The sequence below is a fragment of the Macaca thibetana genome, chromosome 3, assembly GCF_024542745.1.
Source record: "Macaca thibetana thibetana isolate TM-01 chromosome 3, ASM2454274v1, whole genome shotgun sequence".
Taxonomy (NCBI): domain Eukaryota; kingdom Metazoa; phylum Chordata; class Mammalia; order Primates; family Cercopithecidae; genus Macaca; species Macaca thibetana.
The window spans coordinates 95,652,440-95,724,382 of NC_065580.1; the positions used below are offsets into that span (position 1 = coordinate 95,652,440).

At 41.2% G+C, this 71,943-nt stretch overlaps 2 protein-coding genes, 1 non-coding gene and 1 pseudogene across 3 annotated transcripts; 1 reads left to right on the forward strand and 3 right to left on the reverse strand.

Annotated features, from left to right (window-relative positions):
- Positions 1 to 15,481: 15,481 nt before the first annotated feature.
- On the reverse strand, positions 15,482 to 16,118 carry LOC126951387 (60S ribosomal protein L7a-like). The gene has a single exon (XM_050785468.1). The coding sequence runs from the start codon at positions 16,116 to 16,118 to the stop codon at positions 15,546 to 15,548; it is 573 nt and encodes a 190-aa protein (XP_050641425.1). The 3' UTR covers positions 15,482 to 15,545.
- An 11,180-nt stretch (positions 16,119 to 27,298) lies between these two features.
- Positions 27,299 to 31,285, reverse strand: NPVF (neuropeptide VF precursor). Its single transcript, XM_050785467.1, has 3 exons — positions 31,101 to 31,285; positions 29,423 to 29,823; positions 27,299 to 27,905 (listed from the first exon to the last, which is right to left on the reverse strand). Exons 1-3 carry the CDS (start codon positions 31,236 to 31,238, stop codon positions 27,854 to 27,856), a joined length of 591 nt encoding a protein of 196 aa, XP_050641424.1. The 5' UTR covers positions 31,239 to 31,285; the 3' UTR covers positions 27,299 to 27,853.
- Positions 31,286 to 67,805: 36,520 nt separating this feature from the next.
- Positions 67,806 to 68,031, forward strand: LOC126951905 (small nucleolar RNA U3). The gene has a single exon (XR_007724733.1). It is a non-coding gene; the product is annotated as a small nucleolar RNA U3 (small nucleolar RNA).
- Positions 68,032 to 69,004: 973 nt separating this feature from the next.
- LOC126950863 (tRNA-splicing endonuclease subunit Sen15-like) lies at positions 69,005 to 69,438 on the reverse strand (annotated as a pseudogene).
- Positions 69,439 to 71,943: the final 2,505 nt, after the last annotated feature.

Below are 71,943 nucleotides of genomic sequence, written 5' to 3' on the forward strand. Positions count from 1 at the left end.
AAGCCCTCAGGGCCGGAATGAGAAGTGGAGGACTTCTCTGAGAATAAGCTTCATATGGTCTGGGACAGTGGGCCCTGGAGAGTCAGGAGGGCTGAGGTTGAAAGGACACCAGGGCCAGGCCGTGTAGAGCTTGAAAGCTTCCCTGCACCAAATGGAGATTTCATTCTGATCGTGTTCAGCATGGTTTTCAGCAATGAGGAGATGTAATCTGACTGATGTTTGCAAACATTGCTCTGGCTTCCAGTTGCCACCTAGGAGTAGAAAATCAGAATGGGCCTCACTCCTCTGGTAACAGTAAAACAACGGATAATCTACAAGATCATACCTTTCCCTGAACCTATCAGAAGCTGAAGACACAGGGCAAACACTCAGCCTGAGGCTGAAGGAAGGCAGGAGCCTCTGAGGAGAGGAGGTGTGAACACGGCTCCCTGTGGCCAAACATGAGAAGGAGACAGCCCTGCCACACAGGTGGGGAAGACTGGCTCAGTCGATGCCTTTAAAGAATCACTGAAGGCTGTGTGTGAGTCAGCATGCAAGTGTGGACCTCCTGGGATTTTTGGACAGTGGAGTTCACACTCGCTTGCAGGTGCTTCTCTATAGATGGTCACTGAGCCTTCCTCACACATGAATGTATTGGGCACAGAGTGGGAGACCAGAGAGAGCCTCCCACAACAGTGCCAGCCTGGGGCAGGGGAGCAGCTGCCACTGCAAGAAATGCACAAAGCTCTTCCAGACTATTCTTCCAGAACAAAAAAAAAAAGCCATACCTTCTGGGGAAAGGGCAGCAAACCCTGCTGGCCTCAGGCTGCAGGAAAAATCTCACTGAGGTTGGTGGTGTGAAAGGAAAATAAATCTTGGTGCCCCAGAATCACTAAGCTAAAAGGAAAAGTCAAGCTGGGAACTGCTTAGGGCAAACCTGCCTCCCATTCTGTTCAAAGTCACCCCTCTGCTCACTGACATGAATGCATATCTGATTGCCTTATTTGGAGAGGCTAATCATAAACTCAAAAGAATACAACCATTTGTCTCTTATATACCTATGACCTGGAAGCACCCTCCCTGCTTTGAGTTGTCCCATCTTCACCTTGAGTTGTCTCACCTTTCCAGACTGAACCAATGTACCTCTTACACATATTGATTGATGTCTTAAGTCTCCCTAAAAGGTGTAAAACCAGGCGCTGACCCTACCACCTTGTGCACATGTCATCAGAGCTTCCTGAGGCAGTGTCATGGGTGCTCATCCTCAACCTTGGCAAAACAAACTTTCTAAATTAACTGAGACCTGTCTCAGATTTTTGGGGTTCACACTGGGAAGGAAAAGAAAAACCTCCACTGCAATTGCAGGCAGGAAATTGTCCCAGTCCATTAGAGTGCCCCTCCTCCTGGGGAAGGAAGGATGGATAAAAAAGCCTCATTCTCTGGACTCTGGAACACTGGGCCTGCCTCATACTGAGACTGGAACAAAATGACAGACAGTGGCCCTGACCCCACACCAGGTCAGCAAGCACCAGGTAACAAGTAATAGCAGTCTACAGCAAGGGACAGCCAAAAAATGTGGATGGGCACACAGGGAAGGTACAAAGCTGAGGGTGGAGCATGAATATTGTGAGCCCAGCCCTTACCAGGAACCCAGTAGCACTAGGGGGATTTGAAGCCAGTGGTGCACTGAACTAAAATGGCAACAGCAAAACCCAGACCCAGTTCAACTCATCACTAGATTAACTCAACCCCTCACACCAGCAGGTAGTAGAAGGAAAGGCATGCCCATTTCCAGGTATAAATACTTCTTGCTTCAGTCTCTACTGTCTTACACATGTCAAACGTTCAATCAAAGATCACAGGACACACAAGAGCAACTAAAAACACTATCAGGAGAAAAATCAATCAACAGAACCAGACTCAGGTGGACCACACACATGAATAGATGGGGAATGTCAACTGAGAGATGGAAGCTGTAAAGAAGAGTCTAACGGGAATGCCAGAAGAAAAAAAAGCGATGGTAGCAGAGACGAAGTATGCATTTGACAGGCGTATCAGTAGACTCAACCCTGTAAGAATTAAAGAAAAAGGAAAGAAGCACGAAAGGTGGCTTGGCAGTTAAGGACAGGTTTATTTTAGAGAAAACGAACTTGAGAGGGGCTTTTGGATGAGTTAGGTTGGAGGCACTTTTTTTACAGACTAAGAGTGTTTAAGGATTTAGGGTAGGAGAGTTTATTGGAGGCTTGGACTCTTGTGTTTTTTTTGTGTGTGTTTATTTGTGGGGGGAGAGTTGTGAGTTTGTTTCCACACATTTTTTTTTTTTTTGCAGCTGCAGGCCTACCCCCTGAGTTTGCGATTAGCTTCCCTAGCTTAGTGCACCTGAAGGGAAAGGAATGTGCTTATTAAGGCCCACTGTTTTACTGGGCACATTGTATGAGAGTGAAGTTTGGCAGTTACCCAAGAGACTTTCCCCTACTTTCCTCTGTGAGCTGTGTTATCTCTGTTTTACTGTTTGCTCTTTCTGGTTGATAGTAGTTAGAAGGGAAGTGATTTCCTTGAAATGCCTGAGGCTAGAAAGGGAGCTAGGATTTAAAGTGATGGTGTTTGTCTGAAATGATGGTGTTCCTGCTCTGTCAAACACAACTGAAGAACAAAGCAGTGAATGTAAAGGTTGATTGAAATTACCTAAACTGTGACAGAGTGAGACTCTGTTTCAAAACAATAAATAAATAAATAAACAAACAAACAACCTAAACTGAGACACAAAGAAAAGAGTAAAAACAAGACAAAACAAAAAAATAGGGCACCAAAGCTGTGGGACAACATAAACAGTTTGGAGAGATGATGGTCAACAGTTTTTTTTGTTTTGTTTTTTGTGACAGAGTTTCACTCTTGTTGCCCAGGCTGGAGTGCAATGGCACGATCTCTGCTCACTGCAACTTCCCCCTCCTGGTTCAAGTGATTCTCCTGCCTCAGCCTCCCGAGTAGCTGGGATTACAGGTGACCACCACCACGGCCAGCTAATTTTTGTGTTTTTAGTAGAGACAGGATTTCACCATGTTGGTCAGGCTAGTTTCAAACTCTTGACCTCAAGTGATCCCCCTGCCTTGGCCTCCCAAAGTGCTGGGATTGTAAGCGTGAGCTGCCGTGCCTGGCCACCAATAGTCAGCTCAATTTCTTTACTTATTGTGTCATGGATCTGTATTTATTACTGGACAGAGACCACAATTTGAATAGCAGTGCTCTAAGGACAGTGTTTGTGAGCTATAGGGGAAATTCTTTTGACAGTACTCAGCTTGGATGATTTTTTTGCTCTCTTCAAGTTAAAGCTGTCTGTAAAATTCTTTTCCTAATAACAATAGTATATAGAAAAAACATACATATGTATATGTATATATAGAAGATGATTTTAAGCTGGTGTGGCTCACCAGTATTTGATCTTTGTGTGAACTGATGTGATGGCAAATGATGACAACCATGACTGAATCAAGGCTGTGAAGTGCCAAGAAGTTGGTGTTTACTCTTTCAAGACTGGTTTCCATATTGAGAGGGACAGAACTCTGTATTAACCTCAGGGACACTTCAGTGTATTCATCCAAGAGTTTGTCATCTGTGTCACAAACTCCATGTTTAACTATCATTCTGGCTGGAAAGAGAGAGAAGAAAGTCTCTGTCTGGAGTCAGGATAGACGAGTTCATGCTGCAGGAACATGTAGTCCCAAATCTAAGTGGCCTAAAATCCCAATGGGTTGTTTCTCCTTATGCTCCTTAAACCAAGACAGCAAGGGGCTGTGTATTGTCACATTGTGTCATTCAGGGCCCAGGTTGGTGGGGAGTCCACCGTCTCCTTACTCTGTCTTCTCAACATGAGGCTTCAGGGTTTGTATCAGCAGAAGAAGGGAGCATGGATAATTAAGCACCAGTTCTTAACTGCTTTGACTCATAAGTAATTCACATAATTACACAGTTTCTTCATAATTCAGCAGCCAAAGGAAATTATGGGGCCATGCATAACATTAATAGTCTGGGAAGTATAATGTTCCTGTGTCCTGGGAATAGAGGCAGTGGAGGGGTTCGTGAGTTCTAGAAATGTCAGTCAGTATTTTTTTACTGCTCTGCCTACGTCTACGTTTTATACTCATGCTGTTATTCTTACACTGCCACCAGGGAGATTTTTCTAAAATGCGAATCTGTCATGAATCTTGCTTGAAATCTACCATGGATCCCTGTTTACAGGATGAAAGCTGAATTCATAACTTAAAAAAATTCCTTCAGAATCAGATCTGTCTTCAACAGCCCTGTCTCACCCACAGTCCACCCTCCAGTTCTATTGAACCATCTACTTGCAATTTCCTGACAGTCTTTTTCTTGTCTCTACACTTTTCCACCTGCTATTCACTCATACCAAGTTTCATTCTCTTTGGTAAACCTTATGTATCAGTCTGTGTTCAGTAAAGAGACAGAAACCACATATTTGAACAAGACAAACTTAATAAGTAAAGGCTTGTTTACTAGAGAAAAGTGATTAACTACTCAGAGAGGCCAAAGAGGACTTTAAGGAGCTATAACTTGTAGGCTGGAGGTAGAGTAAACAAAAAAGAAACTTAGGACCAGAGGGTCTCCCTGCTTCAATCAAGGCTGAGATGCAAACTTCTTGGAAGACAGCATGGCTTCCAAGTCTTCAGATGGAGAAGAAACTTGCCAGGGTGCAGGTGGCACTGGTCTCTAGAAGTGGTCCGCTGTTGTTGGAGGGTGTGAGCCGAGCAGAACTGGTCTGTAGATGTGGCCTGCCATTGCTGGAGGGTGTGGGTGGATGTGGCTGCTGGTGGAGGGAGTGGCCTGAGGGCAGAACTGGAACTCTACCATGAGGCCACCGGGCTCCCATGCTGAATAATTAATAATAATAATAATAATAAGAGTAATAATAAAAACATTAGAAGATGAGAACCTGAAACTGAGGTGTCTTCCTGTTAACTTTGCCTTTTAAGGTCACTCCAGTGCTGTCTTTTGGTGAAGCTTAAAATTCTTCCAGCTGAGAAAAGAGAAACGTTTGCAGAGTCTCACAAAGCAGAGTGAAGAAGAGTTGATTTGGAGCTGAGAGCCAATAAACAGATAACTCACACACCGTAACAATAATGATAGTTGATTTAATGTATACCCATGCCAGGTGCTGTGATACAATTATATGTCTGTAAATGTGTAAGTATATGTAGCTTTAAATTGTATAACAGCCCTGTGAGATAGATATTATTACCATGTGACACGTGAGAAAAATGGTCCAGCTTTGTCTGGGCATCAAAGCTGTGCTCTTGTCCACTCTGCTATCCTGATTTTCCTTTCCTCTCCTTGGAAAGTTAAATATTCCCTCTTGTCTTCCCCCTTGTGACATGAGCAGGCCTGTTTATTTATTTAGTTATTTGAGATGGAGTTTGCTCTCTCTTCCGGACTACAGTGCAGTGGTATGTTCTCAGCTCACTGCAATCTCTGCCTCCTGGGTCCAAGTAGTTCTCCTGCCTCAGCCTCTTGAGTAGCTGGGATTACAGGTGCCCACCATCATGCCCCACTAATTTTTGTATTTTTAGTAGAGATGGGGTTTCACCATGTTGATCAGGCTGGTCTCAAACTCCTGACCTAATGTGATCCACCCACCTCAGCCTCCGAAAGTGCTGGGATTACCGATGTAAGCCACTGCACCTGGCCAGTACTTACGTATAATATTACCATTTTTGTTTCATTTTGCCATGGGAAATGAGAATTTTTAATGTTTGTTTTGTTCTCGAGCACTCTATCCCTGGACACAGACCCCCACGAGAAGCCAAATAATTGTCAGAGGTTGCTTTGTGAGTATGGAACCAGAGCATGGGGGTTGGCTGATGTGAAGAGTTAATGGTTTTAGGGAAGTTAATGGTCTCTAGCTACGACGGTGCAGGTCTTCTTATGGGATTGCAATATTTGAAGTCATTGCTAAGGCTCCTCCTTCACCGAGAAAGCTTGCATGGTCCCTATTGATGCTTCTGCAACCTTTTTTTCTATGCTCCAACGCCTGACCAACCTGTTTTTGATTTCTTCTGAAATGTTAAGACTGGCCGGGTGTGGTGGCTCACGCCTGTAATTCCAGCACTTTGGGAGGCTGAGGTGGATGGATCACTTGAGGTCAGGGGTTCGAGACCAGTCTGATTAACATGGTGAAACCCCATCTCTACTAAAAATACAAAAAAATTTAGCCAGGCATGGTGGCATACGCCTGTAATCCCAGCTACTCGGAAGGCTGAGGCCCAGGAGGTGGAGGTCACAGTGAGTCAAGATCACACCACCTTGGCCTCCCACAATACTGGAATTACAAGTGTGAGCCACTGCTCCTGGCTGCAGGCCAGTTTATATGGAGTTTGTCCAGGAGTACCTAGAAAGCAGGAACTGTGTTTTTCTATTCATTTTCGGTTTCAAATGCCTATGATTAGTGCTTGGTGCCTAACAGGCACTTAAATGTCCACCAAAAGAACAACTTGTTGGATGTTTTATCTTTGCAGTTAATGCCAATGAGGCAAGTAACTCTGGAAACACGTCTGTAGGTGCTTAATAAATCCGTTGCATTCAGTTGAGTATTTGCCATTGGATTGAGCAAGTCAGCTCTTGTTGAGTCTTGGGAATAGGGAAAGCTGGAAATTCCTTTTTTTATTTTTATTTTTTGTAGTTTGGTTTATTTATTAATATTATAAAATGTTAAAAAAATTCTATCAATTTCAAATATCTTTGATATGTTTTTGTGTTTAACAAAGCTTTGATTTCCTTCAAAATAATGGCCCACAGCATAATAGCACCATTTGGTTCACACTCATGGATAGATTCTATTCTTGACCATTCCGTTAAATTTCTTTTAGATTCACATTCTATCTTTTTTAGTTATTCAAGTAGAAAACTTTGGAGTCACCCTCAACACCTCTCTTTTTCTCATATCCCTCATCCAATTTATAGCATGTCCTATTAGTTCTACCTTCAAAATACACTCAGAATCTGGCCATTTTACACAACGTCTGACAATGCCAACCTGATCCAACTTCCCATTGTCTATTCCCTGTGTTATTTTTAAAGTGTCCTAACTAGTCTCCTTGCTTCCTTTTTTGCCATCTACAGCCTGTATTCCAATCAAAAGTCAAAGTGATACTTTTAGGTCTATTATCTTGCTCTTAGTTTTCTAGCTCGTCTCTTCTGTATTCCTTCATGCCTATTTTGCTGCCGTTTGTATTAATCTAGATTGTGTTATTCAATTTGTCTCCTCCATTAACCTGTTTATTGTATCTTTTAGTGTCATTTTGTTAGTGGCTGCAAAATAAATTACAAAACATATCTTTATTACAGTTTGTTTGCATTAGTAATTAGTGCTTTTCCTGCATCCTGAACAATGCAGAAAATTTGCAAAAGTTTAATTCCATTTGCCCTCAACCTCACCTTGTTTGCTATGGTTGTCATTGATTTGACTTCTGTTATACAGCTCACATGACATTGCTATTATTGTTTCTCTAAATGATCAATAATCTTAAATTTACCCACATACTTTCCTTTTCTGGCATGTACTCCCTCTTGCATTTCCATGCTTCCATCTAGGAACATGATCTTTTAGCCTGAAGAATTTAGTATTCCTCGTAGACTAAGCACACTGGTGAAGAGCTCTTTAAACCTTTGTCTGTCTGAGAATGTCTGACAACTTATTTACTTTGCCGCTTTCTTCTTCCTCTTCTTTCCTTCTCCTCTGAGTAGCTGGGACTACAGGCGGGTGCTGCCATGCCCGGCTAATTTTTGTGTGTTTTGTAGAAATGAGGTTTCACCATGTTGGCCAGGCTGCTTTCAAACTCTTGGGCTCAAGCCATCCACCAGCCTTCGCCTCCCAAAGTGCTAGGATTACAGGAGTGGAGACTACCTTCATTTTTGAAAGATGTTTTCACTGTATAGGTTGACTGTTTCTTTGTACACATAAGGTATCTCTTCATTGTCTTCTGACTTCCATTGTTTCTGTTGAGAAGTTAACTGTAATTTGCATTTTCCCACTGAAAATAACATGTAATTTTTAGCAGACTCTTGCTCTATGACCCAGGCTGGAGTGTAATGGCATGATCTCGGCTCACTGCAACCCCTGTCTCCCGGGTTCAAGCAATTTTCCTGTCTCAGCCTCCAGAGTAGCTGGGATTACAGGAGCACACCACCATGCCTAGCTAATTTTTGTCTTTTTAGTAGAGACGGGGTTTCGCCATGTTGGCCAGGCTGCTCTTGAACTTCTGACCTCAGGTGATCCACCTGCCTCAGCCTCCGAAAGTGCTGGGATTATAGGCGTGAGCCACCGCGCCCAACCTACTTTTAAGATTTCCTCTATAACTTTGTTTTTCTCCACTTTGATTATAATGTGCATAGGTGTAGGTCTGTTTTTATTTTTTTATTTTTTCTGCTTAGGGTTCTTCGAACTTCTTGACTTGCTGGATTGATGTAGTTAATCAGTTTTGGATTGTTCTCAGCCAGGATTTCTTTAAGTACTGGCTTTATCAAATTCTCTCCTACCCTTTGGAGATCTTCTGATTGTGTCTCACATTTCTCTTCTGCTCTGTTCTATTTTTGTTATTTGTCATCTCTGCTCTTGTTTCAATACTGTCTATTGATCTGCTTGAAGTTTACCCATGCTGTCTTCTGCTGAGTTTAGTCAGTCGTTAAGCTCCTTCCAAAGGATTTTAAATTTCAGATTTCATATTTAGCAATTTTTAATTTGATTTTTTAATAGATTTAAATTATGTTTTAAAATACTCCATGTTTTTATTCATCCTACCCATTAAAAATTTATTTGTCTTCCCCTGGCTCTTTTCAAGCGTTTGGTTTTTGGCAGTTTGAGTATGCGATGCCTAGGTGTAGACTTTTTAGGTACTGCTTGATGTTCTCTGAACTTCCTGGATCTGTGGTTTGGTGTCTGTCATTCATTTTGGAAAGCTCTTGACTATGATTATTTCAAATATTTCTTCTGCTCTATTCTCTCTTTTTTCTTCTGTTATTCAATTATGCATATATTTCACCTTTTGCAATTATCCCATGTTTTTGGATGTTCTATTCTTTTTTTTTTTTCTCCCATTCTTTTTTCTCTTTGCATTTCAGTTTGGGAAGTTTTTGTTGACCTATTTTCAAACTCACTGGTTCTTCCTTATTCATCTCCAGTGTACTAGTGAGCCCATCAAGGTCATTCTTCATTTCTGTTACAGTGTTTTTTTTTTTTTCTTGCTAGCATTTCTTTTTTGATTCTTTCTTAGAGTTTCTCTCCCTCTACTTACATTAAATTACATCTCTGCTTACATCTGCTTTTCTTGTTGTCTACTTTTTTCATCAGAGCCCTTGACATATTAATCATAGTTATTTAAAATTCCCTATATGATAATTCCAAAGTCTGTGCCATATCTGTGTCTGGTTCTGATGCTTGTTTTGTCTTTTCAGACTGTGTTTTTTTTCTTTCTTTCAACATGTCTTGTACATTTTTGTTTAAAGTGAGCTATGTTAGGTTGGATAATAGGAATAGTTCTTTATTGTGAAGTTTTATGTTAATCTGGCTAACAGTTGGGGTGTATTTAATGCTTCTATAGCTGTACGTGCCAGAGGCTTCAAATTACTCCAGTGTCCATGATTTCTCCTCTGTTGTCTTTGGCCTTCTCTAAGAACTCCCTCTTTTTTTTTTTTTTTTTGACAACATCTCACTCTGTTGCCAAGGCTGGAGTGCAGTGGTGCAATCTCAGATCACTGCAGCCTCAACCCCCTAGGTTCAAGGGATCTTACCACCTCAGCCTCCCCATTAGCTGGGACTACAGGCATGTGCCACCATGCTTGGCTAATTTTTGTACTTTTAATGGAGATGGGGTTTCGTTATGTTGCCCAGGCTGGTCTTGAACTCCTGGGCCAAAGTGATGTGACTGCCTCGGCCTCCCAAAGTGCTGGGATTACAGGTATGAGCCACCACACCCGGCCAGAATGCCTTCTTAAATAGAATCTGCACCCTGCAGCTCTTTCAGATATAATTCATTGTTATTATACTGGAGGCTGTTGATGTGGTGGTATGGTGTAGGGGGAGGGGAAGTTATCAGTAATATTATAATTGAATTTCATTTTTATAGTGGGCCTGTGTTCCTGGACAATGTCCTTCAGGAGTATTACTTAGCCATCACTCTCCTCCCCCGAGTAGGTGAGACAGAAATGCTAGACAAGGATTGGGCGTATGGTTATAAATGGTTATAATTCCCCTTCTCCTGCTAGAGCCACAAGGGGATCTTTCTTGACTGTGGACCATAAGAACTTGGTTGGGTTTGAGGAGGTAAAATCTACAAAAGGTTATATCTCAGACTGTAGCCCCCAGGAATTTTTCACTCTTATGCTAATCTACACTCAGCTCTCAACAGTTTGTCAAAATTACTACTTGTGTGTTACTACCTGTTTACAGCTCCAGTGGCTTCTGCTCCAGGTAAGCATAACCTTAGTTGTGTGTGTGTGTGTTTGTATTCAAATGTCTCTTTAGATTTCAGGATGGTGGTTTTCCCTGTTGCCTCAATTGCCTAATGGGTCCAAGAAAAGTCATTACTTTTCCATTTTTTCAGCTTTTTTTTCTGTTATTGTAAGAACAGGAATGACACCTTTTACTCTCTTCACATGTCAGAGCTGGAATTAGGAGTCTAATTTATTTAAAAGCTATTAATCACAGTTATTTTAATACCTGATATATGGATTGTTCCTGGGTCTGCTTCAGTGATTGCTTTATCTCTTATCAGACATGTTTTTCTTCTTTGCATGTCTAGAAGTTTTTAAAAATTGTACTGCAAATATTATTGATATAGACTGTAGAAGCTTTGGATTATGCTATGATCCTCTAAAAAGTGTTGAGTTTTGTTTTGGCAGCTGTTAAATCACCAGCACATTGCTTTGATTCTGTTGAGGCTTCATTTTAGGCTTTAGGGTGGGTTTTTTTCAGTTTTGCCCCACTGCTAGGACACGGTCTTTTACAAAAGGATCTCAACTAAAGGGTCAGGATGTTCATCAAAGTCCCTCTGACTGGGCCTGAACCCCTCTGTCACCTCAGCACTGTTAAGTGTCCAGAATCTCTGCTTAACACTTGCGCTTCCGGCAACTGTTCTCTTCTCAGGCTCCTGGAGTCTTGCTCTACGTTTGAGACTCTATACCCCAAGAGGTCTGAATCCAAGCTCCGTGCATCTTCTCTGAGCTTCTAGGATTTGCTAATTTCTAGTTTTTCCTCTGCTTCCCCAGCTGTATGGGTGTTATCTGCTTACTGTCATTATTATTTCTGGTTTCCTATGTCCTCTTTTTGCTTTTGTTTCAGGCCTCTAACATCTGTATAACCAATTTTCTGTATTAAATTCTCTCTGCTGAAATGCCTAGTTTGGTTTCTGTTTTCCTAACTCTGCATATTGCACCATGGATAGACAGAAAACAATGTTGACTGAAACAGTAAGAAACAGAATGCGATCTAAAGCACTGTATCACTGAGTTGAATTAAACACACACAGATTTAGGATGCATGCATATTCGAAGACTTATATTGAATCCATTTAGAGCCTTTCGGGGAAAGAGGGAGTGGAAGTGGTAGTCAGTGATAAAGGGAAGAATATAAAATGAGAGGGGCATGATAGCATGCCCTGAATTCAGGAGTACAAGTAACCCAACTGTCTGCAAGCACCTGATGTCCAAAATAAAAGAAAGCAAAACAGTAACAACCAAAAAGTGCTATTCTTCTGACAGACATTCGGGTGATTTGTCCTTTTGGAAAGGCAATTCTCTGCAAGAAAGATAAAGATCAGATGTCAGAAAAGGAAAAGAAAACCATTTATCTCAAAACATTTAAACTATTCTAAAAGATAAATGAATGACCACATCAGGGTTGAGAACTGGCCACTAATTATTAAGCTAATGGCCTTTGGTGAATAGGTGCTCCAATGAGGAAAATGGCAAATTTAAGAGTAGCTAGCCAAATTATCAACATTATTGTCAGCAAATCTGACTAATATGCAAAGCTATAACAAAAGCATCTTATCTGATGCAGGTCATGGGTAAAGTGAGAAGGGAATGATTTTCGATTGCCTGATATGGAAAATGCAAGCATCATTGTTCATTGCTTAATTCCACATCAGGACTATCCACATTGTCTCTTGTGCCATGGAGGAAAATAATAGCACCAAGACACAATCTTGACTTTCTGTGTCCAGAGCAACTCAGTTATTTCTATTGTAGGGGGTATATCTTTTAGGATACAACATTCAGGAGCTCAAAACCAAACTGTATCTTTTTTTATATATAAATTTAATTTTGTTTCTGAGCTGTCAGCCTGCAGGCCGTGGGAGGATTTTACATCAGTAACTTGGGTATATCCTCCCTCATCTGGGTTTCATGGAGATGGTGGAGGGTGTTGTGCAGTGACCAGAAGGACCATTCTGGTAGTCAAGTTGGCAATTTTCACTGTGATGTCAATTTTCTGTATTTGTATGTCTTCACTCTATGATGCACAGAAAACCCAACTGGCTGTGGCCTCACTCCAGTGCCCTGGTTCCCACTGCTTCAGGATCCACGAGTTTCTTTCTGCTCCTCTCAGCTTGAAGGAATGCTTTGCTCCATCCTCCTCTTTTCAGACATTCTGCTGCTTCTTCTTAAAAAACAAACAAACATACAAACAAAAAACCGCTATCCTTGCTCTGAGGCATATAGTTTAGGAAACAGGGCTAGAAAGTTGGTTCTTTACTTTGCACCTTACCACATACCTCCCCTGAGGCATGCAGCATAGGAAAGAGCAAAGGAGAAATACTGGGAGGGCTAAATATGTAAATTAATATCTCACAATATTAGCCATGTACATCTTTTTGCAGGATCAATCCTTTTATGTGACAAAGTGAATAGAGAAGGAAGAGAAAAAGAAAAGCAGATGGGATAATGGCCATATATTTTATAATTGATGAAAATTCGAGCATAATCACTTTACATAATCACTTTACATGCAATAATCATTGCATAATTAGGATTGTTTTTATAAGGCAAGGGGAGTGGGCATCCTTGCCTTGTAGCAGGTCTTAGTGGTAAAGATTTCATTATTCCCCATTGATTATAATGTTAGCTGTGAATTTTTGGTAAGTTGCCTTTATTATGTTGAAAGCTTTTTTCTATACCCAAACTGTTGAGAACTTTTATCAAGAAAGGATGTTGGCCTTTGTCCAATGCTTTTTCTGTACCATTTGAAATGATCATGTGATTGTCTTTCATTCTGTTAATGTTATGTATGACATTGATTGATTTGCATATGTTGAACCAGCCATGCATGCCAGAGATAAATCCTACTTGATCATGATGTATAATTGTTTTGATGTGTTGTTGGATTGGGTTTGCTAATATTTTATTGAGAATTTTTGTATGAATTTTCATCAGACAAATTGGTCTGTAGTTTTATTTTCTTGTGATATCTTTGTCTGGCATAAGTATCAAGGTGATGCAGGCCTCATAAAATGAGTTTGCAAATATTTCTTTGGGTTCTATTTTTCAGAAGAGTTTAAGAAGTACTGGTATTAATTCCTCTTAGAATGTTTGGTAGAATTCAGCTGTGAAGCCATCAGACCTTGGCTTTTCTTTGTTGGGAGGTTTCTGATTACTTCTTCAATCTCTCTCCTTATTATTGGTCTGTCCAGGTTTTCTCTTTCTTCCTGAGTCAGTCTTAGTAGGTTGTATGTTTCTAAGACTTTATTTTCTCTGGTTATTCAGTTTGTGGGCAAATAATTGTTCAAAATAGTCTCTTATAATCCTTTTTATTTCTGAGTCATCTATTGCAATTTCTTCACTTTCATTTTTGATTTATTTATTTGAGTCTTCTTTCTTTTCCCTTAGTTAAATTAGCTAAGGGTTTGTCAATTTTGTTTATTTTTTCAAAAAAACTTTTAGCTTTGTCAATTCTTTCTATGGCTTTTCTGTGCTTAATTTGATTTATTTCTATTCTGTTTTTCATTATTTTCTTCCCTCTGTTTAATTTCGTGTTTAGGCCAGGCACACTGGTTCACACCTGTATTCCTAGTGCTTTGGGAGGCTGAGGTGGGAAGATCTCTTGAGCCCAGGAGTTCAACATCAGCCTGGGGAACACAGCAAGATCCTGTCTTTACAAAAAATAAAAAGTTAGCTGGACATGGTGGCACATACCTGTGGTCTTAGCTATTTGGGAGACTGAAGTAGGAGGATCGCTTGAACCTGGAAGGTAGAGGCTGCAGTGAGCCAATTGCACTATTGCACACCAGCTTGAGTGACAGAGTGAAACCATGTCTCAAAGAAAACAAAAATTTGTGTTTTGTTCTTCTTCTAGTTCCTTGTGGTGTAATGTTAGGTGGTTTATTTAGGGTCTTCCCCTTAAAAACATTTTTTTTTTTTCACTGTCACAAATTTTACACAGTCTTTCTTCTTTTTTGTTGTAGGTGTGTGTTGTTATAAAGTTTCCTCTTAGGAAAGCTTTTGTTGTATCCCATAGGTTGCGTTATTGATGATGCATTTTATGTACTAATGTGAAACCTCCCATATATATATATACACTTTTTTTTTTTTTAATGGAATCTCACTCTGTCTCCCAGGCTGGAGTGCAGTGGCGTGATCTCGGCTCATTGCAACCTCCTCGTCCCAGGTTCAAGTGATTCTCCTACCTCAGCCTCCAGAGTAGCTGGGATTACAAGTGTGAGCCACCACATCTGGCTAATTTTTGTATTTTTAGTAGAGATGGGGTTTCGCCATGTTGGCCAGGCTGGTTCAAATTCCTGACCTCAGGTGATCTGCCCACCTTGGCCTCCCACAGTGCTGGGATTACAAGTGTGAGCCACCGCTCCTGGCCTTCAAGATATATCTTAACGGAAAAAAAAAATTAAGGTATAGAATAGTCATAGGGTATGCTACCATTTGGATAATAAAATAATTACATACTTTCTTTTTTTGAAGGAAAATTTGTATTATTTTAATTATTTTTATGTACAGAAAACTCAACAGTGTACATTTAACTCAGTTTAGTGGCAAGTTCTTTTTTTTTTTTTTTTTGAGAGAGGGTCTCACTCTGTCACCCAGGCTGGAGTGCAGTAGTGCGATCTTGGCTCACTGCAAGCTCCGCCTCCCGGGTTCATGCCATTCTCCTTCCTCAGCCTCCGGAGTAGCTGGGACTACAGGTGCCCGCCACCACACCCGGCTAATTTTTTGTATTTTTAGTAGAGATGCGGTTTCACGCGTTAGCCGGGATGGTCTGGATCTCCTGACCTGGTGATCTGCCCACCTCGGCCTCCCAAAGTGCTGGAATTACAGGCGTAAGCCACCGTGCCTGGCCGGCAAGTTCTTTAACCTTTGCCTTTTCAAGCTTGGCAATGTGAGCCATAGACTTGGGACCAGGACATTGCCTCCCCAGTGATGGCAGATCTCATCGTATCTGTTGTTGTAGTTGGTCCTGATAGCTTTCACCAGCTTAGCCAAAGCTCCTTTGTCTTCCGAGTTCACCTGTGTGAAGGCGACAGTTGTCCAGGTCTTCCTGTGGACTATATGACTCAGTCTTGCTTTCCGCTTGATAATGCAGGGGAAGAGACCCCCATTTTACGACAGAAGGCAGGCAGGAAGACAACCAACTCGACGGGGTCCACATCGTGTGCAGTCACCACCAACTGAGCCTTCTTGTTCTCCACCAAGGTGGCGACGGTGTAAACTCCTGCTTGAAGGACAAGTGGTCTCTTAGTGGAGATGTCCCCTTTGCTGGCAGCTTTCTTCTCAGCCTGGACCAACAGCCTCTGCCTCTTCTCTTGCTTTGTCTCTGGTCTGTAGTTGTGGGCCAGTTTAAGCAGCTGAGCAGCTGTTTGGTGGTGCAGGGCCTGGGTGAACTGGTTAATTGTAGGAGGCACTTTCAGCCGCTTATAGAGGATGACTCTCTGCCGCTGCAACCTGATATAGTGGGACCATTTCATGAAGCAGGTGAGGTCTCTTTTGGGCTGGATGTCCTGTCCAATGCCAAAATTCTTAGGCCTTTTGTCAAACAGGAGACTCACCACTTTCTTAACCTCCTGCTGCTTCATGACAGTGGGGGCGGGAGCCGCCTTCTTCCCCTTGGCCTTCTTTCCTTTCAGCATCTTGGGTGGCAGGAGGAGAGAGTCATATTTTCTTATAAATTACTTACACACACAATTTCTTATATGCCCATAGAAAATTTCTGGAAATATGCACAAGAACCTGGCCACATGGGTTGACTTTGGCCAGGGGAATTGGTAACTAGAATTGAATGGAGAGAGGGAGAGGTTTCACTACATATACATATATGTTATTCTTTAAGTTCTAGGGTACATGTACACAATGTGCAGGCTTGTTGCATATGTAGACATGTGCTGTGTTGGTGTTTTTTTTTGCACCTTTTGAATTTTGAACTGTGTTGCTCATTTGGTACAGGTTGGTTTTTCTGGAAGCAGATGCTGAGGTGCAGTTTGGAGTACAAGATGTTTATTGACGATCAACACCTGAGGAAGAAAGATAAGGAAGAGAAGAACTGGGCAGAAAAAGAAGTCCATCTGTGAGGAAACCTTGGCAAGACCTTGGCTAACCCTCTGTGATGCTCCGGAGCACATATGGCCTGCCAGAGCAATCCAGATGGGTGTAAATGGCATTTATACCCCTTTTTTGACAAGGTATTGGATGCCATTGACCTGGGAAGGCATTCTGGTGGGCCAGGTAGCTCTTCGCAGCTGAACATTCGCCGCTAAATCTGACAGCTTGGCTAGCAAATCCTACTGTGAAGGGAGGTGTAGGTATCATGTCTTAACAAGGACACAAGTTTTCCTATCCCCTCACTTTGCTGAGAATTTGGTTGGGTATAAAATTCTAACAAAATTTAGAGGTAGGACAATTTATTTTCAGATAAATAAATCTTCATGAAACTTACCTCTCGGGAACTCCTTTCTATTTAAGTCAATGATATTCCCCCTTGGTCTCTAAATTAGTATCCAAATGCATTTTTTTTTTTTTTGAGACGGAGTATCATTCTTGTTGTCCAGGCTGGAGTGCAATGGCACAGCCTCAGCTCACTGCAGCCTCTGCCTCCCAGATTCACGCGATTCTCCTGCCTCAGCCTCCTGAGTAACTGGGATTACAGGTGCCCGCCACCATACCCAGCTAATTTTTTGTATTTTTAGTAGAGACAGGGGTTCACCTGTTGGCCAGGCTGGTCTCGAACTCCTGACCTCAGGTGATCCATCCGCCTCGGCCTCCCAAAGTGCTGGGATTACATATGCAAGCCACCATGCCTGGCCATCCAAATGCAATTTTCAACTGATGCACCTGGTATAATAATGATTTTTAGACGATTGTAGCCAAATAGAGGAAGTCATAACAAATGGCAAGTAGTTGCTTCTGGGGAAGAGGAATTGGGATTGGATGAAGTTGGGACTTGGGATGGTCATTTTCCATCCAACTAAGACATTTTTGAGAGTGAAAGGGATCACTGTTAATAATTACACTGGGGTAATAGGCATAAATTGTGCTATTAATTAAGTCGTGCCTCCCCGCACCCCACTGCCCCAAGTTCGTATGTTGAAGCCCTGACCTCCAATGTGATTGTATCTGGAAAGACGGTCTTTAGGAAGTACTTAGGGTTCAATGAGGTCATAATGATGGGTCCCTAATCCTATAGGACTGTGTCCTCCTAAGAAGAAGAAGAGAGAGGTAGTGATCTCTTCATGCACATGCACCAAGGAAAAGATATGCGAACGTATAGTGAGAAGTGGCCATCTGCAAGCCAGGAAGACAGCCCTCGCCAGAACTCCACCATGCTGGCATCCCAATCTCAGACTTCCATTCTCCAGAATGGTGAAAAATACATAAATGTCTGTTGTTTAAGCCACCCAGTCTACAGTATTTGTTGTGGCAGCTCAAGCTGACTCATATACATCAGAACTGTCCCTGGGAAACTGGGGTGATTCGCCTTGTGGAATTCTTTGGAATTTTAAATCTTTATACATGTATTTCTTTGTGAAAGATAACATTAATTTTAAAAGAAGAATTATAAGGGTTTAGAAGTCAACTCATAAATCTTCACATCTCATGCAGAAATGACATGTGTGATATTCCTGTTGTATAACCATCCTGGAACACCTTCCTGTGGCTCATGTTAGATCTATTTCTGGGCAGCTATAATTGTTAGAAGATTCTTTCAAATTTGTCAGTTTGTAACTGCCACCAATAGATGATAATACAGAAGCTTTTCTCTTCTGTGACTAGCCCTGCTTTTAAAAGTGCATTGCTTTTCTTAGTCCGCAAGGAGTGACACCTCCACCCTGTCCCAACCCCACCTTAGCTGTAGCACTGTGCTGTGTTTATTAGTGTTAGAGTGAAGAGCAGGGAGACTTGAAAAGTGGGGAGAGCAGGTTTGTGTAGGTTAAGAAACCAGACCTCAGAAATGATTTAATGTCTTGGATAAAGTCACGCATAACCCTACAAGGTAAAAGCTGTATCAGGTTTGATTGGCAAGTGAGTGCCTCATGCATCAGAGAAGTCACCGTCTGCAGTGATGTATAACCCTTGGCTCCCTGCTGGCTCCGTTCCCCCATCAGCCTGCTGCCATTGCCCTCTCACTCTCCCATGATGTAGGACATAGCTGAGATTGACAGAGAGAGAAGGTTGAAGGGGCAGTAGTTAAAATGTCACCCACCCACACTGAAATCCAAATGGCTTAATTTACCATGATGTGTTTTAATTAATGAGAGTGAAAAAGTGAAGAGGTTGTACTTTCTAATCAAACAAAGTAATGCCTTAGTTACTGAAATGCAAATGGCTTCATTGGGAGGGAAGCAAAAGTTAATTAGGTCACATAGATAAATTAGGAGGAAGCTAAAACTATCTTTGCCACAATTAGATCTTTGCCACAATTAGTTGGTTTGTAGTAAAAGAGAATACATATAGACATTAAAGATTCAAATGTAAGTATTTTCGCATTAGATTGCTTTGTGACTTTGGTGACTTTCAATTTTATAATAAATACCACCTTTACATTCCACTGCAGATATTTTAATGTAAAAATAGTCTTGCTTATTCTCAATGGGTGCTGTTTTAAGTCCTCTGCCTTTTCTAGAGGATGTGCTGATTCCTTGCTGCTAAGAAATGATCCTTAATGTGTAACTAGACTTAAGATGCAACAAACATGTTTACTTTTGCCTTCTTTAAACTGTTGGAGTTATATTTTAGTTTAAAATTTAAAAAGTTTTAAGGTTATTAACTGAGCCTTAAGTGTACAGTATAAAACAAGAAGGTCTTTTTGTTGTGCTGGTGGTGTTTATTGTTGTTTTGGTCTAAGAATTTAAAATTAATTATGCACAAATGTGGGGTATTTTCTGCCCTCTAGTGGTTAAAAGTAATTTTGCAATATTGGTTACATCTTTGTGCTTTCAATTACAAAGGAGGAAGCTAGGTGATATTTTAAAAGCAGTTTGCAAATTATGTTGGTGCATTGCTGTAGCTAATTATTGTTGTTGCATATTTTAAGAAAGAGAAACAATAGTTTTATGTTTTATTAACCACAATATACCAATGCTTAGAAATCTGGCAAGAAGGGAAATAAATTTTAAGATAAGATAATTTTTCTTCAGGATTAAAATAATATTTCTCTACTTCTACAAAGAGAGGATTAATTTGACATTAATCTAGTTATAATTTAATTCCGCTCCTGATTCTAATCGTGATTTTCCTGTTTAGCTTCTTTCATACTTTAGTTCCTATATTTAGGAAGAGAATAATGGGTGATAATACTTTCTATTTCCTAAGCTACACATAGGATTATACGTATCACATTCGTGTTATATTATGAAAGGAAAACGCTGTGGCATGTTTTATGAGCAATTATTTTTATTAGTTATTCTTGGGCATCTATTTCACTAATTATTATTATTATATATTCTAAGATATTAAGTGCAAAGGTTCTAAATTTTATTGACTGCAATGTAAAAAGATCAGGGAAGCAGATGAGAAGCAAAGTACAAATAGGCTATTAGGAAGAATGTGAAGGAGCCCAGAAGGTCAAAGAAAAGTGCTATAAAATAGCAGATGAGTGGTTGTTGACCATTCTTCATTTCTTAGGAAAATTAAACTAATCAACTCTTCGTTTTCATTACTGTGCTGAAATTAATGTCTGTCCATCTCTGACTGCTAACAGAAACCTTTGCTGTCTCAGGCATTTCCAAAGAAGCAGTCGCTGTGGTCTCAGGTGAATCTAATACATTATAAACTGGTGAGATGATAAAAGAGTTCAGGAGAGAAAAAGATTAGCAACAACTACCCCCTTTTAAGACAGGCTTAACGGCGCTGTAGGAAAAATTTAAAGTTCTGGTGAAAAATGTGGCATTACTAAATAAGAGTCTGTCATTTATAAATCCTTATTTTTCTCATAGGATTTGTGTGTGTGTGTGTGTGGTGTGTGTGGGGTAGCTAAAATAGCACTTAAACTTTGGGTGTGATTTTGTAGGTATTAATAGTGTGAGCATAATTAGTGAATAGCATCAGACTATGTAAAAAGGCAAGTGAAATGTACTTAATGCCACTGAATTTTACACATCAATATGGTTACAATGGTCAACTTTATGTTATATATATTTTACTACAATTTAAAAAATTTGAAAAGGGCAAATGAAATCTTTCTGATTTTTAATATTTCTAGCAATGGTGAATAAAATGTACAACATCTAATAAACATTTCAGGAACTCTGGGGCACTTAATAAGAAATCCAAGTAAACACTGGATATAATAAAGAGGGACAAATGCTCACCACATACTATTTTCCGAATACAGGCCTGACTCCAAGAAGCAAGTGATTCTGTTTTCCACAGAGCATTCAGCTTCGCACGCCCATCTGAGTGAGAGGGAGGGGACGGCTGCTACGATTCATGCCAGTGCGCAGGAGCAAACTTACTTCTGATTGATTTTAATTCCTTTACTGCTTTGTCCTAATTCATAAGTGAGATCTGTAGCAGACCGCAAATAAGCCAGGGAGGCAAGACCCATCCAGGCAGAAGTTTACCTACTGACTGCCTTTGCCTTCACTCCATTTGCCATGACTGCATATTTCAGTGGCTCTCTGGATGGCTGCAATTTCCTTTTATTAAAACAAAATTAAAAAAAGAAAAAGAGATGGAATCTCACTATGTTGCCCAGGCTGGTCTCGAACTCCTGGTTTCAAGTGATCTACCCAACAGCCTCCCAAAGTGCTGGGACTACAGGCATGAGCCACCATGCCTGGCTTGGACCACTTCAGTTTTACTACTGAAGCAGAAACTGACAGTCACATTTTATCATCAACAATAGCACCTTGTTTGCTAAAGGATAAAAATCAAGAAACATGACTTGCTCCTTGAGAGTCCAAGATAAAAGTGGTCAGGTTTGTATTCTGTGATGCTTTTACCTTTTACAATCACTCATGACTGGTAAGGTAGGCATCTCCTGGCCTGCTGTAGAAGTAGATACCTTAAAGAACAACTAAACTAAAGCTCTTCAGGAATCTATGGTCCTTCTTTCTTCCCATTCTTCCTCCCTTCCCCTCTCTTCCTTCTTCTCCCTCTTCGTACCTTGCCTCCTCTCTTCCTTTCTCCGCCGCCGCTCCTGCCTGCCTCCCTTTCTTCTAAAATCTTTATATAGTGTTTTAAAATGCCAGGGATTTACTCCTGGGCTTCAGTGTATCTATTTTTTTCTTATTTAAACATAATTCAATGCATGTTTCCTGAATGCTTATTATGCTGCAGGGTTGGATGGCAGGTGGTTGTGTGGTAGTGAACAGGGCAGTGGATGATGGTTCAGAAGAGAAACACTTAAAAATCAGACCTTGGTTGAACCCACTTGTTAGCTCTCATTTCTTGGGAAAGTTCTTTCTGAGCTCAGTTCTCATGCATAAAAATGACTATTAACAGAAGTGGTTAAAATAGCCCTAAATGCTTAAATATGTAGTTATCATAACAATTAATAATCACTATTATTATTAAGCTGGGGGGAGGGGGGTCAAAGATGATTACAGGAGTCTAGTGCAGTGGTTTCTAATTAAGGATGACCCCCCACTCCACCCTCAGGAGCATTTGGCAATGTCCGGAGATATTTTTGGTTGTCACAATAGGTGAATGATCCTACTGGCCTCTGGTGGTTAGAGGCTTCTGATGCTGCTAAGCATCCTACGATACACCAGGAAGTCCCCACAACAAAGAATGACACAGTCCCAGATGTCCATAGAACCACTGTTAACCCTGGTTTAGTGAAGAAAAACCATTAATATATGTTTCATATTTTCTACAACAAAGCAGTGAGCACGTTTGGGGGGGGGACCCATTAAGTTGTCCACTTGATATTCATGGTCTTTTTTCATATAATGGTGGTTGAGACAATGCGCCTAATGGAGAAACGACATTTCCCAGTCTCACCTGCAGAGTGGGGTGATCAATTACTTGAAAGAGGAAGTAGTCAGATGGTGCACTTTATTTATTTTATTTTATTGTAAGTTCTGGGATACATGTGCAGAACGTGCAGGTTTGTTACATAGGTATATATATGCCATGGTGGTTTGCTGCACCCGTCAACCCGTCATCTAGGTTTTAAGCCCTGCGTGTGTTAGCTATTTGTCCTAATGCTCTCCTTCCCCTTGCTCTCCACCCCACTGGATGGTGCTCTTTAAACAGGCTTTTTTTTTTTTTTTTTTGAGACGGAGTCTCGCTGTGTCACCCAGGCTGGAGTGCAGTGGCACGATCTCGGCTCACTGCAAGCTCCGCCTCCCGGGTTTACGCCATTTCTCCTGCCTCAGCCTCCGAGTAGCTGGGACTACAGGCGTCCGCCACCACGCCCGGCTAGTTTTTTTTGTATTTTTAGTAGAGACGGGGTTTCACCATGTTAGCCAGGATGGTCTCGATCTCCTGACTTCGTGATCCACCCGCCTCGGCCTCCCAAAGTACTGGGATTACAGGCTTGAGCCACCGCGCCAGCACCCCTTTACCCGGCCCCTTTGTTTCTACTGCCTGGAAAGGGACGTGCCGGCCTGGTGGAGCCGTGTACTTGGGCCGGTGCAGCAGCAGGATGGGAGGGTCCGGATCCTGGATGAGGGTGTGGAATTCCCATGCCAGCCCAGAACTGCTTCCTTCCCGACCATTTGGTGTGAGGAGAAAAAAAAGTTTCTCTTGGTTAAAACAGTGTTATTTAGGTTTTTATTATATGCAGTTGCATCCAAATTTGACCTATGTCTCAAAGGATTTTGATTGGTAGAAAAAAGACCTTTGAGCTGAAGGAACTAGCAGGAACGAAGGCACGGAAATGTGAAAGTGCATGTTTTCAGGAAATAACTTGTGGATTGGTGTGTTAATTATGTAATAAGAAAACTTGGGTCACAGAGCCTCACATAATGTTCCCAAGAAGCTCTTCAAGGGGAAAAAAGGAATAAACACACGGAGGGCAACACACTCACCTTCCTTGTCCATTTCATTTTGTTGGTCACAGTCAGGTGAACACTGACCTTTCATTTTTCTCACTGAGAAATTTGTCCCAGAGTCAATACTTTTTTTTTTCCTTTTTGTATTTCTCAAGGTCATTGTCATAGTGTGATGTATGAAATGCGGACCTGAGAGCACGTGAAAGCCACCTTCCATGAAAACCCTTGCTGTGTGTTGGTGTGTCCCATCCCAGCGTCCCTCTGAAGCCCCGCACTCTGCTGCCTTCACAGGCCAGCTGAAGCTTGGGTTAGGACCAGTCCAGAGGGAATTTCCTTGGGAAAGGGAAGTGTTGGAAGAGAAGAGAAGGGTGGAATGGATATTTGGAAGGAAGTGCCTGGAAAAGCACATTAAGGAGAAAAACACAATGACCACCTCACTTCTATTTTATCCCACTGTCAATGCCAGTATTTGGAGGAAGTTCAAGCTAAATTACTGAAATGATTTTGATTGTTCTGGTATTGTGTTCTCAACACCTAAATGGCCAGTCAGATAACATTATTCGTCTGTAAGTTGGATTAGATATTAACTTAAAATAATTCTAGACATAATATTTTATTATAGTGATTCTTAAACTTTATGGGTTTACAAACTCCTTTGAGAATCTCCACAAGAATTATGAACTCTCTCTCCAGAAAAATATATATATACGCTTATGGATTCAGACAAAACATCATTTTAGCAGCCGTGAGCATTCCGCTTAAGGAGAGATTCATCTTTGTTGCAAAGGATGTGAAAAGTGAAGTTTTAACCAAAACCCCCAAAACTAATAGATATACAATTATCTATTAGTTGTCTAATAGTGAAGTCAGATCACTATTTGCAGACTTTCTAAAGGATGTGGTTGGAAACTGGTTCCACCAGTCCTCATTTCCTTCGCTGACTTGGAGACAATAAACGGATAGTGTTTGGGTTCAGGAGAGATTCCTTTGGAGAGAGCTGTTACATTGTCGCTGTGAGCTGGTACCTGTGTCCCTGCCCAGGGGTCTGGAATTACTGCTTCCTCACCCTTCATCAGGGAGGGGCTTCCACAGGATAAGGAAATGTATTCTATGAGGTTGAGAAAAACAAAAGCCAAAAAGGCTGAAGAGCCTGGGGGCAGCAGGACAGAGGAGCCATTTGGGATCACAGCCAGGTGTGGAGGGTGAGCTGCGCACAACCAGCCACAGGCTGCGGCAGGCAGAGAGTTACTGGAGATGTTTCAAGTCCTATTCAGGAGGACCCCGGAAGAGAAATAAGCATGTATGGAGTGGATGCCCATGCCCCAGGGCTGAGGGCTGAGGCCACGGTGGGGCCTGGAAGGTTTCACAGTACGACAGAATGGCAGGGAGAGGGTCCGGTAATGGTTGGCAGCGCCATCCCCTGAGTCCTGAGAGTGAGTCCCTTCAGGTGAGAACTACCTCATCCCCTCTCCTCTCATCCCAAATTCTCTTAACTCCCAGTGCAGTCCAAAAAGGCAGCCAGGGAGAGAAGCAGCAGATGAGGGTGGAAGAGAGAACAGAAGCCAACCACGGTCCTGTCTCCAGACTTAGGCCTCAACAAGGGAAGGGTGCAGAATGAATGTATGAGCAGCTGAACGCAGGCTGAAAGGTTGATGACAATGGAATTGAGACTGTGTGTTTTTGACTCAGAGAGGCCAAAGGCTTGCCATTACTTAAGAGAGAGGTGAAGTTCATGGCATCTGGCCAAGTTTTCACTGAGGGTCAGAGGAAGATTTCTGCACACCCTCTTCCCCATCCCTTGTATTAGAAAGCGGCAGTGGGGCACAAAAATAAATTTGCATTTTGAGCACACTTCATGAATCATACAGTTGTATTTGATACCCACTGTAGGATGGAAGCAGACCTCGGAGGTCTGCATGAAGCTGGCTTTTGGGTTTGATGTAGAAAATGGAAGCTGCTCTGATTAACAAACACGGGTGTTGTGGGATCCAGCAGGGCTGAGTCTGGGGGAAGCAAGACAGGCTACATGATATGCAGGGTTCAGTGCAAATATAAATGTGGGGCCCCTTGAAATACTTAAGAAATTCAAGACAATGACAGCAGAGCACTGAGCCAAGCATGGGGCTTTGTGTGACTGCAGGGATTGCACACCCATGAAGCCACTCTGGAGTGAATAACAGAGGTCAGAGAGGAGGGGAACTTGCCAGTGGTCCAGTTAATGAGGGACCCGGAAGAGGCCTGATGGAGACTTTCCCGGTGAAATGCTGCACCATGCAATCCCGCAAATCCTCTGCAAAATCGCAAGCTCCACATTGAGTTACGTGAGTGGGGTTCTTATGGAAGCCAGTGAAGGAGCCGGTGTGGTGGCACAACAGAATAAGCCAAGCAGATGAGGGGACAGCCAACAGTTGGCTATTCAGCTAACATTTCCCGTAGATTAGGGGCTTAGGTAAAGAACCCATTTTTATAACAAGAAGTTTCCCTGTGTCATACACTCTCACAGGACCAGGTGGTCTTTTATTTATTAGTGTAGCAGGATGTTGCAGGACACTCTCTCTATCACTCAGAATTGGCAACTGCGGACCACAGCTGGAGGTGTACAGAGAGGCTAAATACTTTAGAAGAGATGCTAAGTAAAGAGAACCGTGGATGGCAGGAGCCAGACACCCGCTCGTGGTTTGCTAAGACCTGGCAGAGCCACAGCAGCCCTCCCTGCCTTGGCCGTGCCCTTCCAACATGTGCAGGTATGAGAGTCTGCCCTGGAGGGGGCCTGCTGCAGTTGCTGCTCCCCCAAGAAGCCAAGTAAGAGTGGTTCCTAGAAAACCACTTCTAGAATATGGGGTTTTGACAGGCGCACTGCATGCTACTTCTGACTGGCTGCTTGCTTAGGCAGTAGACTTATGACCGGCCTGCCCCCTCCTAAACAGGGATAAGAGGGGTGGAGACAATGGGGGGCAGTGGAGTGGCAACCTGCAGTCCACCCTTGGGCTGGCTGGGATGTCTGCATTCTCTATGCATCAAGCGGGCACTGGGAGGGTGGCTGGCTTGAGCTTTTCTGTCTGGCAATAAAAACTATGGGGAGAACAGATGAGACGGGGGTAGCTGGAAGAGATCAAGTAGCACCCAGAGCCCCCAGGTAGGTGACCTGTGTGAAGGCCCCTGCAAGTCTTCCCGAAGAATGCTTTTGTAGAAGCAGCAACTTTATATAGAGAGGAGGAGACCGTTTCTCTTGACCATCCCCACTATCCCCATTCCTCCTGTGCCCTGGAGAAGATAGGAGGGGAGATTGTTTTTCAGAGCCTACCATGTTCCCTCCCAGCACCCTACCTCTCAGGCGAGAAAGGGGAGGAAGGGAGAAAGAGCAGACCTGCCCCTTTCCCACTTTAGGCCTTTCCTCCAGCCCAGCCAGACATGGGGGTGGGTGGGGACATTTTATTTTTGGATATGAGGTTGGCGTCTTCAACTGGACTTGACAAAGTTTTTTAATATCAGGAAGTGACTGAGGGAGTTATGCAGTATGTCCAGGGTATCGTTAAGGGAACTTTGATCAGCAGGGGCAGGAGATTCAACACAGCCCAGCGGGGGGCACAATGGGAGAAAAATAAAACCATTTCCTGTGTGCGCCCAGTGGAGTTGAGACTGTTCAATAAACTAGTTATATCTGATTAAGGACTTCATATCCTCAGGATTAAAGGCAGGTCACTGTGCATTTGTGTTGTGGGGTACTGAATTTATAAATTCTTAGTTGAGAAATAGCCAGATCTTTTTGCAAACCAAAAACTTGAAATGTTAAATGAGGAGAAAAGAAACTCACCAGAAGCAAATTTCTGGATGTAGACAGAGGAGACACTAAAAGAGGTAAGTCATAGTTTCCTTTTTCTTTTATCTCCCTAAAGTCTAAGAGTTTTTATTTTGTAGTATTACATGACATTTACATTTCAATTGATCACAGATTCATTAACATTTGACATGATAGAAAGGGTGTACAGAAACATGTTTATAAGTGATTTGTAATCCTTGTTCACTTATTTGTCAACCATGTTATTCTGGAAAATTATTTAATTTCCATCATAATGTTTTTCACGGTGCTCTTCTGTTTAATTTTCTTTTAATTAAGTGTAACTGTGTCTATGATTTTTATATAGGGTAGTGAGGAGGGTCTTCTGTCTCTCTCTCTCAATTACCAGAGATTTCTAAAGCATTTGCAATGCTCTTTTTTATTCAGACAAAAATCCTTTTAACTTTACATAACAAATATGCTTTAAATTTTTACAACTTTCAAGATACTATTATAGTCGTACTGACAAGGAAAAATTGCCGTTGATGATCCATAGCTGATGAAATGTAAGTAGCTGCTCTTCCTTGTGGTCTTCGCTATAGAGCCATTTGTAGATTACAGGCCACAGCTTTAGGGACAGGCTCCAGGTTTCTTATTTTTCTTGTTTCAATTCTGCATCATCCATTTTCTGGAATACCAGTCTCCTAAAATGTAAGCAGTGCAAAATGTTTTCACCCATCAGAACAACAGCATGCAAGAGTCCATACAAATACAAGCCATAGTCCTAACTGCCTAATTATACTTGAGTTGAATTGTGTTGCACTTGACATGAGTGAGATATTGGGGAGATGCTGAATCTGTGATGGGCACTCAGGCCCAAACACTTATCATTGATTCATCTCTCTCCCTCCATACCGCCCCACTCCCAACATCTGATTAGCTGTCAATTGTGCCACTGTATGACACCCGAGAACCTCAGCAGAAATGTCAGCGGTTCTCCCTCTCCTGATGAATGGTGCCCCAAGTCCTTGTCCAGGTCCTCAATATCTGCGCTCTCTGCTCTTACTCTGTCTAGCCTTCTTTCTCTCCTCTTCGCATACATTTTGCTCTTGCCAAAGGGTGCCTCGGCTGTTCTTGGCTCACCTTGCTTTAGTGCCTAAAAATGACCTCCCTCTTCCCACCAGTCTCCGAATGTTCAAGAGAAAGCTGCTTCTCAAAGGCAGGTTTCCACATACAGAAACATCCTCTTTTTTTCTGACCTTTCTGACTCTGCAGGACCTTATTAGTGCCTCTCTTATTTCATTTATTCTGTCAAATATTGAGGGCTTACTATGTGGCAGACACAGTTCTTAGGCTCTGGGGAAATGGCAGTGGACTAAAATTATGGGATTTGTAGGACCGAAATTCTAATAAAGGCAATGCACCCTAAATATATGTCAGATAGGGATAAGTCACATGGAAAAGAAATGGAAAAGACATGGACCCTAAATATATGTCAGATGGGGATAAGTACCATGGAAAAGAACAAACCTGGAGTGTCCTGAGAAGGTCTCTCAGATAAGGTGACACAGTCTGCCACTGTACTTTCTTCAAGTCTTAACTAAAGCATCATGTTCTACTTCATATAAAAAAAATTTTTTTTAAGCATACACTCTCTACTGTAAAATAATAGGTGGGTAGCTTATTAATTTTTAAATCTTACATTCTGATGTGTACATAGGAGATAATACATATTTCTTAATTAATATAAATAATGATTATAACAGAGTTTATAAGATGAGATCCAGAAAAAAGAAAACACTTTGATTGAAAGTCAGGAAAGAAAACCTGCTGCATTTGAGACCTGGGTTATTGAGATGGGGTCCTTTACACCTGAATGACTCTCTCCTGTGAGGCTTTTTATGTGGGAGAGGTCCCATGTCAGACAATATCCTGTCATTGCATGGACTTAGTGAGCAGCTATAGGATAATGAGACTGATGCTCATCTGTGGCTTAGGGGAAGCCATCTTATGATTTTATACCTTGAGCCATGCTTATTATACCTGGCCTTCTATAGTTCCCAATGTACAGGTATTCAGTTCCTTGTGTCTTTGCCTCTCTCTCCTTCTAGGAAACTTACTGTCTTAGAAACTTATGTTGAAAAGGTGTAGTCATTTTTAAAGTTTCTAGACCACCTCTATATAACTGCCCATGCACTTTGACTGGTTTTCAGGTATTTACCTTGATCGTTTTTGATCGGGATTCTGGATTTCTTGGTGCTGGCAGGTCATGGAGTAAAATAAGTCATTGGCACATGGTGAATGCAAGGATCCTTGACATAAATCACTCAGCGTCCTGCAGACACTTTTGGCTGTTGTCGTTCTCCCAAACCTTTGGGGCAGGTTAAGAATCCGTCTCACGAGGCTCACCTCCATATTTCTTCCAGATCTCAGAGGCAGGTTGGCTGTTGCTCCAGCGCTTCTTTCTTCTTCAGTGGTCCTCCCAAATCTCAATGGCAAGTTGGTGACTGAGTGTGGCATTTTGTTGACTGCAGGTGTACTCATCTTAATGACATTTTTTGGTCCCCAATCTTTTAATTCCTCAAAATTGAGGCTTCTTTCCCTTTTTGGGTAGCCTCTAGGCTATAATTAGAAATAACCATTACAATAACATACTGTTTTTATAAGCAATAGATTTAAGCCCCCAATTAACTGAAATCTAGACTTTAATCTGCAGAATTGTTAAAGCTATAAACAAAATTTGTGTTCTTATGTGCAGAATTTTTTAATAAATAATTTGTGTTAAGCTTTTTAAAGCAATCTAGTTTCTCTGTCCCTAGACTATTGTAAGACAACCATAAAATATTTATAAAATATATATAGTGAATACAACAATGAGTTCAAGCAGCAGGAACATAATGAAGTTCTGAAATGAGGCAAAAGTTTATTTTACTGCAGTTATTCTCTTTTGTTTTTTTTTTGATTCATATTGTTTATGGAATATTTTATATATTTTTGTAATTTGATTTTGGAGAAACTTCCCACTCCTTTTTCATGGTTCTCTTTAAAGGCCAAAGTGGCACATGGAAACATGGTACATCGAAACAGAGATGCCGGCCAGTTTTTGGGGTATAGTTGTAGGAGGCCCAGTGAATTTCTTTTTTTTATTCCATCTTACTGAGGGTTCCACTCTAAAGCTTTCTCAAGAAACCAATTGCATTTTTATTAGAATACAAAATACATTTTTAGTAAAGAACCCATTGGTTTATGGGTTACTGCATCACAAATATGCCAACTTTGTAGGAACCATCTCAAATACAGAGAATATTTAATTAGATTTAGTCTTTACCATAGGAGCTTCTCCATATGGAGATTTTTAAATGATTGTTTTCTGATTATTGCTTGAGTAAAATGAGTATACACACTAATTTCAGCAGATTTGCAAAACATGTAAAAGAACATAAAAACAATTTGCAATTTTACCATCTAGGGGTAGACACTTTATTAAGGTATAGATTTAGTACACATTGGCCAGTTTGTAACTGCTAAGCCCAAAATAAATGTGTTTTTTTTGTTTGTTTTCAGTTTAAAACACTTTGAATGTCCAGCTGAAATGTATCCAAATCTTAGTTCTGCCAACCATTCACTACAAATATGCACTTGTGAGTTGATTGAAAATTATTAATGTGCTGTATGCTTGCTAAGTACCATACTCACCAGTACAATTGTTATGACAGAAGCCAGCCTGATCGCTGCTGTGCTAAATAATACAAGTTACATGTATACATTGTCAGAGGAAGGCTGAAGTTTGACAATAAAACAGAGTACACACCAACTTACTTCTTACTCTTTACAAAATCATTAGACTTAGGATTAATATTATATAATTAATGCTACTCAGAGAGACTTTAAAAACTTACCTCAGAATATTTGTCATAATTTTCTTTGCTGTGAAGACTGGACATCATTAATTCATCTGCACAAGAAATGTTTGATGTTAACAAGCTTGAAGTGGCTAAAGTCAATAAAATGAATAGTTTTGATGAAATAATTTCCATTTTGTCCAAATCTAAAATTAAGTCTCTATGTGCAGCCCAATGTTTATGAGAGGAGAAAAAAATTGTGGTGTTTTTATATCGTCTAAAAACAAAGGCAAGTTTTTTTTTTAACAGTGAAATCCATCTTACACATTTTAAGTACTAATATTAATTAGAGTGTACAACTAAAATATGCATGTAAGGAATGTGAATAATTCATTCTGGGAAGACAGCAATGCTTGTGCTTGCAAATTCATTAACTTTGAAAATAATTTTCCTCATTATAAAAGAGTTTCTAATTAGGTAAGTTTGGGGCGATAGTAATTAAGATTCCAAACAAACAGAATGCTTCATTTCTCTAAGCTTAAACAAAAAGTATTTTGTTTTTGGTGTTTGTGTCAATTCTTGAGGAAAGGAAAAAGAAGTATTTAATCCATGCTAGCGATGGTTTTTTTTTTTTCTTTAATCTGCACAAAAGAGTCAGGCATAGTATTTTCAAAATGTCAAGCAAAATTAACAATGTGAAAAAATTATAATATCCCAACAAAATGCCATGAATTAGTTTTTTGTAAAATGCTATTTGGTAATTAAAAAGCTTCAGGGGTCAGTGTCAGCTGTAGCGTGAAGGATGTGTATACGAGCAAATACTCGAGAGGCATTTTGACAAACTGGAGTCTCAAGAGAAGCTGGAGGCAGTCAGACCCTCTGTATTTGCTCTAGGGGTCTTATTTTGTAAAGCTGTGTAAATCACCAAAATTTTCTTTCCATCAAGATGCTGCATCCTTCCTTCCCTCTCAAAGTCCTTAGGAAGATGAGCAGGGGCCTGGTAAGTCATATACATGCTAATTTTGTTGGTCCCAGGACACATATTATTTAGGTAATCACGTATTGCCAAAGGCATGCTGACATCATGGCATTAAAAGAGAATTTACAGAAATAAATGCGTATTTACTGAAATGCCAAAGCGAATCTCTTTTGGAGCAGCTGATTTTTCTTAAATATCTGCCGTATCACTAGACTGCCTGGGTTCTAGAGACACCTTTACTTGTTCCCACCAGTCCCTCAGCCCTTTCAGGAGAAAAAGACTTGCATGGATTTCCAACAGTCCAGCTACTTCTAGACACAGACAGTTAGAGGTAATTCACAAAGAGTCGTAAAATTCCTCTGTTGTGTCTAGCACTGGGCCACCTCTCACATCTCTCACGAACCTACCGTATGTAATTTGAGACATGAGATGGCAGAAGTGAAGATCTTTCTTCGTATTGATCTCCAGAACAAGCCAGAAAGTTGAAAAACCACAGTGGGTGAACTCTTGTGATACAAACTTGCCTGTGGTCTCTCTTAAGGCATTTGACATCATTGGCTTCATTTGTTTTGGTCTGTGGTAGCCAAGAACCCCACAGTAGGAGGCAATTAATTCAATTCATAGTCTAGTGTTAATTTTGTAATGCCATTATTGGATTATTTGGGTTTAATTTCCCTGAGGATTTAATACATTCCTCTTCCAAATTGTTCTTTTGCAAAATGCTGATGGAATTTCTGTGTGTGTGTGTGTGTGTGTGTGTGTGTGTGTGTGTGTAGTCAGTAGATCCAAACTTTTGAGAAATGGATGAATCAAGGGGCAAGTTTTATTGACTGAATTCATACCCCAGAAAAAGCAGAAGGCATCAGCCTGGGTCTTTTTCAAAATATATTTTTATCTAGTTGTCATTTTCAAATAAAATGCAAATTTAGCAGCTCACCAGTTTTCAGTGCTGCTACTTGGGGTGTTGGCATATCCATTAGAGTTTTCCTGATTACAGTCAGCATCCACATATGACTAATTGCTCCCTGCCTTCACCAGGTTGGGTCTCCAAGTTTGGAAGGTAATTAGAATTCTCTTATTAATATGGGGCTTGGACCAGGCATGTGGCTCATGCTTGTAATCCCAGCACTTTGGGAGGCTGAGGTGGGCAGATCACCTGAGGTCAGGAGTTTGAGACCAGCCTGGTCAACATGCTGAAACTTCATCTCTATTAAAAATACAAAAATTAGCCAGGAGTGGTGGCACATGCCTGTAATCCTAGCTACTCGAGAGGCTGAGGCAGGAGAATCGCTTGAGCTCAGGAGGCGGAGGTTGCCGTGAACTGAGATCACACCATTGCACTCCAGCCTGGGTGACAGAGTGAGACTCTATCTCAATAAAAAGAAAAAACAAACAAAACAAACAAACAAACAAAATGGGGCTTGGCTCTTTTCAATTATATCTTCATTTAACTTTGATAGTGTTAACAGATATAGAACATATACAGTATGAAATCACCATAAATCTTTTGTTGAAATGTGCTACTGTATACATACATACAGATTAATTGGTTTAGGATCTCTTGATGAGACATATAAGCATATGAAAAATTAAAAAAAAATCTGTCTCTCGGACTTGTGACATTTAAATACACGCTTCATTTGCTAAGATTTTAGTGGCTTTAGGACTACTCAATTCTAAGCCTATCTCTCCAGCCTGGTCACTTCTCTTGAGCTTTTGAACCCCCCAGACACTCAGCTTCCTACCAGACAGTGCTGTTTGGACATCCCACAAGCATTTCAAGTTCAGTATGTCCGAAATGGAATTTATCTTTTCCATACCTATTTTTCCTCCTATGTTTCTCATTATGATGAATAGTACTGCATCAGTCAGGGTCCAATCAGGAGACAGAAAACACACAGTAACTTGAACAGAAAGTGATTAATATAAATAATTATTAATCATAACAGGAAATTAACTATAAAGGGGTGAAGAATACACTACAGTTGAGAGACAATATCCAAGGAAAGAACAAGCTGGTTGGAATTTAGATCATATTGGAGAAAGTGTGATGGCAGGGAGGTTTGCTGTGTTGCTCCAGGCCAGAACTTATCTGTAGTCTCAAGCAGGAGACCTTTTGGAATGTAGGTAGGCCAAGCAACTTCTAGAATATCTGTGAGACTCCTAGGAATCTCTCACTGAAACCTGATGGGGGTGAGCACCATTGGATGACCCCACATGCACTACTGGCCACTGCACACAGAGAAGCAAGCAAGTGGATGCAGGATTAGATCAGGAAAAGTACCTCTTTGCTTTAGTAACCCTTCAGTACCTTCTACTGACAGAACTTAAAATTATCCCTTATGCAAAGGAGAAATGCTTACTGGGTCCATCTCCCTTATCTCGAAGCACGCATTGAAGGGTAGATGTGGAGCTGAGCAGCAACAGGTCTATAACTGGCAAGGTTACTATCATCCATTCATTTATCCAGGCTAAATTCCCTTGTGAGATCCCTATTTCCTCCTTTTTCCTCCCACATCTTATTCTACAGTTGATGATAATTGTGTTTCTAGTTTCAGACTGTTACACTCAATAATAATAAAAGCCAATTTTTTAAAGCATTTATCATGTTCCACAAATTCTTCTAAGTATTTTGTGAATTAACTCACTCATCTGTCATAATAATCCCATGAACAGCTACTACTATTGTGCCTGCTCTTCAGAAAGGGAGACTGAGGTGCAGAGGGATTAAACAACTTTCCCTGTAAGTGTCAGAACCAGGGTATGAACACAAGCAGTCTGAACTTAATGACTATACTAGTCTGCCTGATAAAGTCTGTTCTCTTCCAACTTCTAAATGGCTCTTAAATCTGCTTGCTTCTTTCCACTCCCATGGCCATAACTCAGTTTGTCATTTTTCTCTTGCCTAGATCCTTTTCTTGATCTTTTCCAATTCTTTCTCCATGGCGCAATCAGACAAATTTTTTTTTTTTGAGATGGAGTCTTGCTCTGTTGCCCAGGTTGGAGTACAGTGATGTGATCTCGGCTCACTGCAACCTCCGCCTCCTGGGTTCAAGGGATTCTCTTGCCTCAGCCTCCCAAGTAGCTGAGACTACAGGCACGTGTCACCACGCCTGGCTAATTTTTCGTATTTTTAGTAGAGATGGGGTTTCACTATGTTAGCCAGGATGGTCTCGATCTCCTGACCTCGTGATCCACCCTCTTTGGCATCCCAAAGTACATTTATGACTTTCCTTCTTAATGTCTTTCAGTTGTTTCCCATTTCCCTCAGAATCACTCAGGTTGCCTACCCTTCATGATCTGTACTCTGTTTATCTCTGTTTATTTGCCCGCATGGACTCTTGACACCCCCTACCAGCTCCTTGCTTGATGATGAACTTCTTTCTGTTCCTCCAAATAGATGAGCTTTCTCTCACCTCCAGGCCTCTGCCCATGATTTTCCGGTGCATGTAACGTTTGTCCACTGGCCACTCTCCTTCTCACACCTATTCACTGTTTGGGCCTCAGCTGAGGTATGATATGTTGTGAAAAGTCTCTCTTGACTTCTATTTCTAAGAGATAACTGGTTTTTCTTTGCTAATCATTGCTCTTATCACTCTGACTTGTCCTGAACCATCCATGGCTCCGCAAACTTTGTGAGGGAAGGAGCTTGCTTGTGTAGAACATAGGAGTATTTTCATTGTCTATTGCACAGATGCCCAGGAAATTTTATTTCTAAGTTAATTGATAATTTTTTATTATTATGTGAAATAGGAGTTACAACTGAAGTTGTTTACTTATTTTTCCCCAGTGTTGGCCTAGGTTTGTGGCTTGTTGTGAAATCATAATGTCTTAACATTATCTTTTTGGGATTTCACATTGAAGACTTTCCCAGACTGAGCTCCATACAATTAAGTATAAGTAGGTTGAATGTGAATTTTGGTTTTTCTGTTTCCGGCTGAATATGCAGCTCCATAAGTTCAATATGTTCTGATGGATCTTACTGTGTTGATGGCTGTCAGTTTTGCCCAAACACCAGGACAGGTAGGAACAGAGACTGCGCAGTCCCAGGGAGTGCTTCCTGGTGATGCTTCAGGGTCTTCCACCAGGCCCACTTTAGAACAGAAAAGGGTTCTCTGCTTGCTTACCATGTCTCTATGCCCACTAGACCCATCCTGACTTCGGGCAGGCAGGTAGAATGGGAATTCAATTTCACCAGTCAGAAAAGGAGCTGACTTAAGTTTGGGTTTTTGACTTTGTAAGGTTCTTGTCTATTTGCACTTCTAGTAAATATTTAAAGTAAGAGGTTTTGTGCCATGGGATGCAAGTTTCTACTTAAATCTTTATGTAGAAGGGGCAGCTCACTCTATGCATAGTTCTATGCTTCTTGAGGTCACAGTGAGGGCTACCAAAAGGTGGTTAATTTAATATCTGGAGGAGCCCCATTACGGAGCCCTTCTCCTCAACCCAGCAGCATACTTCCAGGGCACTTGCCTTTTTATAATGTTTATTTCTTCTTTTCCATCTAAGTATAACCTAGTTGTTATAAGGAAGTATTTATAGGCTTTAGAGTCTTATTTTGCATTTCATGTTTGCAAAGTATTTTGCAACCATTTGTGAACTAATTCAGGCCTTCTTTAGAGGCGAGGCGGATGGTAGTATTACCACATAATTCATTTCAGCATAATGTGTGGCAAGGAGAAAGAAATACCTGCCTTTGTTCCAAATAAAAACATCCTATGCAAATTGTAAAAAATTCTTATTAAAAAATGTATGGTAGTACTTTTTGTTTCAGGATTTATGAGTGGCTTGTTAGAATGAGCTTGTCATATTTGGAGAGCAGGATTGTATTTACTTCTCTGCTTTTTACTATGACAGATGATAATGCCAGGGTTTTAGAAGGTGCTGATGTGAATGTAAGACAGAGATTATTCTGCCATCTAGTAAAAGCAGTTGAAATTCATCTCGAGTTGAAGTAACTTAAAGAATCAGTTTGTACAAGAATAAACATTAAATATTTATAAAAATTAATTCACATGATTTACTCTGGAAAATTGAATCAATGGCAAGGTCCCTATATCTAAAGGATGTATTTTAGAGCAATATGTTGAGCAAACATTCAGTATCTCTATTAGATCTTTCAAACAATAGAGAATGGTAGTATTTTTAAAGATTTTTTTAAAGCAATCGTGTAAAGCTGATTAGGAAGGAGGCTCTCTACAGCACAGCTTTCCAATTCAAGCTTTTACTTTTTTTAATGTTTCATTTTTATTGACTTTTTTTTCTCTTGCAGGAAAAATGTGTGATTTTTACTGGCCTGGCAGGGGGTTGTGGTACCTCTTGCCAAAGTGTCAAGAAAACTCAGAATTCTGTACATGAGAGACAAAGACCAGATGTTTAGTTAAAACAACACATAGCTTTTACACAAATATAGGTAATGGAAACCAAAACTTTCCCTCGTATTTTTTTTTTCTTTTTGGCCAGTCTTGCTTTTGATATTTTTAAAATAAGCAAGCAGCCATCTTGTCATTCTAACCTGAGCAGGACAATTTAATTTCTTGTAAAGTGTGTGCTTTTTCAATATCTTGGGGGTTTTTGATTTATCTTTTTTTTTTTTTGAAGGATTCTGCTCTAAAATGTAGAATGTACTCTTCAAGTAATAATTTGCTTTAGCAAAAAACGAAAATTTAAGACTTTGAGTGGTTTAGGAAGGACGTAGCCTAATCCTTAGGCTGCGCTTTTCCATAAGCCTGGCCACATTTTATTTTTATTTATTTATTTATTTATTTATTTATTTATTTATCTATCTGAGACATAGTCTCGCTCTGTCTCCACGCGAGAGTGCAGTGGCACGATCTCAGCTCACTGCAACCTCCACTTCCTGGGTTCAAGCGATTCTCGTGCCTCAGTCTCCCAAGTAGCTGGGACTACAGGCATACACCACCCAGCTAATTTTTGTATTTTTAGTAGAGATGGGGTTTCACCTGTTGGCCAAGCTGGTCTCTATCTCCTGACCTCATGATCTGCCCACCTCGGCCTCCCAAAGTGCTGGGATTACAGGTGTGAGCCACTGTGCCTGGTGCCAGGCCACATCTTTACTGGGGAGGAAATCTGTTGTTTAAACCTACACTGATGTGGCTCGTGGAGGATGTTTGCAAGGACAGCCGTTTTCCCATCTCCAGCATAGGAATAAAGGCAGAATGAACATCATCACTAATGTGGGTCCTCCCAGCTGCTCTTTCACGTCTGGTGAAAAGGGAACGGATTGAAATGCGCATATGAAGGGGTTGTTGTTGTTGTTTGTTTGTTTTCTTTTTGATGGGGGGCCATGTTGGTACTGGGCTCCTGAGTGCTGTTGATAAGAACTTCCTCAAAGGTCCACATAGCATCCATGTGATTGCCTAGATTCTGAATAGCAGCTGGCCTGGCTCTGGCCGTCCTTGCATTAACACACTGGGACTTTGACTTTCTTCTGTTTGTAGCCCTTTGGCTTTGGCAACACTCCATGCCCCTCTGCTCTACCTGTGAGCACCTGTGGGTACTTCATACCCAGTGGGTGCCTCTTTCACCTGAGTCAGAGAGACTGCCCTTCAGTACTGAGGAGCTGGCACTTCCCTTCAACAGTAGTTTCATTGGACCTCCACAAAGGGATGGGTTCGTGCTACAGCCAGGAATTACAGCACAGCAGTTCTCAAGCAATTCCATGACAAAACTCAACCAAGTCCAAGCAAGCAAACAGGAAAAGCTTCCGCTAAAATGTTACTGCTGTCTTTGGAGGAGTACTTAAAAATACACTTTTAAACCTATAGCAACTTTAGGTATAAATGTAATTAACGGGGGAGATTTTCTGGCCATCTCCTGATTCTAAAAGACAAACTCTAAAGTGAAATTTTCTGTGCTAATTGAGGTAAAATGAGCTACATAAATATGAATATAATCAGTATTAAATACCTGTTAAATGAAACTTAAGTTGGCCTGAGGATGCCTCCATACTTGATTCCTCACATAAAGAAGTACAACCTAAGTTAGTACCTAAACTAAATGAAAGCCTAACTTAGGAGAGCACTTTTGTAATACACAACTGAGTCATATCCAATCACTGCAGTTGAGCTTCAGTCAGTCTTCGGTGGCCAACCCCTCAGACCATATTCAAACAAAGCAAATGTCGAGCTGTCTCTGTATCTCACTTACATTTTTTGTCCATAAATGCCGCCAGACTACGTTGCAGGCTGATATTCTCTGAAGCTGTTTTGGTTTTGAGGCTCATTCTTGTTCAACTAAACTATTACATTTAATTTGTCTCAAGTTTTTCTTTTAACATACCTAATGGATTTAATTATATACTGGGTTGTAAAACTTCCTAGGTTTTAAACTGGTGAGTTTAGGAGATCTGATATTTCTCTTTTGAGAACCTATAATAAAAATAAAACAAGTTGGTAAAGGTTTTAGAGAATATTTAAATGCAGAAGTAGGCACAGAAGTTCTAGGGATGATAGCCTATTATAAACATAGACTTGAATGACCCAGAGCAGTTTTAGAATAGTGGGACCTTTGCCTCAGATGTCTTTCTGATTCACTGATGGAAGTAGGCGGTGATTCACAATCTAGAAGCATCCAATTAGGAGAGCAATGTGGATCTTCAGTGAACACCCCCTCTGTCCATGCCTCATGCCCCAATCTTTAGGTGGAATAGCTCTTCCTATGTTTTCATACACTTTAGGCTGATTGCTTATTTATATTTACCACTCCCAAACTTCCTTTGATGTATATTTTAATCTGATCTTACTCGGATAAAAATATCCATGGAGAAGGAGTCCCAGAATACTAGGGGGAGCCCCTAACATACAGACTAAGCAGGGCACAGCGAGAGGTGGAACAGGAGAGAAACCACTGTGGGCACACATTGGCCCTCCCTGCCTCTTGGGCAATTTTCTATTCTTTTTTTTTTTTTTTTTGAGACAGAGGCTGTCTCTGCAGGCTGCAGTGCAGTGGCACAATTATGGCTCACTGAAGCCTCGAACTTCCTAGCCCAAGCAATCCTCCCACCCCAGTCTCCCAGGTAGCTGGGACCACAGGCACATACCACCATGCCCACTTCCTATCTATCTATCTATCTATCTATCTATCTATCTATCTATCTATCTATCTATTTTGTGTAGAGATAGGGCCTTGCTATGTTGCTTGGGCTGGTCTCAAACTCCTGGACTCAAGCAATCCTCCTGCCTTGGCCTCCCAAAGTGCTGGGATTACAGGTGTGAGCCACTACACCCAGCCAAGTTTCCTATTCTTGTAAATGTTGTGTAGTTGAATCTTTCCTATCAGCACAGCTGCAAAACTGGGCTCTCATTTACCTGATATATTATTACTCAGTACTCCTCAGTTGCACATTATTGAAATTTCTAATGCACTTAAGCAAAATGAGGAATTTGTTATGAGGATACTGGGATGTCTTATAAATGGGATTAGGGCCTATAGAACATCTGGAACCAAAGACTCAAATCACCATCGAGACTTTCTTTTGGATTCTCATTTCTTCTCTGCGTCTGTTTCATTATCCCCTCTTACTACTATCTAGATTTTTAAACTTCTCTATCTTTTTGTCAAAACCTCCTGAGTTTACATATCCTCAATTCTGGCTACCCTAGGAAAAACTGCCTTAGGTTTCTCAGTTTCAAAGTACCAGGGGATGACTCTGATAGGCCCAGTCTAGATAAGGTGCCCCATCTGAACCAATCATCTGTGGCCAGGGGTGGTCTACATTGTACTACCATAGAAGATCCTATTATAACCCTCTGAGAAGTGCTGGGGGTGGGCGGCACTACTGGTAAGACAATACAAAAGATGTCCAGTACAGTTAGAGAGAGAGCAGGTCAGGGAGAATCTGGACTCATCTCTCCCTGACTCCAATTCCTTGTGCTGAGAAAAACTATTTCCTTAGCTGGTGAAAACCTAAGTTGTTACCTGCAATCAGAGGGTGACTTAACCATTCTCTGTTACTGCAGGTATTTCTCTGTGTCTCTCTCAAGATGCTGTGGAGGTCTTTATTCTAGCCTGGTGATACCAGGAAACAGTGCTTTCAGCTGTGCCATCTGGATCTTTGTTTTTGCAAGCAGGTGTTCTTGTGCGATATTTTTGTGGCTCATATGGGGCTTTGATGGAAAAAAAAAAAAATTCCAAAACAAAACAAATTCTAGATCTTCCTTCCCCAGGGGCAGCTGAGGGCACAATTCCCAGCTGTTTCTCCATATATCCATCAAAAGCAGTGCCAACTTTGAGAGCTTATAAGATTCCTGGTCTCCCCTGGCAGGTGAAAGCCTTGGCTCAGGTGTTGCTCCTTGGCATTTGGAGGTGCTCCTGTTTCCAGCGTTATGCTCACACCAGATATGAAGCACTGCTCAGAGAATTCCGGGACCAGATGGTTTGGTCCCTAAATGGTCCTAACTCTTTTCAATTTGGGCCTCTTTCCTAAACATTTTACACCCTTTATTTTGCTATGATGGTACTAGCTTGCCTTATTTCTTCCCGCTGAGTTTATCAAGGTGGGATAAGTTCTATGACCCAAAGTAGAATTTTTTTTTTGAGCAAGAAAGCTAATTTTTCTATTAAGTTGGCAGATTTGCCAATCTCTGCCTGACAGTTGGGTAGTCTTCCTTGGAGACACAATCCCAAATTTATTTTCTTTATATACTGATGTGTACAGATCAGTAAGGAGTGTTTATTTTAGAGATAGTAAAAATAAGACCCTTGTGTATAATTCCAAATGTAAGTATCTATTCTTTTGGTAATTGGTGTGTCATTGCTGTCAATTTTTTTTTAAAACAGGATTTACACTAAATTAGCAGTAGTAATAATGGGACATTTAAGTTCACTCATACAAGCATATCTGTCTACAATAAAATATTTGCTTTCAGTGACAGAAAGTATTTTAAAAGTGTTCATTAGAACAATTTGATAACTGTGTATCCATTATTAATAACTTGAGACAGGGAATTACATGTTACACGACTCATGTGACCAATAAGGAAGCTACCATTTCCATAATTATAAAGAATTTATACCACATCTATTAGACTATTCTGTATCATTTGACCCATTTATGGCTCATTCTGAAAGAGTAAGATTTAAAAATTTATAAAGTTTTTTGAATGAAAAATCTGGCAGGTCATTTCTCCCTTACATTGCTAGCAGTGGGTGCCCGCCATCTAAGAGGCTGGGGCCATTTTGTTCCACACCTCCGTCCTCTAACTCCATACTAGCAAAGAACATTTGGGATGCTCTGAGGTATGCTGACCCCTCCCCCTCAGGAGTGAGTTTGAGCAGAGGAAACACATTCCCTTTCTGGGGAGCCTTCTGACGGGTAAACTATGACAAGAGTTGAAGTGGAAGAGGGTCATGTGGGTTGGCCACATTCTGTAACAAAACTAAGCTGTGGGGTGAAGGGCAGCTATTCAGTGTCCACGTGTTCTTTGTTCAGAAGTCCAGTCAAGGTTTCTTTTTTCTGGAGTTGGGGAGTGGGGAGGCGGAGTCTCGCTCTGTTGCCCAGGCTGGAGTGCGGTGGCATGATCTTGGCTCACTGCAACCTCTGCCTCCTGGGTTCAAGCGATTCTCCTGCTTCAGCCTCCTGAGTTGCTGGGGCGCCCGCCACCACGCTTGCTACGTTTTGTGTTTTTAGTGAAGACAAGGTTGGCCAGGCTGGTCTCACACTCCTGACCTCAAGCAATCCACGTGATTACAGGCGTAAGCCTGTTAAGGTTTCTGAAGAACCCATTTAAAGAAAAAGTTGAGCAAATGCTCAGCCTAGTAAGCTCCCAGTGAATGTTAATTACTGGTGGCATTAATGCTGCTGCTATTATTCTTCTAATCTTCCAGAATTAGTGACTTTGTGTGTGTATATATGTGTGTGTGTGTGTGTGTGTGTTTGTATTTGTGGGTGGAGAGAAGAGGAGGTGAGATGCAGGTTGAAAGGGTGGAGAGCATAATTTTGAAGGTTGGTAGAAGATGAACCTTTATATTCTAGGTTTTCTTCCTGGCACAGAAGGGAGAACCAGGCCTATTGAATGATTCTTGGCCTGTTATTCTTCCTCCCCAACCTCTGCCCAAAATCTCAAAATTAGTTGGATTTGGAGCATGTTGAATTTGGAGATTCCCAAATTATTGTCACACTTGAGAACCTGCGACAGCATTGTTCTTACTACCGGATGAAATGAGGCCGAGAGACTCCAAGTCCAGTCCCACAGGATCCTGTTGCATCACCCCGTCTTTGGACATGCCTGTGAACAACAGTTGCTGAAATGATTTTGACAAAATGTGACATTTGCAGACTGTGGCCGCCGACCAAAGAATCTGAGCTGTGGTATCCAAATTTTTACAGGCTACAAAATATAAGCTGGCCAGCATTTATTGCTTGTACCGACAGCTTGAGCCGTATTTCCTAAATCTACAGGGCAGACTTCTTACTGCTGCTAATTTTACTGTCAGCAAACAAAAGGGAAAGGGGAAACAGTATCAAACGCGGAAGGAGAGCATCTGTGAGCGCGAGGTGGACACGGATAATTGCAAGAGGGCGACTTTCTGTGTTCTAAAACTAAAAAGGACTAAATTTGCACAGAAATAAAATGGGAAAAGGTGTAATATAGAAAAAGTTATACGCAGAGATCCTGTGCTGACTTCTTGGGATGGCAATGATTTATATATTAAGGCAGCCACCAGGGACATGTTAAAAACTCTACAGGGAAATTTCCCATATGATGGATAGAACTTTAATATTAATAGAGGATTCATCATGGTAATGTAAGTCATAGATCTAAATCTCCTTTCATCAATTGAATAGTTCCTTTCCAGCCTATTATACGGGTAGTACAGGTTTTAAATAGCGTCATATGAGAGGGCTGAAGTCTTTCTTTAGCTGTAGTTTCTGAAGTTCTGTTCACAGGAATAGTGACTGACTGAGTCATTTGTCTTTCACCATGTTACCTCAGCCAGCTGCATTTCCCCCCTTTACTTTTTATTAATATTTAGCACTCTTTAAAACATACTTCAGTTGTACTTTTTTCACAAATGAAAAAAAGCAGAACTCAATAGAAACTATTTCACACACATGAAGTGGATATGAAGGAAAAAATCCATTATTCATCTATTTGTTGAGGATTATCCAAAGAAGAAAAGTAATTCCTGGGTTGCTATTTGGTATAACTATCTCGTACACAATCACCAATTATATGCATTGCATTGTTCAGCATCTTACTCTGGGTTTTCTAGTTTTCTCGTAACAATGAAAGCCAAACAAAATGGTAGCACATCTTCCTAGGATCCTGTATGGCAAGGACAACCTTTTTGGTATGAGAATATTTGCAATGTTGATATTAGTAATAATAAATAAAGCTTGGCTGCTACTTTTTTGTTTTTTTCAAGAGGGACTCCACATTCATTAATGGAACATACAGTCATCTTTTCTTATCTTAGTCTAAAACATGCATGAAAATAAGTTCAGACTACAAATACAGACATAAAGTGTATACACAGAAAAGTAGACCCTCAAGTTCTATCAAAAAGGCGGGCTTTCCTTAAGCCTGGATATCACTGCATATTGTGTCCCTCTTTTCTAGATTCATAATGTGCACGGAGTATCCTCCACTGCAGTTTTATGCCCATGGAGTAACCAGTGTTAACCTATGGCATACATTTTGTGAGATGTGAGGTTCTGTGAAGAAAACTGTTTAATGTTGTAGAATCCAGCATTTTCTAAATTTTATTTTGATGGTGGAATCCCTTTCTTTTTTTGGGACAAAGTCTCACTTTGTTGCCCAGGCTGGAGTGCAGTGGCACGATCTCAGCTCACTACAACCTCTGCCTCCCGGATTCGAGTGATTCTCCAGCCTCAGCCTCCCGAGTAGCTGGGATTACAGGTGCCTGCCACCACACCTGGCTAATTTTTGTGTTTTTAGCAGAGACAGGGTTTCGCCATTTTGGCCAGGCCTGTCTGAAACTCCTGACCTCAGGTGATTTGCCTACTTTGGCCTCCCAAAGTGCTGGGATTACAGGCGTGAGCCACCGTGCCCCATCGTGGAATCCCTTTTTACAGGTAAGATCTGTAAACAATTGGGAAATCTTGGCCTAAATGGAAGTATTCATAAACTTGGCCTCTTCTTTTTTGTTTTCAGGGTTTGATTTTCATTGGAAACTTTGTGGTGAACTCCTATTCATCCTTCAAGTCGTGGCTCAGATGTTACTTCCACTGTGAAGATCTCTCCACTTGTCCTAGAATGGATGTGCAATTTTTCCCTTTTGCCTCCTGCTCCTTTAGTATTTTGTGTGTGTGTGTGTGTGTCTGTGTGTGTGTGTGTGTGTGGCAGATCTATGTTAATGTTCAGATCATGAACTAACTTATTTATTTTTATTTTCCCCTTCTAATCTATAATTGCCTTTATTTTAAGGAGTGTATTTTTATTGTCAGTGCCCTACAGAGTGGCTGGGTCATTGCAAGAGCTCAACAAAGGTCTGCTGAAGGAATGGATGAATAAATAGAACCTGGGAGCCTAAGCAGAAAGATTATCTTTCTGGTGTGTTGATGTGTGATTAATGAATGAACCCTTTTGAGTTAAGTACTTTCTCCATTATAGTGACTAATTTCCATAGAGTTGATTGGATTGAGATAGACTCTGATGTGAAATGGTTAATCATTTAGTCTGCCAAAAATGCAAGATTGACTGTTACTCAGTCTGTTTTCCCCCTTGTATGAACAGAGTACCTATTCATAGCGGAGACCTTTTTTTATCTATACTCACTACCAGTCTATAACTCAGAATTTTCTCTCTTTTTTTCTTTACCTGCTAAAGGAAAAAATTGAATTTATAGACCTTTTTACCTTTCATTAAAAAGCTGGCATTATAGATTTATGGAATTACAGATTTGACTATATTATGCTTTTAGCCTTTTAATTTATAATACTTAATTTTTTTTCCTGATATAGTCTAGGTTTCAGGCTTCAAATTTTATTGTGGGTTGGGCACTCTTTTTCACTTTTTTTCCTTCCTTCCTTCCTCTCTCCTCACTCCCTCCCTTCCTTCATTCATTTTAAAAAACCTTTTAAAAGATGTGCTAGAATGACGATAATAATCTCCCTCTCTGGCTCTACTACACTGCAGTTCTACGCCCATGCATGACGAATGTTAACACAGTGGTACATGGCTTCATGTATTTGGTTGGCATAGATTTGGGGAAATGTAAGGACTCAGGCCAAGATGGAGCTTGGCTAGAAGGCTACATTTATAACATCCTTTTCTACAGTTCTGTGTTCTCTTTTTGAAGATGGTTTATAAACTTATAACCTGGTAAGGATATTAAGAGAATCAATGTGTCCAAAAAAATTAATTATGTTTCTGTCATAGAGACTAGGATGGCAAATTAGGCAGGATTAAGTCAACTCTTTCTGTAGGTTGTCAGAATGTAAAAAATAGGTAGCAAACCTGATTAAAAGAGGAAGAGTGAAAAAAAGTTAAGCCAGAAAGGTTGTTAGCTTGGGGTCAGGAACACCCATTATTTCCTCCCCCGCAGCAATGAAGTCTACCACTGCAGGGAAGTGACATTCCTCAGCACCCCTGGCACCATGGCAAGGCCTGAAACCAAAGCAAAATGGATGATAGTAGTTGGGGAAGGGAGGGAGGAGAGAAAGAGACCATATAAAGTAATGGGACAAGCACCTGATTTGGAAGTTAGGGAGTCTGCCTTCTGATTTCTAGCTTCTGGGTAACCTTGAGCAAGTTATCTAGCTCTTCGTTTCTTCCTGCAAAAAAATTTGTGGATTGTGGAATAATCTTTAAGGGCTCTCTACCTCCAAAACTCTGTTGGTGATGTGAGATAAAGAATTTGAGAGAGCTGGAGAAAAGAGATGTGTGGATATGATTGGCAAAGATCATCCAACTCAGGTGCCCCTGAACTTGTCAGTTCAGAATAGCTAAGTTAACAAGAAATTGCCCCTTAATTGCTCAGGGGCAATTCCTGCTTCCTCAAATCCAGGAGACAATTGACTAGCTCTAGAAGTTTCTGTTCATTAGCTGGGGTGGAGATGAGAATCTGGCTAATAGAGAAAGGAATTGTTATATATAACCCCTGCCAGGAAGCCAATAGATCACAGGCAGTAGAAGAGTCCTTCTTAACCAGCTAAGTCTTGCACCTGCAGGTTCACCCCAGCAAACCATGCACGGAAATGGGGGTTGTATGCTGAAACTTTTATCTTTAGATGGGGTAATTTTGACCAAGCACAAATTCCTTGGCTAAGGACCAAGTGTTCCTGGGAGCCAATCCTCTGTAACAGGGTTTAGCTTTAAGGCTATTTGAAAGCCAAAACAAAGAGAATGAGTTTCACATTCTCAAGCAACTGCTCTGATGCCTGAATTCTAAAAGGTGTTCCAGAAACAGAGCTCACAGACTCTAACCCTTGACCATCAGAGTTCTCCCTGTAGCCCCTTTCAGGGTAAGTGTGGGGACAGTCAGCTGTGGAATGTTAGATGAGTAGAAAACTTTCCAGGGCTGTAGGTTGTTAGTTGATTCCCCAGAAAGCAGTTCTGTGAAGCTATTCTTATTTTTACATATGGCATATCTGAAAAAGGGATTATTTGGTGATTGCAACATTTTTTGTTTTATGTGCCTCTGCAGGCAAGATATGTTTTGTGCTCCATCAAGTCTTTAAAAAAATATTTATCCTGGCATCTTCCCATTTTTCTTTCCACATGGAAACTCTCATATTTTTAAAGACTAGTTGTGAAGTCATTCCTAGGTATGCACATTATATGGAAGGAACTCTTAGAAAAACTTTGAAGGACAATGAATATAAAATGATAGTTTTTTTCTTTTATTAATAGGTACCAGACATTACAAGCCATTCTTTTGTTGGGCTCTTCTCGATTAGCAAGTTGTAACAAAATGTGGCAAGTATGCTTTTTCTAGTGGGACAGCCTATTGAAAACTATGGAAGATAAGAAAGAAATGAGAATTTGAAAAAATGTTCTCATGATAGCATCATGAAAGCAATGCTATCTTACGGTTAAACAAAGCATGAACAATGATTTTGGGTTAGGTATGTTCTTCAATTATGCATTTGATTTTTGTAATAAAAGACGAATGCTTTTCAGTAACGTTTGGAATTTAAAATATACTGTTTCTTTTTCCCACTCTTCATGAGAACACTTATCAATGCAAAAGTTACCTCTAGCCCATTCTTGTCCATTAAAAATTAAATGCTTTTACAGTAAATTATTAAAAGTGCTAGGTTGGCTGCAAATCATCAAAGGTACCATAAACCATTATGCAAGCAAGCAAGCGAGAAGTCTGATTAAATCTAAGGGATCAGAAGGCATATACATCCCTCGATATCCATCACAAATTTGAAACTTACAAAAGCTACCATAAAATGCTACATTAAATTACTTTAAAAACTCTTCCAGGATTTTCACAATTCAACAGTGACTTGCCTTCTCAATTAAGTATGAACGAGGAACCTTCTACCACAAAGCACAGATACACCACTATTTAGAAGTTATTTCCACTTTCTCTAAACCTGCAGCAAAATTAACCCCATTTTTCCAACTGATACAGCTAACTTAATGGAACTGGGGCACTCTAACAGGTTTGCTGAAAAGCTAGTAATTAACGAAGTTCTTGTTTTCCTGCAAAATGTCTTTACTATCATTTGGTTATAAAAACGGAGATATGATGGGTCCTGAATGTTGCAACACCATATTGAAAATGTTAGAAGTATTTAACTATGAGATGTTTGAAGAAAAGATTATTCATTGTTTTGGTTTAAATGAGACAACGTATACCAAATGTAACATACCTAGCATAGTGCCTGGCCCATAGTAGTCACTCAATAAATGGAGACTTTTATTGTTGTTAACTCAGTTTTTCATTTGAAAAACTCAGGTTCCACCAAGACTAACTTGTTTAGTGCTACCTGGATGGTGTGAGCCCCAGGGTGGTTGATTCCGAAGCCAGCAGCCCTAAGCATTACTGGCCTTCTTAGAATCTGACTGTGCAGGTGACCAATTAGCTACTCATGTGTGTGTAAAGTGGCCTATTGAAACAAGATATAAGAAAAAGAAAAGTATAATCATGGAGGTAAACTTCAGTCAAGTTGCAAAAATTGTGGAGAAGAGGAACAGCAATTGAAGCAAACATTTACAGTTGGGTTTTAGAGCAGGGTCTGCTCCCAAGTCTCCCACCCATGGGTTACATCTACCAAGTGGGCTGAGGATGAATAATTCTGTAGTATATCTGGGATTGGTTTGGGTGGCTAATGGATCTGAATGAATAAATGAAAAGCAAACATTTGTGTGTTAAGTGTCAGGTGATTTCATCTGTCAGCCATTCTCAAACATCAGTATGTATCAGAATCACCTGGAATACCTATTAAAACACAACTGCAGGTGGTGACCCTAGCATTTCTGCTTCAGCAGGTCTGGAGTGGGATTCAGAAATTTGCACTGCTAACTAGCTGATGGGGGATGCGAGTGCTGCTGGTCCCGGGATCCCACTTTGAGAACAATTGATTTAGGTTATCTAATTAATGCCACAACCCTGTGATGTAGGTGTTATTAGCCCCATTTTATAGATGAGAAAATGGATGAGTGGTAAGTTTGGGAAAGTTTTCAGAGTGATGGTTTAGATCTTGGTTAGAGAGAAGCTGAGAAATTGCCTTCAAAGAATTTCTGAATCTCTCCAATAGTGACAGAAATGTAAGACTACAGCTGTTCATCTCTACTCGCCCACTACCCTCCAGAAAGATGAATGTTGTCAGAAAGAGACAAAAACTTGTTGATATGTACCCAGCATGGCATGGTCCCAGAAACGACAATGAAAATAGAAACAATTCTTTCAGAGATCCTTGAGCACTTTAGATGGGGGAAGCTGAGGCATGGAATGGTTGAATGACTTCCTTGATTTTATATAGTGTATGAGAGGCAGCATTAGGATATCAGATGTCCTGAAACTCAATGAAGTTTTAATTACAAGAGGAAAAATTTAGAGCTTCTGTTTGCCATCTCGATTGCCATCTTCTATGCCTGCTATCAAAAAAGCAAGATAATGAAGTGGAATAGATACCAAATCAGGAATCAGAATTTATTTATTTATCCTATGTTTATTGAGTATCTTTCACATGCTAGACACTGTTCTAGGTGCTGGGGAAACAGTGGTAAACAAGATAGACAAAATTCTTGTTTTTGTACCCTAAAGGCAGTAAGACAGTCAATGAATATGTTTAAAAAAAACCAAAACCAAACAAAAACAAAACCGAGGAAATCTAAGAGAATGATAAATACTATGAAGAAAATTAACATCAGATAATGTTGTAGAAGATGATCACAGATTCAGAAATTTAAAAACACAGGTATAATGGTTTACTAAAGATGCAAAAAGAACTGAGGGAGCTTGACCACTAGCCAGAGGCTGGACCTGTCACATCCCAGTTCTTAGCATTGTGATTTTCTGGGTTCTATTTTAGCCATGACTATAACCCAAGATTTTCCCTCCAAACCTCTCCAGAAATTGTTTTGAGATCCTCAGAAGAGAAATGCTCTTGTATTCAGTCTTGTAAGCAAACTACAAAGAGATGATAATATACAGTTGGAAAGTTATGCAGGGATACATTTTGAAAACAGGGGAGATGATTGTATGTCACATGATGCATGTGTATGTTTGATGAAAGATTCAGATATGGATTTCAAAGTCAAGGACAACAATCATAGTAATGATTGATTTAAGCAAGAATTATCAAAGGTTGGTCAAGCCAGCACATGTGCACATCTCTTCCTGACTCTGAGTTGACTGATGATATAGTGGTAGTTTGAAGTCAGCCATGGTGGGAGTATTTAAACCAGGAAGTTGGCAAAGATGATAATTCAGACTTTTACAAATTATTATTCTTTTTTTCCCAGATTGAAACTGCCTTTGCAAAGATTATAAATGAGGAAATTATGGCAGTGAAAGAAATCAGACCAAATAGACTCCATCTTGCTTCTAACATTTAAGCTATCCTTGTTCATTCCTGGGCATAGGCTGAACTAACTTTGCGAAGGAATTCAGTTCATGGTTTGACTCTAAAACACAAATGGTAATAGCCCTTTCCTGAGAAGACCCACTTCTTGCCTGGGCACCTGTCTGCCTTTGCAGGACTAACAAATTAGCTACAAGATTAGAAATTATGATTTAGGGATTATGCAAATTATGATTTAGGGGTTACAACCTCTGGCTGTAAGAGTCTGAACCTCCCCAGATTACTTCTGGGGATAACTTCATGATTGTAAAACCTAAGATCAGTTCTTGAGAGATTTTGCAGCCCCTGCACTGGATGGATCACCTGACACTGGGGACACCCAGACCGTGGTAATCTGGCTCAACCAGTTCTGCCATCCCACCCAGGAATAGAAGACAGCAGGAAACCTCACTTCGACCCCCTGTGATTCCATCACCAACCTGAACAATCAGCACTCCCCACTTCCAAGCCCCTCCTCTGATTTGAGTAATAATAAAACTCCCATCTCCCACACAGCCGGCTCTGCATGAATTACTCCATCCCCCTTGCAATTCCCCCATCTTGATAAATGGGCTCTGTCTAGGGAGCAGGCAAGGTGAACCCATTGGGAGGTTACAAGAGGGCTGATTGTTGTTAAGAAACCCCTCCATAGGTCTCTTGTGCTTTTACACATCTTGCTGGGTATGCCAAAAATGTGCCTTGACTTCTCTTTACCCAGGTAATTTCTCAGGGTTTCATCTGTAGTGAATAACTTTGAAAGATGAGGTAATGTCTCCCTCTGAGACAAAGAACAGGCTTGCTTACTGCTTGCTATAAAAGTGGCAGATTTTTGAAGCTCAATGTTTTTCTTCCATAACACAGCATACTGCATATGCAGACCTGCCATGTAGCCATCATGGGACATACAAGCAAGGGGAACCAGTGTAAGCATACTGATGCTCATGATGCTTGCTATGCTGTGAGTAATAAAGTCTGCTGTCTCTGACCCCAGAGTCTTGTGTTTTCTGCCAGTATCCATAACAGGGTGGCTTAAAAAAGTAGGATAAAATAAAATTGCAGCCCTGACAGTTTTGGTGATAAGGAAGGAACGCAGATGGGGACTTGGCTTTCTTTTTTTTTCCTTTTTTTTTTAAATTAAAATTTATGTATTTATTTATTTACTTTTGAAACAGAGTCTTGCTCTGTCGTCCAGGCTGAAGTGCAGTGGCACAATCTCTGCTCACTGCAACCTCTGCGTGCCAGGTTTAAGCAATCCTCCTGTGTCAGCCTCCCAGATAGCTGGGACTACAGGTGTGCACCACCATGCCCAGCTAATTTTTTGTGTTTTTAGTAGAGATAGGGTTTCACCATGCTGGCCAGGCTGGTCTCGAACTCCTGACCTCATGATCCATTCACCTCAGCCTCCCAAAGTGCTGGGATTACAGGTGTGAGCCACCGCACCCGGCCCAAGGGACTTGGCTTTCTTGAAAAGGAAAAACAAGGATTCCATAAACCAGGATCAGAGAGATGAGAAAACTCACTGGGATCTGCTAGCAAATGTTCTTGCCCAGGTAGTTGGGAGGGGGAGGATTGTGCATGTGGAAGGTGGTGGTGGAAGAGGGGTTTGCCACTGTTCTATCTGTTAATAAACATGAGTTGAATTAATGCTTAGAGGCTGAGCTGCAAAAACCAGGATTAAACAAGCCACCTGAATGGTGCTTGATTGTTGCTCATTCTCTCCTCTTGGTGGGCAGAGTCAGGAATGTTATCAGGACAACGGGCGAGCAAGCTCCTTGGCCCCAGCTGAAACAGTGTCTCTATGGACATTGAGCCAGGAGTCCTCAAAGCCAAATAACTGGTGTTAGCAATGAGGACTTTGCTATTTACATAGAGCTTTCCATGAACCAAAACCATTAGTTTAAATGAGCTGAAAACATCAGTTAAGCCATGAGCAGGAGAGTGCTCAGAAGGAAAAGTGAACATAGAACCTTGCTTAGTAGCATTGAAGTGCTGCAGTCATGTCCCTGGTCCTTGCCACAGTTCAACTTGGCCAGTGAGAGGTGGGCACTAGGCACAGGGGTCTCCAAAGGCCCTCAGAACAGCATGGTAGAGCTGTAGCCAGGGTGTTTACAGGGCAGAGTGAAAGGGGACACTGAGCCCTGGTGCTCGCTGGATGCCAGGGGTTATATGAAGAGGAAGTAGTGCTGGTGCTTGGGCACCAACCTGGGGGTGAGGGGTTGAAAGAGGTAAAATGAAAAGGCTAACACCATAGCCTTATCCTCCCTGCTAGCATTCAACCCCTGCCCTCTCAGCTGGGAAACAGCATGGTCTAGAGGCTGTTGCTGTGGATCTTGACATGTATTCAGGTCAGCTCCTTGCAGCCTGTGGGATTTGGACACAACTGGAAGTAGGGAGGGGAAGATAATGTGGCCTACTGGGTGGGACTTCTGGGCTAATCCTGTTGTGGTTTGCATGGCTGAATGCATGATTAGTAATGATGTTTTGTATGCTTGTACTGTGAATGTCCACAAATATCAGAGGGAATTTTCCTGTTCAGGGATGACCACATGTACCGTCCGGCAAGTCCAACAGAAACAATATATAAACCTGGGGGAGAAAGGGAAATGTCAGCTTTAGTGAGGCATAGTGACTGCTGGAGTACTAGGAGAGGCCATTCTTTAGTACAATAGCTCCACTTCTCTCACACAGCCACCGAGTACTCCTCCCACCTGACTCTTCCCTGTTGGCAGCTATTAACCTGCTACTAAGCTCTTGTTTAAACTGAAAATCTTCCCAACAGAGGCCTGTGACTCTCAGGCTGGATATTCCCATTTGGGATGGGTCAAATGGGACTCAACAAAACAAGGTGGGAAGCGCCCAATGAGCCTGTCTTATCAAATAGAAATAGTATATTTAAGAGTGCTGCTCTAGTGGCATCTGCGGGGCCACTGAGTTTTACATGAAACAGTAGCAGTCATCTCTTTGGGAGAAACTTTATCTCCCACTCCACTGCCTGAAGGAAAGCTGCTGGCTCAATAGGGCCCTTGATTCATCAAGGTTGGTCTGTAACCCTGAGCTCTTTCACTGATGATGGTTTAGCTAAGATGACATCTGATAATGTCCACTGGGTGGCAGCAACCATGCAGCCTCAGTGACAATTCTGTAAGACCAACTGCAGCACAATGGGCTGAATTGAAAGCCACACCCTCACCTTAGATAGTACTCCTAAGGGCTATTTCTGACTCTTAGGCTGTTACCAACGGCCTAGCCATGTGGTCTGCCACTTGGAAGACTGAGACGGGCAGATAAAGACATCCCTCTCTGCGGCCATGAACTGTATAAACAAATTGTGTCTCCCAAGCAGAGAGTCTGGGTCCCTCATGTTGATGCCCTTGTAAGGGCCTCTTGTCTGATGGGAACAATGAGAATTGAGCTGTTGATTGAGCGTGCAATGCCTAGATTGCTGCTATTGCTGCCTGGTGTCCTCACCTCATCAGAAATGGCAACAGATCCACCATTGCAGACCAGACACTGTAAAAGACCATGTGTTTCTGATGCAGAAGCTTCCACTGTATACCAGACTTGCGACTCCTGCCAAATTTTGGCCTGTTTGTTCTGTGGTAAAGTAGGCCACATTGCACAGGACATTACCTCTGTCTGTTCCTGGCAAATTGACTATATCAAATCTTTGACCCCCTTTTGTGACTACCGTTGTTGTCTCACTGCTTTGACATTTTTCTTTTTAAGGTTATGCTATTGCTGTTTCAGTCCAATCTGCTGACTGTAGCCCCACCATTGTGCTTTAAAATGAAATTGTGTCATGCATTAGGCTTTCTGAATCATTTGCAAAGAACATCTAACAATGAGATAATAGTCAAATAATTTAATGGACATTCCATATTCCTTACCATATTCAGTATTGCTGAGTGCTAGAATGGCATTCTCAAAAATTAACACAAAAATGTTTCTGACTCTTTGTTGGGTACATTTTCCCGGTCTACATATTTTAGTAAGGCAATTTGGTCACTTAATTTGGTTGTCTCAAGAAAAGTTCATTCTTTTTGGTTACTCCTGGGTAATAATTAGTACAAAAGGAGTACAGAGTTATATAGATCTGTTACGACAATTTGGTATTCCATTCTGACCATTCATGGACATGGTATGTCTTTCCTTCCCCTAATAGCAAACCCGGGTCAACCTGATTGGTACATTTTCCAGGTGGCAGCCTGGGCAAAAGAAACCTGGGACATGATTGGTCCTGGATTATTCTGCTATGTCTGATGTTATCAGTGGTTACAAACACACAGTCTGGCACAACATTGTTTCAGTCTGACTGATTGTAAATTCATATGTTTTTCCTGCTGCCTGAGCAGTGTTAGGTTAAATAACCTATGACTGTAACTGCTCAGTGACACTGCCCATGTTTTTTTAACTCAACATACTTGTGATTGAGATCAAGTTTAACAACAAATATCAAATTGGAGTAACTGGGAAACTTTCAGGTTCTATGTTTGTATGTGGAAGAGAATGGACCATGAAATGTCTCACCATTTGTGTTGGGGGCTCCTTTTTGACCCAACTATTTTCCCTGTAATTATTGGTGATTATACCAAGGACTGACTAATTAACCTCTAATTCAACGAATTCACCTTTAAGTTGATGAATTAACTACCTTCTTTTGTGTGGGTCATTATGGACAATAGACAGACCTTCAAGAACATTCTTGCTGGCCTCCCAAAATGTCCACATTGTAATACCCAGAACCTGTGAATACAAGACATGATAGGGAAAAGGGACTTTGCAGATGTGATTGAGTTAAGGATGTTGATATGGGGAGATTATCCTGGATTATCTGGGTGGGACCAAGGTAACCACAAGGGTCTTACAAGAGGAAGGCAGGAGGGACAGAAATGTGAGTGAAGATTTAAGAACGGAAGCAGAGGTCAGGGAGGAGAGAAGACACTTTAAAGATGGAGGAAGAGGTCATGAGCCAAAGAATGTAGGAGACCTCTAGAAGCTGGAAAAGGTAAGGAAACAAATTCTCCCCTACAGTCCCCAAAACGAATGCAGTCCTATGGATCCATTTTACACTTCTGACCGCTAGAACCATAAGATAATAAATTTGTGTTGCTTTAAGTCACAAAGTTTGTGGCAATTTGTTACAGCAGTACTAAGAAATGAATACAGATTTTGGTACTAAGGGTGGGGTGCTGCTGTAACAAATACCTAAAAATGTGTGAGTTGCTTTGGAATAGGTAACAAGTGGATGCTAGAAGAATTTTGAGGAATATAATAGAAGAAGCCTAGACTGTCTTGAATAGATTGCAAGTAAAATATTGATATTAAAGACTTTACTTGTGACGGTTCAGAAGGAATTGGGGAGCACAGTAGAGAAAACCTATGTTTTCTAAGGGAATACCTCAATTACCATAAATAGGCCATTGATAGAAATGTGGATGCTAGCATCACTGCTGATGGAGGCACAAAGGAAATGAGGAACACCTTATTGAAAACTGTAAGAAAGGTGATCCTTGCTATCTGGTAGCAGAAAGCTTAGTGTTGAAAGCAAGCAGTTGAACGTGCAGCCTTGTTTCTTCCTGCTGCTTATAGTAAGATGTGAAAGGAAACAGAAGGATTGAAGAAAGAACTGTTAAGCAAAAAGGAACCAGGACTTGATAGTTTGGGAAATTCTCAGCCAATCCATATTTCAAAAGACACTAAAATGAGGAGATTTACTGTCAAGAAAGTATGTTCTAAAGGGAAAGCCAAGGGTGCGGCTGGACAACCTCTTGCCAGTGCATCAGAGGGACGAAAAGACCAGAGTATTCAGTCACACAGAGGGCTCTGTGAAGAGATTAGATGTGACTCATAAGCCATCTAAGAAGAAGCCAGGAATAGATATGGGGTTATCAAAGAAAGATCTGTAAATAGCCTTCTTGTCTAATGGTATGAATCCCTATGACTTAAACAGGAGACCCATAAAGTTTTTGAGAATGTTATATAAGCAGAAACACTGCCAGCTTGGACTGAGAGAAACAGGGACAAGACGAAGTGAAAGAAGGCTATAGAACTTCCAAAATTCTACAGGCAGGAAGCGGGCTAATAAAAACTGCAAACATGTGAGGCCCTTTAAGAAAAAAGAAAGATGCGTCTAATGGCAAAGCTTCAGGCCCAGGGGATCATTCCCATTCCTTAAAGGTGAATGGAATTTGCCCTGCTGGATTTCAAAATTGTTTGGGAAAAATGACTCCTTCCTTTCCTTTCATTTTCTCTCCCTTTTTCATCTTTATTTTGAAGGAAAAAAATAGTTACTACAATGGATCAATCTGGCATCTTAACCAAGTAATTAAAGTTAACATTACCAGTAATGGGACAGATGGAAATGTTGTGCCACCTGATAGGAGGCAATGAGAACACAGTATCACTTCTGCGAGATTCCTGTCAAAAATATAATCTGAATCTAATCTTGAGGACAAACCCACACTGAGAGAGACAAACTCAAAAATAACTGGCTTGTATTCTTCCAGATGTCAAAGTCATAAAAGACAAAGACAAACTGAGAAATTATTCCAGATTAAAGAAGAAAAGGAGAAAATGATCACCCAAGACATGATCTTGGATTGGATCCTTGAATAATACATTTTTTCTCTCTTTTGCGTAAAAGATATTATTAGGACAATTAGTCTAATGATGAAATAAGGTCTTTAGCTAACATAATAAGGTGGGTATCAGTGTTACTTTTTCAGATTTTAACAACTGTACTATTGTATGTAAGAGCATGTCCTTGGTTTTGATAGAAATACTTAAATATTTATGTCTGTAACTTTCTCATGAACCTTTCAGGGGAAATACACACACAAATGTATACATATTTACATATACAAACAGAATGATGGATAAATATGGGAAAGCATTAACATCTGGTGTATGTGAATCGAGGAAATATGGAGATCCTTTGTGTGTAATCTCAGAAGAAGACTGTTTACTCCCATTTCAGACAGTGCTTCAGTGTGGCACACAGAATTGTACTGATTAGAGTGAAAGCTAAGCTACAGTAACAAAGAGGCCCAACAGTACAGTGACTTAAGAAACAAAGCCCTTTATTCTCATTCTTGAAGCAATCCAGAACCGGTAGGGGGGCCCATTTGCTCTGTGCAGTCACAAGGGCTCCTTCCATCTAATTTCTCCCCACCACCTGGAGCACCATCCTCTTCTACATGGTTGATGCTAGTTTACAGGCCTTATCATGTTCCAGCTCACCAGAAAGGGTAAGAAAGTGGTAGAGGACGTGTGCCATGGTTGAAGGCCCAGGCCTGGAAGTGGCACACATCACTTCTAACTCATATTCCTGATGGGGAGGTGCTGGTCATATGACCACACCAAGTTGCAGGGAGGGAGTTTGTGGGAAGGGAAGGAGGTATGGTGTGGAGCTTCTTCAATTAATATGGAAGAAGAGTGGAATCAGTTTGGGGGGTAGCAATAAATCTTTGCCACAAGTAGCCTGAGTAAATCTCTGTCAAAATATCTGCAGCGTATTTTTATTTATTTATCTTTCCCCACTAGCCTGTGAGCCCCGTGAGGACCAAGGACTAAGCTTTCAGTTCTGACTCCCCAGTATCTAGCTCACATGTGAACACTCACTATGTTTCTATTGAGAAATGAATGGGGCAGTTAAGTGTCTGGGTCGGGGGAGCAGGACAAGGGCAAAGACGAGCATTATTTTCATGACCTAGTTCAGAAAGCAAGGCTGAGCTTTCTTATCAAGGGCACTATACACCAAGTTTGTATAAGGCATTTGGTGAAAAGCTTTGCTCTGAAAAGAATGAGTTAATTCAGCCAAAAAGGGTGGGGCGGGTGGCACAATTCAAATGTGACATTCTACAGTTCAGCTCAAAAGAAGCAATTGGCTGATTGTCACCAAGTGACCTCACTTTTCTCTGCAGTTTTCAGCATGGGAAGAAATAAAACAGGTGAAACTATGAATGTACACTGGTTTTAAACAGAGGTAGAGGATGTAAAGGTAATTCTGAAGCATATGGGAGGAGCTGCTTCTACAAACCTGATTTCCCAGCTGCACAGTGGGATCAGAGGAGCAGGGCTGGGGACTTTCGTTCCACAGAGTCCACCCCCACTCCCTATAGAAGGAGAGCTTCCAGGTGGCCTAAGTCAGCAGAACCAAGCAGGCACCCCATCCTGAGCTCCTGGAGACAACAACAGATGGCGGATAGGCAAAGCAAATTAATCAAGCCACCAAATGTTCTCAGATTTGGTTTTCAAATTCACTACCAGTTACTCACAGCCACTGTTATTGTGCATCATATTTATTTGACAGCATTGTCCAGCCCTTAGATTTCTCTCACTGGCTCACACTAAAGAACATATGCCTTGTATTTCAATTAGCATTTTCCAAAGTTCAAGGGAATTCTAGGGCTGAAAAAAACCCAGTATGCCAGGAGTTCATGTACAAAGGCCATCTGTGGGGCTCATTTCAGTGTTCTAATGTAGCCTAAAGGGCAGAGGCTTGAACTCAGTCTTTTTGAAATATAGGTTTTAGAAAAGCTCCTTGAACATATTGCAACACACTCCATGTGGGATTCTTGTCTATCTCTTTGGAGGAGTTGGTCATGACTTTTAAGATCTCTTCCCATCCTTCCAGCTCTTCCTATCATCCATGTGAGGCCGTAGCTGTGTACAGAGCAGACTAGTGCAGTCTAACTGCTCATCCATCACGTAAGCCTTTCAGCAGCAAGTAGGCAGCCAAATGTCAGCGTGTCATGAAACTCCAGAGAAAGAACAGTACACACAGATAACGGCCAGCAAAGCACAGGGTGTGGGTTTTGCTCACAGAGAATCTGGGTGTGTCGTGCCACCCCTAGAGGATGTTCTTAATATCAAAAGTGAAAGCTGAGGAGAACTATCTAGAGGGTAATTTGGTCATAGCATGGTGATGAGGAGAATGGGAGACATCAAGGGATGGAAACGGATGAGGTGGGCACATCCCCAAGAACCATAAAAACGTCCCAAAGACATCTGAAAATACATTGGAAACAGTGACCTCAAGGCAGTGTAGTGTCCTGTGCTGGGAGTCGGAAGGTTCAGGTTCTGGTTCCATCTCTGCCAGTACCTCCCATCACCTCTCTGGAGCTGTTTCCTTTCTGTGCAGTGTGGTGGGTAGGACTCCCTAGGTGATTCTTAATAGGACATATTCACATGGTGCAGCTGGTATAAGCCTAAGTGTCATGAGGTTGGAGAGGACACAGAGGATGAGCCCAGGCAGGGCCAGCTCCGGGAACGCTGGCCACCTTATCAAATGACATATTCCACATAGACTTGGCTGGAAGGGCCTTCATCAGAATTTTTTTATTACCACCAGGAGAGTGAAAATCAGGAAAACAATTTCCACAATATCCATAAATCAGGGCTGATCTTGAGATGAATAATAACAAATTCTTTTGCTTATGTACTACTTTTCAGTTCCTAAAGTGCTTTGAAGCTCCACTCTTTGGGGATAAGTGGGGGGATTATTAATCCACTTTAGAAAAAAATTGCATAGAATTTGAGACCTCCTAGCAAATGGTAGAGACAGGATAAACCTAACTGGTGTGATTGAGAAGGCCAAGCCCCTCTTCATCTGTCTCAGAATATGTCCCTCGACTCAGCCAAAGAGTAACAAATACCAACATTAACCCTTTAATATGGATTAGTCATTAAATTAAATTGGTTAACCGTCATCTAATGAATAGCAAAATCTCGGGAAAACCAGGCACAAATCAAATCAATTTGTTAGACAGGAAGGTGAAAGGAATGGCCTAGGTGCTCACACAGGCTCGCATGGGCAAGATAAGTCCAGGCTGGCTTTCAGTGGGCCCCGGGTCAGGATGAGCGCACTGACATAGCCACAGGGCCAGAGATTGGGAGCAGCAGGTCCAAGGGCAGATGTGGGTTCATGAAGCAGCAGTTTTGACACATTTAGCCCTTTGTGATTTTGTATGAGGCAGGCCCTGTCTGGAGTACTGCCTTCAGCACAATGAAGAAAAACACAATGAATACCTGAAAGAGAGATGCTCAAATGCTCAAATGGGTAAGAATGACTTCAATTATTAATAACACCTCCATATGTCGAGGTTCTACCCCCTAGATTCTGATTGTATAGGTCTGAGGTGCAGCCTAGGAACCGGCATTTCCAAGAACCATGCCAGGTGATTACGATGCAGAGGGTTCATGGATTACAGTGAGTAATACTATATTAGTTGTGCATCCAGAAGGCAAATGATGGGCAACCCTTAAGTGGTATTTAGTTCTTCCCTTACCTGTGGATATTTTTGCCAGATCTAGAGGCCATGGGTGGGTGCTTCATGGTTTCTATCTGCTGCTATGGAAGAGAGATCTTCCTGCCCCCATCCTATGCAGAATCTTTACATTGAAAGGGGTATGGGAGTTTTCCTTCTGCATTTCCCAAACGAAGACATAGCTCAAACAGCTTGTCATATGAGGTGGTTAGGAGGCTCCCTGGTGCATTTGGAAGGGAGTGAAATCTGGAATATACAAAGAAATTGAGCAGGAAGCCACGTCTCCAAGGTATCCATTAGAGAATGGAAAGAGCTGGCTAACTTTGAGTTATAGGGTCATAATTCCATCTCAGGATTCTGGCAATAGCATAAACCACTAGAACTCTTCCTTGGTAGTTTATGAACACTTTGCCCTTCCCTACACTCACCCCACCTCCTGCCTTGGAAGATTAATAGCTCTGTAAATTACAGTTGTATTAAAATATATGTATTATATCTTGATATGAGGCTTTCATATGGGTATGAAAGCGCCCTCAACTTCCATCTCCCTGGGTAACATGTCTTGCTTTGTGTACTAATGCAGTTTCAATGTTGAAAAAAAAGGACTTCCAGATTGACATAAGCTCCACAAAAGGCTGTGGGCTTTGAGTAAGACTATTCTGGGCTGGGAATCAGCACATGTAAAAGTACAGAGGCAAGAAAAAGATGGACATTGGGGGATGCCCAGGAGGGAAATGTGGCTGGAGTAGAGAACTTGAGTAGGTTGAGACTATGGTTGTGTGTGTGTGTATGTGTATGTGTGTTTGTGTGTGTGAGAGAGAGAGAGAGACAGAGCGAGCGAGAGAGAGAGAGAGAGAGAGAGAGAGAGAGAGATCCTGAATAATGCACAAGGTATTTGAACTTTGAAGGCAATATACCTTTGAAGATTTCTGGGTAGGGATGTGACATGATGAAAATGATGTCCAGGGTGGACTGGTTGCTCAGGATGGCCTTAAGGGATGACAGGCTGCCTGTAATAGGACCATGAGGGAAACAAGGAGCTTTATCTTGAGGCTGTATTGCCATATGAGCACTGGTTTTCGATTGCTTAGACTGCATGTATTTGGAGTGGCTCAGCGGGAGCCGGTGGGATCAGCATTCTGTGTCTTTACTGCTTTTTTTTTTTTTTTTTAAAAAGAGGGCAGATGAACCCATTTTGTTTTTCTGTTTCCTGGTTCTCTATGAAGCTGGGCTTATGCCTAGATTTCTTGCTTTGCATATAAACATGTCATATCCATATCCTATTTCTGGGACAGAGCCAAGGGCCAGTGAAAGCTAGGTCTCTCAATTTCTGGTTCAGGATCTACGATGTCATGTTGTTATCCCTTAAAGTGATTATTCGCTAATTATTTATTGAAACTGTTTTTTTCTGAATTCCTTAAATTAGAGTCCGGATCCTCCCCCAGACAGGGGGTCTGGGCCACTGAATAATACAGTGGAGGGCTCAGGAAAGCAAAGGGGAAGGAAGAAGTAGAGGGGAAGAAACAGAAAGAAGACGAAAGGAAGGAGAAGAGGAAAAGGGGGAAGTAGGACAGAGGGGAGGGAAGAACAAAGAGTAGTTCAGAGAGGATGGTGGTAAAAGGGAGCCAGTCTCTATAAAAATTGCTGCCCTAGAAGCGAGAGAAAGGTGTCCTGGGATGTAAAAAGCAGCCTCTCACTTTCACCACTTGGGGGCAGACGCTACTTACAAGAAAAAGCAACAATTTGCAATGGCTTCAGGGTCAAAGTGATCCTCTTGGCACACAGAGGATTCGGTGATGAGTCGATCACTCACTCCCTGAAGTTCTTCCAGTCTCTCAACAGCTAGAGCCCCATCTCTGGGCACAATATCAGTGTGGATTAAAGAAAAAAAGAAGGCCAACTTTGCTCAAACTTAGATTTTCACATCACGTGGAGTATAGAATTACAGTTGAACGGGTACCACATAGAACAAAACATTTTGCTGTTTCACCTTATTATTTAAAACATAGAATTGCCCAGGCTTTTATGCAGTCCCTCATTTCTTTATGTCTTTTCCTTTACTGCAGAGTTATTGCATATACATTATATGTGCATTATTGTTCAAGGAATTTCCAAACGTTGGAAAGCACTCTTCTTAATTTCTTCCAGCTCCTTCTCAGTCTTTGCTTCTGTTATATTTTTAGCCTAAGGTGATAAAAATGCAAGGGAATGTGTATCTTAGTTTCTTAAAAAAAAACAACAAAAAAACCAAAAAAACTCATAAACTCTGAACCTTTGGGTTAAAGGGATATTTTTATTTGGAGAATGGTTGAAAACAACCAAATTACTGCAGGTAGTTCTGTGGTGCTTAAAAAGCAATCGTTGCAAGTGTCTGATTGCCTCTGAGCACAATGCGACTAGCATAGTGCTAACATGACAAAGTGTGAACTGAGATATTAAGGGGACCGATTTCCTTCAACCCCCCAAGTTGTTAAGTATTATTATCCCTGAAAACAGCATTTCAATGTCCATTTTGTTTTCCTTTTGGTAGATTTTTTTCTTTTTTGAACCATATAGAACAAGTTAACTCCAGCAAGTCTATTTCTAAAATAGACTTTCTAAGTAGCCAATTAAAAGCAGAATCTCTTGAAAATACAAATATTCTCTTTGGAGTGGTGATTGGGCCTCTGAGATAAAGAATCTCATTCACAAGTTTAAAAGGAATAAGAACTTTCTATTATCTACAGACTGAGTAGGTGCTGAGAAAAAGGCAACTTTGCTCCTCCCTATTCCCCCACCAAAAATTAAAAAATGGAAGGATAGCAAATTGACTGAACAATTGTGGGAAGTTTGGCTCCATTAGTCTCATGCTTTTCAGTGTGTCCAGGTTGACAATAAAACTTAGTTTATGTGAGTATATGAGGTGATAGTTTCATTCCAATTGTCTGTTTAATCTAGTGGCACAAGAAGCAGCAAAGCTACTGTTTTGTAGCAAGGTCTTGGGGCCTACCGTTTCCTCATCCCTAAGTTTAAGGAGAAGAGCATTACCTCCACTTAAGATTTACATAACTTTTTATGAAATACCCTCACGCTAATGTAGTCCACGGCCCCTTTAACACATACAATCCATTACAGTGCTGGTGAGATGATTACTTCCGGATGTGGTTTCCATTCTCTCCCTCTATTTCACAAGCTGTGTGCCGATGTTATAAAGCTCTTGCAAGGAAGAAAAGAGAAAAACTTCTAAAATTATTTCTTGTTCTTAAAAAACGGGAGAACCGACAGCAAAGAATGATTTACTATGAGTCTCTGCTTTGCAGCAGCGGAAAATTGGGAGAGGATCAAACATCCTCTCCAATTTGGCTACCACCTTCTACATTTAATAGTGTTTTAAAATGAAATCTCTGACAGTCTTTGTAAGGGCTATTAATTTGTACCTTGCAGAAATGCGATTCAAACGTTTCTGGAATCGAGACCTTGGAGGAGGTTTTATAGTAAAGAAATATCAGGGACATCTGAGATTTTCTCTGAAAGTTGATGTGATCTCTTATCTGAAAATCAAAGGCTTTGACCCAAACTTTGAGATCGCCTCTCTCATTTGGTGTTAGCAGGGAAGGTCTGACAAATGTCGAAGGGGCTGACAAAACTCTGTTTTGCAACTAGTGTAGGGCCAAGATTTTCTCTCTCTTATTTGACTCTATCCCTTGAGAGCCTTGTTTGTTTTTAGTACCTAATTTTGTTGTTCATTTTTACTAACCTTCCAATCTCAATGCACTTTACGAAAAAAGTAAACCAAAAGTAATTACTTGGAGAACGCAAAGCCGTATCTATATATGAGATCAAACATTTCCAGCCTTCCCTTGCTATTTACTTCTAAATAACTACTCTTCTTTCTAGTGCTTTCTGCTTGTTTTTGTGACAAACTAACAGCAGGGAATGGCTTCAGGCTAATTATACAGGACCATTATGTGATCCTGCAGGAGGAGGACTAAGGAGAGCTCTATTTCCAGCTTTAGTTTCAGGGTGAAATGAAACTCTAAGGGAGATCAGACCTAGGCTGACTTCTCAGATCACAGGTAATTCTGGTCTAGGAGTCCCTTGCCCTCCACTAAGCAAGAACGCCCTGGATATTCAGAGGATGACTTCTAGTATCCTTTGGATAGGTGGCTTCAAGTGGTCTTAAAGTTGCTATACAGCCAATGCCTTCCTATACTCTCATTCAGAGGGTTGAACATGAGTGTGATAAGGATGGGGAACACAAAGGCATAGGAAAGAATATAACAGCAGTGACTAAAAATCTAGACTTATCTTTTGGGAAACAAAATCTCAGCATAAAATGTGGTGGTCACACAGAGAATTGTGAAAATTTCTCAGAAGATCTGGTGCCCTGCTCACACTGCAAATCCAGCCCCAAGCATCGATGAAGTCCGCCCGCCTCTCAAGAGCAACACGCGTTGGCCTCTAGAGGGAGGATTCCTTTGGCTGCAAGCCACAGACACCCAATTCAGACTTTAAAAAGAAATTCCAGTGCTGCTTCTTGCTTCAGGGGTCAAATGCTCTTCTCCAGTCTCTGACTCTCTCTGCATCTCACACTTGTATTTGTTTCTGCCTGTTCATCCTTCAGACGGGAAAGCAACATGGCTGCCAGAGGCCTGGCACTTACAATCAACCACCTTGGAGACCCAGCATCCTGGGGAGGAATGTGAGGTCAGGTCTGGGCCATGTGCCCACCGTGGGGTCAAGGCTGGGTGAGGTTAGCTTCACTCAAGTCACAGGAATACATTTTCCACCGGAAAGATAGGTTCTATTACCTACCATATGAGGAAATGGTTCTGGGCACCCAAAACCAAAACAATGTTCAGTACACAGTCCTTATCTATATGCATAAAAATACCAGGATCAATACCATATTGCCATTGTCTTGAGTGTATGTTTTGTTTCTTAAGGAAACTGCTGTTGCCTTGCCTGCTCCCTGGGGTCCACTTTGAACCTGTACCTTGACTTCTGACCATGGCCTTAGGTTCTGCCTTTGCTCTCATGTGGGACTTCCATCATAGGACACAATGTCCATCTTATCAATACTTTTCAACACCCATGGATTCCTTATGTGTGTGGCCTGATACCTCTTTTGGCTTCATCATGGGCACTCCCAGGATCCAATAGCTGTCTTTTATAGTAGACAGGGCCCTAGGGATGACTCCATGCCTAAATGGAGCACTATTCCTCATGCCCGGCCAGATCAGTACAGTATAATTCAAACACGATGGGACAGATGCATCTAGGATGTATGTCAAATGGGTCCCTTCCTATCTGCTTTGTCTCAGAGCTGGGGCTGACCAGGTACCGACAGGGAGATGACTCATTACACAGCAAAGAGCACGCCAACTTTGTGCGTGAACTGATCCCTGGCCAACATACTCATTTGCTACCCTGCACATAAGGGCCTAGAGAAACATGAGAGCATGAACTTCTAGATGACAGCATCATGCATATGTGGTGGGGGCACTTTTCCCTTTCATGTGCATGGAAAGTATTAGGAGGGAAAATATTCCCCTCACGACATATTTTACATCACCAGTCATGTTTTCCTGGAAATTGATTTAACTTTTAACACTTCAGAAAAGATCTGCTGTAAATCACTTAATAGCCAGAGAGAAAGACTGTATTTCCCATCTTTCAACACCACCAAGGCTACAAAATGCCTTCCCCACTGACTAGTGTGGGTTGTTCCCTGCATCATAATCTCACTACAGTTCATTCAATCTCTTGCTCCTTCGTTCATTCACAAGCATTTAAGCCCTAGGCTGTTTGGAATATACTAAGTGTGCAGTGATGAGTAAGACCCTGTCCTTGCCCTCAAGAAGCTCTTGGCCTAGTCAAAGGCCAGATGAACAAATACTGAATTTCAATGCAATGGGGCAGATGCATCTAGGATATAAAACAGGAGCTCAGAGGAGACAAGGTTGTAGGGTGGGCTGTGGGGCAGGCCAGGTTTCGGTGGGGAGGGAGCCACTGAGGTGAATCCTGTAGAATGATACATGTAGCTAGAAAAATACAGGAAGTGTGATCCAGGAAAAGAAATATTTCAGGAAGTGTATCCCAGGAAAAAGCATGTTGGATGGTACAGGGCTGAACTGTCATGGTGGGTTTGAGAAGGAGTAATGAGGCATAGTAGCACATAAGGTATAGGGAAGGGGACAGAGGGGAGCAGCAGGACATCACTCTGGGATGGTAGGCAGAGGCCAGATCATACAAGGTTTTTAAAATTATGATAAGAGTTTATATTTTATCCAGAAGAAGGAGCAGGGGGAATTAAAGGATTTAAATAGGAGTCTGTTGTGATTCAATTTGGATTTTAGGAAGATCACCCTGAGATTGGTGGAAATATTGCCTGGAAGAGAGTGAGACTGAGTCAGGAAGACCAGCTGAGAGGCGATGGCAGTCGTCTGGGCCTGGAACAACCAGGGATTGGACCAGGGCAGTCAAAGTGGGCTTGGAGGCCAGGGAGCAGAATTAAAATACATTGAGAGATTATACTTCATGGATCAATTCTATAGTTTGTTACTAGGGAAGTTTCTCTGAATGAGTACAGAGCTGCAGAAGAGCAGCAGAACCCACAAGGAGAAGGTGCAGGGTGATCCTGAGTGTGAAGCTGGCTAGTGGAGTTGCTTTGCTGCTACTGCCACTTGCCACTGATGGTCGTTCTCCTCTTCCTTTGGGTGAGGAAGAAGGGGAGAATCCAGGTGGAGTGGTTCCAGTTAAAAAAAGAAGAAAAAAGGAAAAATAAATAAAATACATATAAAGTTATCAGAAAATGGCAAGGATTTAGAGTAAATGCTTGGCTTTAGTTTTGGGCAAAGCAGAATACAGAAAAATCACTAAACCAGACAGGGGGATATTGGCTTAGTAATCGTTTTGGAGATATTACTTCAGAGTTATTACTTCAAATATTATTACTTTTGAAGTTTTATATCTGTCTAGTTGGAATTGAAGGAGGGACACCTTGGTATCGAGATCTAGTAAGTGGCTAAAATATGAATCTGGAGCTCAGAAGAAAAGCCTGAGCTAAAGACATAGATTTGACCGTTGTTTGTCATAGAAAGTAGAGTAAACTGTAAGGGTGCAGGAAGATATCTAGGGAAGACACACAGAATGCAAAGGGAAAAGGACCAAGAACAAAGCTCTGGAGTGCATACCCACTTAAAACAATTTTTTTAAGGTAAAAAATTCTTATTATAAAAGTAATACAAATGAAAACAAATATTGAGAAAAGACAAAGTTATCTATTTACTGTCCTGCCATCCTACTACAACCACAGTGAGTAATTTGATTGACTTTGTCATCTTTTTATCCTGTGCTGGATGTGTTATTTCAGTCATGATTACAGCCATTCATACGCTTTTGTATCTTGCAATTTTTATTTAATATAACATTTTCTCATGTTTTAAATAATATTCATTACTAATTTTCAAAGAGTACTTAATGTACCATTCATATATATCCTTTTATTGACTGTTTCCTGGACCAGAGGATGGCAAACAACGGTACCACATTTATAAATAGTTTTATTGGGACACAGCCATACCCATATTGTTTACATATTGTCTGTGGCTGCTTTGTGTTACATACGGCAGTGTTGACAAGTTATGACTGAGACAGTATGGCCTGCAAACCCTAAAATATTTATTTTCTGATCGTTTATAGAAAAAGTTTGCTGACTCCTGACCTAAATTTTTAGGTGGTTTATATTTTGGGCTATTAAAAGTAATGCCACTTGGAACATCTTTGTGTTCCAAGATGCCTTCAAGATCTCCCTTGAGTGGTTATGGCTGAGGGAAGCAGTGAAGGGGGTAGACACTGCAATCTGCAGCCCCTCCCCTTCTAGCTCAGTGCAAGGCAGATGAGCTGCAGTTCTGCCATTCCCACACACAATTGACTTCACGCTAACTTTTACTCTCCATGAGGTCCAGGTAAACCAAGAATGCTGTATAAACTTGGATGTCATCTCCTGTCCCTCATTCCATCATTTCTAAATACTTAGTGTGGGTGCCCATCCAGCCACTCTTGAAGGGCCTGTGAGGGAGCACAGCTGCTGTGAACACTACCGGGGCGCAGCCTGCTGCAGCTGGGGGTCAGCTCAGAATCTCCATGTCCCTCCATGCTGGCTAGTGCAGTGCTCCTAGAATACCCGCTGCTAATGAGAAGCAGGAGGAGCTGTCAGTAGACAGAGAAATCAAGGGCAGATGACAAGGGCAAAGAGCATGAGAGGTCACGGAAATCTGGGGTACGTTTCAATGAGAGAGGAATGGTGAACTGCCCCATGGAGGAGAAAGGTGAGCTGAAGACTGAAGATCTTCCACTGGATTTGTTAATGGAATTTTCTCTGGTGCCTTTGTCTGAACAATATTAGCAGAGTTGAGGGACAGACGCTTGATTACAGAGAACTGGAAAGTAAATGAAAGGTGGGAGAGTGAATTTAAAGTATTTGTATTGCTTGTTTGATTCTCAGCTGCCTCTCTCCTAGATTAAAAGCTCAGAGGAAGCAGAGGTGACATTGACCTTGATCAACATTAAAACCCTAATACCAGCTGCTATGCCCAATCCATAGTAGGCATTTAATAAATATTTAGTGAATGAGAGGAGACACAGTGGTAGATAAGGACATTAAGTACAAGGGATACCAGGGAGACTTTTTATTTCCTTACATAAACTTGAGAAAAAAATAGAAGAGCTTGAAAATATACACAGAGTGAGGTTTCAGAGAAAGTATAAAAGGACAGACCTGCCTTAGATATTAAAGCACATATTTGGCATTTCCTCTAGCTTTTCCTAAAAATCATCCAAAGGCAAAAAATGAATGCAAAAACCAAAAATATGAACTCCACTATGATTAAAGTAAGGAGCTGTAAATTCCCAAAGCAATAACAGAGAAGGTAAGAATTGATAAGAATGGAGAGAGAGAATGTAGAGATTGCAGATCTCAAAGAGCCATCAAAGGTAAAAGGAATACTCCTTGAGGCGCAAAACTCCAAACCCTCACTGCAACAGGGTACACAGATAAGGGGCAGAGGTGCTTCTGCACACTATTTGCCTTTAAAAATTGGAGAAAGCAGAGCCAAATGAGAAGTCACACAGAAAGGTTGTATGTAGAGAAAATGGACCATCTCTATGACATCAGGGGAGAAGAGAAAGTTGTTATCGTGAGAAAGCACCACCGCTGCCCATCATCACCATTCACAAAACCCTGGGGGATGAGGAATTCTAGCCAGGTTGGAGCCTGGCACTGGTCTCTTCCCAGAAAGCACCTGCAAAGAATTGGTCTGAAAAAATTTATCTCTTTCAATAATGAAGAATCAAAAAGTGAAAATCCACCTAACTATGCACCACAGGGAAAGGGAAGAAGGAACAGAAAAAGTGTTAGACAAGAAATACTCATGAGAAAAATACTGCCTTGAAGCAGATAAACACTGCATATATATTGTGTGAATTAAAAATAATCAATAAAGCAACTGCTTTTATGAAACAGGAACTTCAGATATGTAAGAGCCCAAGGAAAAGGTAGTGAGACATAGGAGATGATAAAATGTAAGCTGGAAGAACTCAACAAAGAAATGTAAGAAAAAGGTAAAACCATCACAGAAATGAAGGCAAAAGTGGAAAGAAAGCAAATGAGAATAGACAGTGCTCAAATATAGCAAAGAACATAGAGGGCCAACTAAGAAAGGAAGAAAAATAACAAGGAAAGAAAAAGAATGTGAAAAAGAATGAGAGAAAAATGCTGGTTGGAAGGAATTGGTAAAGAAGATTCAATGTACATAAAACCATTTAAAAGATGCTTGTCCTCCTTCATAGTAAAAGAAGTGCACATCAAACATACAGTAAGATCAGGACTTCTATTTTTAGCAACATCACAAAAGCATAAGTAGATGCTACTCAGAGACAACATGGATATTGCTTAGTGGTTTGAAGAGGAGCTTCTTCTGCAAGACTGGAGGGAAGAAAGCACAACTGGTTCAGATACAAGAATTTCATCAACTTCACCAGCTTTTCCTTCACAGGCCTATTTCTGCTGTAGAGAGGGAGTAAAGCACATCTGCTAGGGGAAAATGTGGTGGATAGAAAAAAAGGAAGAAGGCTCATAAGAGTGTTGGAGAGTTGGAAAAACATCTGTGTGGAATGGAAGAAGGTGTTAATCTGAAAAGAAGTGGTGCAACGTGTCTCTGAGTCGCCGATCTGTGCAATGTGGTCTCCTACAGCTCGGCTCAGCTGTTTGTTTGTCTTCACAAAGGCTGGGGATTCCAAGGTAGGTCAGATGGAGAGACAAAGGGGCAAGAACGCTGGGAAAGAATGGTGGAAGTGAAATGGAGGTGTTGAAGGAGGTTAGTGATCTATTGGATTTATTGGTTTCATTGGATTTCAGAAGTTGAATATTCTAAATCATAGACCTCTAGGAGAGGGGAGGCTCCATTATGCCCTGCCCTTCTTCCTTTCCTCAAGGTAGAAGACATGCTAATCTATTCGGCAGATTCCAGGGTACTGATGAGGCCACATTTACTCAGGGTGAAGTCAATTTGAAAAAAGATGTCAGTTCATGGATATGACTTACTCTCTTCTCTCTTCTACCCAAGTGACCAAAGTGGTTAGCTGACCAGGGTTTATTCTGTA

What these genes read in the sequence shown, in the direction of transcription:
- NPVF (XM_050785467.1), bottom strand. Translation starts at nt 31,238, where the DNA reads ATGGAAATTATTTCATCAAAACTATTCATTTTATTGACTTTAGCCACT. An exon ending in ATTATGACAAATATTCTGAG is followed by an intron (nt 29,824 to 31,100) that starts GTAAGTTTTTAA and finishes TTCTAATTATAG; the next exon opens with CCTAGAGGCTACCCAAAAAG. An exon ending in CCCGATCAAAAACGATCAAG is followed by an intron (nt 27,906 to 29,422) that starts GTAAATACCTGA and finishes CTTACATTTTAG; the next exon opens with GAGACTGGTATTCCAGAAAA.
- LOC126951387 (XM_050785468.1), bottom strand. Translation starts at nt 16,118, where the DNA reads ATGCTGAAAGGAAAGAAGGCCAAGGGGAAGAAGGCGGCTCCCGCCCCC.